This window comes from Calypte anna, chromosome 28, assembly GCF_003957555.1.
Source record: "Calypte anna isolate BGI_N300 chromosome 28, bCalAnn1_v1.p, whole genome shotgun sequence".
NCBI lineage: Eukaryota > Metazoa > Chordata > Aves > Apodiformes > Trochilidae > Calypte > Calypte anna.
In genome coordinates this window covers 2,587,002-2,658,907 of record NC_044273.1, presented here as the reverse complement: position 1 = coordinate 2,658,907, position 71,906 = coordinate 2,587,002, and the positions used below count along the sequence as shown (strand labels likewise).

General features: G+C 42.4%; 2 protein-coding genes across 4 annotated transcripts; one reads left to right on the top strand and one right to left on the bottom strand.

Annotated features, from left to right (window-relative positions):
- The first annotated feature begins 14,597 nt into the window (after positions 1-14,597).
- On the top strand, positions 14,598-17,102 carry KLF2 (Kruppel like factor 2). Its single transcript, XM_030466626.1, has 3 exons — positions 14,598-14,737; positions 14,889-15,783; positions 16,205-17,102. Exons 1-3 carry the CDS (start codon positions 14,663-14,665, stop codon positions 16,378-16,380), a joined length of 1,146 nt encoding a protein of 381 aa, XP_030322486.1. The 5' UTR covers positions 14,598-14,662; the 3' UTR covers positions 16,381-17,102.
- A 9,045-nt stretch (positions 17,103-26,147) lies between these two features.
- On the bottom strand, positions 26,148-64,871 carry EPS15L1 (epidermal growth factor receptor pathway substrate 15 like 1). 3 transcript variants are annotated; one of them, XM_030466623.1, is made up of 26 exons: positions 64,791-64,871; positions 60,103-60,144; positions 59,800-59,889; positions 59,395-59,442; positions 58,903-58,998; positions 58,245-58,307; positions 57,204-57,329; positions 55,641-55,700; positions 55,087-55,323; positions 54,694-54,851; positions 54,105-54,261; positions 53,363-53,425; positions 51,861-51,946; positions 51,400-51,472; positions 50,932-51,093; positions 49,926-50,123; positions 49,477-49,641; positions 48,572-48,698; positions 48,399-48,449; positions 47,910-48,046; positions 47,178-47,238; positions 46,745-46,827; positions 45,244-45,376; positions 33,811-34,016; positions 29,577-29,697; positions 26,471-27,864 (listed from the first exon to the last, which is right to left on the bottom strand). In XM_030466623.1, the coding sequence occupies exons 1-26, from the start codon at positions 64,818-64,820 to the stop codon at positions 27,860-27,862; spliced, it is 2,778 nt and encodes a 925-aa protein (XP_030322483.1). In that variant the 5' UTR covers positions 64,821-64,871; the 3' UTR covers positions 26,471-27,859. The 3 variants fall into 3 exon arrangements, with proteins under 3 accessions (XP_030322482.1, XP_030322483.1, XP_030322484.1); XM_030466622.1 differs by having other exon boundaries at positions 26,148-29,697; XM_030466624.1 differs by lacking the exons at positions 26,471-27,864; positions 53,363-53,425 and having other exon boundaries at positions 29,145-29,697.
- Between the last annotated feature and the right edge of the window lie 7,035 nt (positions 64,872-71,906).

Here is a 71,906-nt window from a genome sequence, read left to right as displayed (position 1 = left end):
AAGCACAGCCCTGTTGGCTTCAATTCCAGCTTCAGGATGAGCAAGCAAAGCACCAAGAAGGGCTGGGGGCTGCAGCCTTTGAAATACTTCAGCATGAAGGCAGTGAAAAATAATACTTTGTTAACTTCTTGCTTAGGAAAGAAAAAACAAAAAAAAACAACAAACAAACCAGGGCACTTCCTCTAATGACACATGAGATGACAGTGGTGCTTTTATGACTCCGTGATGAATCACTGGATGGATGCAGGGACAGCCTGTTCCTAGCTGAGGGTTGTTGTCCTGTTGGTTCACCATCACCCAAACAAGGTCTTCTCTTGCTCTCTGGTGTTGTCAGCAGCAGCAATTCAGCTGGTCCAAGCAGGGCTGATCAGCCCAAGATCCCCTCTGATAACTCAAGAGGTTGGTGTGTCCAGCCATGGGTGAAGGCTCTTGACACCCTCACTGCCACCTCAGCTTGTCCTTCCCACCATGGCAAACCAAGGTGTCTCTGGAGCTTACCAGGCTTTTCTTGCCCTGTATCCCTCTTAATGTAGTTCACATGTTTCGACATTTCCCTTTGCAAGCATCTGTTCTTTCCAAATTCCTTACATTTTAGATTATATATCTTTGGGTTTGATCTTTTGCATTAAAAAAAAAATGCTTTCATTTGAAGCTTAATGGTGAGGGCTCAGTGCATCTGCCAGAGCTCCTGGCACAGCCAGTGTCCTGCAGGAGCAATTACTTTCCAGTGAGCCTCTAAAATTGCTTATTTATTTCCACTTGTACGCCAAAAATACTTTAAAATCAGGACAGTTTTTTCCAGTTACACAATCACCAGAAATATCTTGAATCCATACACTTCCACTGTGGTTCAGGAGTCAAACTGAAAAGAGTCAGAAGTGTTTGTAAAATATGAAAAACTCTTCTCTCCCAGAACTGAGGCTTTGGAAACACAGCTCCGTGGGGCCAAATCAAAAAAATGCCACAAAGCAAAACCAATTCCCCCTTTTTTATAACAACCCAGGGAAAAGAGCCTGCAAACGTGAGGGCAGAGACTCTGCTGCTCCTCAGCAGCTTCCTGAGTGGAATTATCACAGCCAGCCACTTCTAGAAAGTCCTTTCATGTCTATTCATGTTGGGTTTATTTACTGCTCTTGGCAAAAAAAATAACAAACCCAAAACAACGACAGTTGCTTTCTGACCAGCCCTGAGCTTTAGGATATTTTTCCATTAGAGCTTTTCAATTAATTCTGGTTACTTTAGAACATTCAGTAGCTGCTTCTACCCGCTTTGATTTATCAAAACCACTGATAAAATCTACTTTTTAGCTGAGTTTAAGGACCAGATCCTCTCCCTTCCTTGTCTTGGAGGTGCAGGTAACAAGGTGCACAATGATCTTCCAATGATCTCCAAACACTCTGCAAATCAAGGGCTCCATTTGTTTTCCTTACTCATGCATATTTTACATTCCCTTTTAAGTTTCAACGGTTTGCAGGGGTGTAATTCAGAGCAGGCTGGGGCTTTACATATTTTGCATACCAACGAGTTGTGCGAGTCCAATTTCTGCAAAAAAGATTATCTGAGCATTCTGATGCACTTGAGGAGTAAAAGAAAAAAAAAAATAAATCACTGCAACAAACCCAGAGGGATTTACTTTGTAATTTTAAGAGCAATGAAATGAAAGCAAGCATTGTGTCCATCAGCAATGACCAGCATGGAACCAGCTTTTCTCTGAGCCTGCTGAAGGACTGTGCTCTTAATTTGGAGGTTTAACTCCCTAGTTTTTTTCACATATATATATGTATATAAATATATATGGCATCTAGACTTGAAATGAGATTGCAAAAGTAGAACTAGCATGATAAACCTTCAAAGCTGAAAGAAAAAAGAAGCTGTGTTTTAACTTAGTGTTGGGTATTTATACAGCCGGCACCGTTTAGCCCGGCGTGTTTGAGTGAGAGCAAGGCTGTGGTTGCACTTGGGTATAAAAATATTGTAGCCTGCTCCTGCTTTAGGAACTAAACTTCAGTTCCCAATAGCTCCCTCTGTAATTCTCTTTCCAAATAAAAGGAAGAACTATTCCTGGCTCCTAACGGTGTATTTCTGTGGCTTCTTGAACTATAATGAAGGCAGTCTGGAATGTTAAAAATTACCTACTCTGTGCCAGCTCTTAACCCACAGTAATTTAAGCTTTAAATGTTTTGAAGTTTACATTTTGGGTCTGTTATTGTACAACTTTTTAATTAAAATGTTGCTGTAGTCCAGATCACTAATGCTGCTTGCTCAAAGATCCATTAACATCTATCTTCAAACCACTACTTAGGGAGTTTGATCATTTTGGTATTGAGGGCTAAGGCCATCTGCTTGGAAAATTATTTGGTTTTTATTTGGCTCCTTCTAATTGTAGAAATTCAAAGACATCTTTGATATCCACTGGGTTCCAACAACGGAAACATCAGTTCTCTTTCTGTAAATGCCTCAGTGCTTGTCTCTACTGTAGAATAAATCTTGATACAGTTCAAGAAAGAATCTGCCAAGCTTGTCACTGATGAATCAGGTTCAGATTTTCTCTGTGTGCTGGAGAGACAATATCCTCATTATCATCTCTGTTTTCCCACTGAAATCCTACTAAATAAATCAGAAAAACATGACAAGCTCACTTGGGGCTTCTAGATGTCATCATAACCCAATAATAGCTATTCTTAGGATTAGTAGCACCATGAACCCTTCTTGGGATCTGTAGCAGAGAGTTTTAGGACTTCTGTGCTCTGAAACATGCCTTCACATTTCTATCCTGCACACAAAGAAGTGAGACTTGAACCTCTCAGCTTAAGTTAAATACCCTCTTGTGCTATGTGTGAACAGGGGTAATTTGGTCCAGCATCAGTGAAATGTACAAAACTTGAAAGTTGATATCACAAAGCTGATGTTTTGGTGTTTTTTGGGGGGTTGAGAGGTCCCTCTGAAAGCCAGTGTCAGAGCTGGCCCAGTTTTTGAAGGAGATTCCCAGCAAGTCCCCTGGATACCAACTGCCCATAGGAATAATCCAGCAGGACAGCAATGGCTCCATGAGGATCCCACGTATTGAGGGGGAAGTCAGAGCTTTCCAGCTGAGAAGACCTGTGTGCCTCCTTGTGCCAAAAAACTCAGCAATTTAACTAATTTCAGCCCAGGTTTAGATTCCTTTTTGGCCAGAGGCACTTGGATACATACCGTGTGCATGTAAACATCCAAATACCTCTCTAAAGGACATGGTTTTAGTCCCAAGATGTTGGGCAGCCCACAGTGGGAAGCTCTTCTGTCCTCCACCTGAAGCCTTGTCTGACAGCTCATTAAAACCTCCAGGACCCCAAAACACAAAACACTGCAGGCCAAGAAAGCAGCAGGAAGCACCTTGTGTAATGCACAATTATACAGCTATTATTTGATTCCCATTGACTAATTATCATAGACTCATAGAACTATTTGGCTTGGAAAAGACTTCTAAGTTTATCATATCCAACTATTAACCTAGCACTGCCAAGTCCATCACTAAACCATGTCCCTAAGCACCACAATAATATCAGTTCTGCACTAAGAACAATTTCCAGCATCCATGGGATTCTCTGCACTTCAAAGAGTCCCTAAGATCTTAGAGAAACCCCTGGCAAGATGGAAGCAAGCAAGGAAACAAAGTCCTTTGCTATCTCAAAGCCCAAGCCCACAGTCCATCAGCCAAAGAGTACACTGAAAAATTCAGTGGGCCTCAGGAGGCTCTGACTGTGTTGCCTCTGGCTTCAGACCTTGACTTTTACCACCCTGCACCTTGCTGTGATGTGCCAGGAGAAGCAAACCCCTCTGCCATATCAGATGAGCTCTTTTCAAGCCAGCCACACAGCTTTTATCCACCAATGTGACATCATTTTCTGCACCAAGCCTTATTTTTAGCTACGAATTTTTGTTTTTCAGGTGCAAGTAAAATGAGGTGGTGTTATTTCCACATAATCGAGGCCAAAGGAAAAAAAAAAACCAAAAAAAAAAACCCAGTTTCACTTTCTTTGAAGCTTTTTATCTCCCTACAACTGGATTTGAATCTCTGACTTCGTCACCACAACCCCAGAGCCATAACCACAAGGCCACATGGTCCCAGGGCTGTTTTTGGAGGTGGTAGTGATCTGAGCTATTTTAGAAGCTGCTAGCTATAAATTTCAGTTTATATTTGAAGGAGGGTGAGTTAGCTTTGAAAGTCCTTGGTGAATCTGTCCTTCATTGACCAGTGGGCAATTACTGAGGCCACTGGCAAGAGCTCCAATGGAAGGTTGTCCTGCAGTTTCTACCATAAACCACCAAGTGCAAACAAACAGCAATTGTCAACAACAGTGATCCCGATTGTCCTGGCTGGTGTTGCTGTCCCAAGAAGGGTTGTGACGCAGAAAGTCAATCTGCAGAGAGTCAGGTTTTCATTAGGGTGAGCCCCAAATAGCATCAAAACAAAGAGCAATTTTAGAGCACTCTGCTGCACGTGATAAAGGCAAGGCAGCCACCTTGAGTCTTTTTTAAAAAAAGTCTTCACCCTGACCCTTCAGTTCATGAGGCTTTTTTGCACTCTTGGTTTCCTGCCTGAAAATAAACGGGAATCTGCTGGTGTGTGCTGCTTGTTCCAGAAACTACCCAGGCAAAAGCTCTGACTCTAACTGCAGGACTCAGGTTTGCAAAAGAAGGGTCACTTGCCAAAACAAGAGTGGACTGAAAAGATTTGCTTGCTCATCCAAAGGAAGGTGCCCCTGGCACAGCCAAAGCCCAGCTGTTGGTTATGAGACCCCAAGAAGCAAGGAAGACTCTGCAGAACCAGTTGTTAAAAGCTGCACAATGCAGGAGTCAGCTCTTTCACATCTAGAAATTGTTTACATTTTTCTTTTCTCATAAGAGTAGTTTTCAGCTGCAAAAGTCAACCACATCTGTGTGAGATGTAGATAACTTTGGGAGTAAAATGATTTCAATCAGAACAGGGCCATCTGAGAGATGGTGGTAGTTACTCATTCAAGATCATGCTTGATACACCCAGCTCAGGATTTTGTTGTCACTGGTGTAGCAAGACACAGCTGCTCATGCAGTGTTACTGAGACCAGTAAAACAGACATTAATTTTACTCTCTTTCTCATGATACAGACAACCTCTCCCATTGGAGATGCTCTCACACCATAACAAAGCTCCAAGGAAAAGGCAGAGGGCAAAAATGCTGCCGTCGTACGAAGCCAACAGAAGTGGTCAGACCTTAAAACAGAATAATAACTCTTTTTCTTTCTAAAAGCCATAACCTAGAGAGACTGCAGGACTGAAGAAGGAAAAAGAAAATAGACAGGAATGCCACAAATCTGTAGAGCTGGGATTGTATTACCTACAATTGCCTTTAGCTGCCTAAGAACTGGCAATAACATCCCAGGGTGGGATGAATTCTCCATCACACTCTCTAAGTACAAGCAGACCCTTACAATTCCTCAGCCAACATGCTCAAGCTGTTGATGATTCAGAATGAGGAGGAGACTAAAACCACCTTACTGCCCAGCTAGGAAGAAAAGGAGCAGGTCAGGGAAATCCTCCTGCTCCAGGGAACCTGCTCCTGACAACCTTGCTCATCCCTCCAGTGCCTGGCAGAAACACTGGGACTGCAGAGGCCAGGGAGATGTTACAGATTATTCTAGTTCATGGCCAGGGCAGCAAAAATAAATGACCAGGATGACTGGAAATGCCCCATGAAAATCAGAAAATCACATCATCCAATACTCTGCAGTTACCATCTCTGATCCCAAGTCATCATTACTGACAGACACGAGAAGGGGCTGCAGGGTGAGGTTTCTTAGACTATTGCACAGTGTCATCTCAGGAAAAAACCAGGATTCTCAGCATTAAAGGTCACATCTATCGGGATACTTGAAAGCCCTTTTGGAAGCAGGAGTCCCTTTGGAATTGCAGTGGAAAGTCTGCAAGCAAAAATAAAATCTGAAGGACTAAAGTTACACATAAAACACACGGGGAAAGGCACCAAGAAAGTGCAACTGACCTCTTCTGTTGTCTCTCAGGAAATCACAAGTCAGTTATGCCTGTTATAACTATTATTTAATAGTTGAGGAATGGCAAGGTTTAGAGCCTTGTGCTCAGGGCTGGACACAGGCCTTTTACTGAAGTACTCACAACACCCATTTTGTCCTGGTTTCCAGGAAGGAAAGGTTGCTCCTGGAGCCTAAGAAAACTGTCACAAAAATCTCGAAGGGAAAAGAAAAAATAAAATAAAATTTATTAAAAACCCAAACAAACAAGGAAAACATTTCACTAGAACCCATCTTTGGAAAAATATAAAAATATTTTTCCATCCAGAGAAATAACTATAAATAATGTTTGAACTATTAAAAGGGCGAAAGCAGGAAAAAAAAAAAGCCTATTTACATAGGAGCATTTTGTGCTGTTTCAGTCTAATTTGTCACCGATGTAGGAGCCTCATACGTTTAGCTGGAGGAAATCCAGAGCTTTCAAAGGTTTTCTGTCAGGGCTTGAAAAGTTGCCAGTTTTTTTTAATGGAGCCGAGCAGTCTCAGGCCTGTTGTTCTCAGAGATTTTGTGAGCCAGGGCCGCATGTTAGCAGGAAACAGAGCCAAGTGGGCTTCCTGAGCGTCTGAGAGAGGAAACACAGTAATAAGCATGGAGGCTGTGGTTAAAAATAACTCTGGTATATAAAGGCTGCAAAGGATCCCCTCTTGCTCATTGCGCCGCTGCCTCTTGGCCGGCGCTGAGTCCGTGTGAGCGAGAGCTCTGCCTGGGATGGGAGCAGGTGGTTTGTGAGCAAAAGAAGAGAGAAAAGCCTCGGGGAAGAAGGCACAAACCAGCTCTCAGTCAGGATGTTTTCAGCAAGCAGGAGCCCAGGTTTTGTGTTTGTTTTGTTTTTTTTTTTTTTGGTTGTCTGACTCGAGGCCGGAGTAAAAGTTGCGTTGAAAAATAACTCGGGTTTTCTGCGAGATGAAACTCGAGAAAAAAAAAAAAGAAAAAAAGGGAAGAGGGTGAATCATGCGAGGTCTTGAGCAAGAGGAGAAAGGGCCCCTGAAATGGTTACCACCAGGCCCAGTGTGGCTCCCACCACTTCTGCTCCAGCAGCTTCAATCCCACCCTGTGCCCCCCCCTTGGCCAACTGGAGGAGTTCAATGTGGCAACCACCAGCTGAAGGGATTTGCCACCAGCAATCAGTGTTTTGCAGTCCCTGGGCTTTGGTTTCTCAGCAAGCAGCCTGCTTCTCCTTGCTGAATTCATTTTGCATCAAATTAGGGCCATCTTTTTTATTTTTTTTCCCTTCAAAGGCAGTGATTTTCCTTGCAAATGTGGGATCAAAAAACCCCAGTGATCATTTGGCAAATGAAGGCACCCTTTCCCCTGCTGTAACCTGACACTAACACCCATACTGAACTCCATTCTGAACACTTCTTTGTAGCCCACATTATGCTGTAATTGGCAAAAACACATTCTTCCCAGGCTTGTATTTTTATTGCAAACATTTATTTGGCACTTTATGTGGCGAATGAAAAGAAAATTTCACAACTCATTCTACAAAGTTGCATTGTATGAGGCTGTCCCTTGAAAAGCAATTTATTGCTCAAGAATAGCTGTAACAGCTCAAGGGATTTCAACAGCATTATTTACCTTAAACTACTATTGCTGTATATATCCTATAGAACCAACTATTAATGATTTTGATCAGTATCAACTCTGAGGGCTGGCACTTGATTCCATCCCATGGTCAGCAGTGGCTTTCCTTGAAGGCAGCTCAGATGAACAACTTGGTGTAATTTTCAGGTGCATGCAAAAATAAGCTGCAGTTTTGTTTCTGAACAGAAGGCATTTTTTCCAATGCACTTCTCCTAAGCTCAGATATAGCCAGGAATTGAAACAAATCAATATCCTAAAATGTAGATGTTAATAGCTCAAGGAAAAAAAAAAAAAAATCAAAAATGGTCACAACAATGGACACAAGCATCTGGAAAAAAATCTGTCCCAAAATATCCCACTTTAGGTTTCAATGCTTAATCAGAGCCATATAACTCATTGTGATCATGGAAAAAAAAGTTAAAAAAAAAAAATAAATATATATATATATATATATATACACCATTCTGAGTATTTCAGTGATCTAAGTCTGAGAAGGACTTCAGAGTCCAGGAAGACAAATGAGATCAGCTGCTCTATACATCCAGCCTATCCTGCAAAGATTCCTGTCTTCCTCTGCCTGGCTAATTCACTAAGCTCTGATTCATACTTCCATGTATTCAACCAGAGAAAGTAATTCCAGGCAGCAAGCAATACCAATTAACAGTGTCACAGTTAATGAAATGCTTGCTCCACTATTCCCATTACTCAACTGCAGGACATATGAGTAATAAATAATACAGGTGCAGTACAAAGAAGGGATTTTATAAATGAGAATTAAACTCTGCATGTTCATCCCATGAAGCCAGGCTTTCCACCCTATATGATCTCCCACACTTTCTGTATTTGGTGAAGAAACCTCCACTTACCAGACAAAACCATAACCTAGAAAGATGCTCTGCATGTCAATGAGGGAAGAAACCCAAAGCTTTCCTCACTTCTAAGTGATTCTCAGCTTGTGACTGGTTTTGAGCTTTGTCCAGTCTTCTCCCCCCGTCCTCCCCCAGTTAAAACCTGTGAACTTCAAAGTGACAGAAAAATCTGCTAAGGCAACCAGCTGCATCTGCCCTGCTGACTCAGACTGCAAGAGAGCTCACAAATTAAAAAGAGAGAAAAGTGCCTCTGATGAGTTCTTTGAACACTCTTTCAAACACTTTTTCTCCAACGCTTTTTCCCCCCCCTGCATTAATTAAACCCCAAACACAGCTCTCACTTCTAAAACCCAGTTAACTTTGCATGTCTTACAACATTACTAATTGTCCCAAGTGGACAGGAGAGATAAAGACATCATTTTACTTTCTCTCCTGTCATCTCCAACCAATTATGCACAATCTCTCCTTAAACACAGACCAGGAAAGACATGACCAGTATGAAATTTTCCCATTCCATTCCAGAATTAAAGCAGTTTCATCTTACTGGGCTCCTACCTTTGTGGAGGCTATGAAATGTTTGTAAATAGTAATAATTATTCTTCTGAATGGAAGCACACAGGTACTTTCCAGCCCATGGTCCTCTTATGCCACACCCTCGTTGCCCATTTCTTCACTAGAGATTTGATTCTGTAATCAAAACCATTTGGCAACAGCTGAAATCTGCTCCTCATAATCACTGACTGGTAACCTAAGCAGTTTCAGTGAGACAATGAAACACACTTGCAGAGTTTCTGAAACTGTGGTAGCATTTCACAGTTCTGTAAAAAGAGAGGGGGGGGGGGAAACAAACAAAAAAAAAATCCCTGAAATGTGTTTTTAATTGACAGCTGAAAGGGACATCTGCACTACAACATGTGTGCATTCAACACGCACATCAGTCCAATCTGGCAGCAACACAACTACATACCTAATCAAAGCTGATAATTAAAAAGCTGGCAGGGATTGGTTAGGTTTGAAGAGTCCCCAAATCAAAACCGACAAAAAAACCACTTACAGCTGAACACTGTCATCCTTCACACAGCAAAATGAAGCAACAACACATAATTCCCCGGATTAAATTCATTAAATAAATGATTTTTTGCATGAGTTACTGAACCACGAAGATCTTTCAGTGATGGGAACAGGATTTTCTTACACATTTCTGAGAAGGGCTTTCTTTTTCTGAGCTGACTTATTTATTGAAGTAGACTTGAAGCTGCTTTTCCCTTTGCATTGATGGATTTCTGCCTAGCTAAAACGGGCAGGGGTGGAAAGTGGCAATGCTTGACATTTGCTCATCTTGGTGAGCTGGGTTCAAAAGGCTTTCACTTAACCCAATTAAGATTGCCATCAGGAGGAATGGCAAGGATATAACTGTCCACAATCGTGCTGCAAAAGTGGAAGTGCTAAAAAATATTTCTCTTCTCTGGTTGGGAAAAAAGCCAGATGCTCTATTCAGATCAGACAATAATGATGTTGAAATACTTTCCATTCCAGTAACTAAGGAGGATGTTAAAACAACTGCTGCTCAGCTCTCAAACAATATTAAGTTGCCAGGTCTGGGTAACTTACAAGTGAGTGTTTCAAAAGAACCAGCTAAGGACAAATCCAGATGGTTGATGTTATTGTCAATCGGTTTCAGAACAGCAGGGAAGCCCCAGGTGACTTGAAGAATGCTAATATTATGTCAATATTTTAACAGGGTAAACTGAATGACCCAGATAGGCTTGTCAGCACTATATAAACCTGGGCAAAGGGCTGGAAGGGCTTTATACATAAAAAGGATTAAAAATAAAAGTGGTTTTGTTAATGACACTGGCTTTTAAAGAAGGCAGAAGTGCTGATGTAATGAGCAAATCTCTGTAAGGAATTGCCTCACTCCAGGATGATTTTCACAATGAGAAACCAGAACATGACAAATCAATATGGTGTGCACATGTGGTCCAAACACAGGCTGATACATCTTGAAATCTAATTTCAATTTTAATCAAGCAGGTTTATTAGTTCTTGATCTTATTTTATCATCACTTACCATTCAACGTCGTTAACAATGACCTGGAAGAAAACAGAAACTGTTACTGATAAAGCCCTGGATGACAAAGATCAGGGAAGTGCAAGATCGTTTGAAGAACATTCCAGTTGTTGAAGAACTGTTCTAACTGCTGGGCTATCCAGGCAGAGAAAAACACCACACATGGCTGTACAGACCAGCTGAAGGCCAAACTTCCAGGTGTGATAAGTGCAAGAAACTCTGATTTTTGGCATAGATAAAAAGAGGTTCCTACCTAGGCCAGCAAGTTAAAAGAACTGAGGTAGCAAAATTGCTCTGCTGGAGGTGGCAGATGCTTCTTTTTGGAGTACTTTTGCAGTCTCTGCCCTCCATCTGTGCAGTCCTAAATCGGCTGGATTCCTCCCAGATTTCCCAAATATTTCATGATGCTTCTCAGCCTGGCACCAGGGCCCACCAGCACTCCCACCATCCCCTCCCAGGGCTCTGCTCCACCTTCCAGTCTCACTGCACCCCCCTGTGTTTTGCTGTCATATTTTTTGCAATAAATTAATCTAATTAAAAAGCCTGGAACCAGCACTGAGTACAGATCACACAGGTACCTGGTGTTGGTGCTGAGGAGTGATGTCTCAGCCTCAGATTGTCTGCTGCTCCACTTTTCCAGGGCTCAGACCTCAAGAAAGAGTCAGAAAATAAGCAAATAGTTCAGAGGAGAATCACAAAAACGCTAAAGGAAAAAGTGTCATCCTAAAAACTTAATGAACACCATTAACTTCAGCTTATCAAAGAGGAGGTTCCTCTTTGTCTTGAAGTTCCCTGAATGGGAACCATCTCCAGTCATTAAATGTCTGGTCAAATAGGCTCCTTTATCCAATTAACTCATGCTGATACTTTAATCAGATAAAAGGCCTCGAGGATTAAATCACTCTCTTTAAATTAAGAAATGCCTCTCAAAAAAAAAACCAAAACAAAAAAAACCAAAAAAACACCCAACCTGCATATTTCATTTTATGTGGTTGTTTACATCATTTAATCAACTTCCTTGAGAGCAGACTCCACCAAGTAATAACTCAGAATCTTAAGTTTAAATTAGCAAAAAAAAAAAAAAAAAAAAAAAAAATCGTACAGTCAACAAAACGACTGCAATTTGAGATGCTGGCAGGGAAACCTTGTGATAATTCTTGTCTCATTTAAATATGAAGTGGTTAGTCACAGTGTTACTAGCATTGTGAGTACAGTGGTGCTAAGAGGGCTCATTCCTAGCTCGTTCACCCTGCTATTATTACGTTTGCTCTAGGTGCAGTGAGGACTTTCTGAGAACAATCCCATGAGAAAGGAGCTTTTTATTTGTTTGTTTGAGCTCTGTAATGACTCAGAGTGCTCTAGCAGCCAGGTGACGTGGGTATTCTCACCAGCCCATCCAGCTGCAGTTTGTCACCAAGGGTTCATCACCCAGCCCCAGCTTTGCTTCTTCTAGTATCAAGTGGAATCTTGATCACAGTCCCTTAAAAAGTTTCTCTTGATGTAAAAGCAACAAGAGAGATCAGCAGCAACACCTAGAAAAATCAACTTGGCCCTAGAGAAATGGCTGAGGCTGTGTTTGCTTTGGCTGGAAGACAAATCACACATCATTTAGCTCTCCTCTACCCGCAGCAGATTAACAAATACTTTCTAATCTCACATTCTTCACATTTATACACCAGTGGCATCACTCCTGATCGGTGCTGCCATAACTGAGACCAGTGCCAGAGGCTTGGGTTTAGATATTTAACATAAGTGTTGCATCCAGCTAAAAGCCAGAAAATGTCAGTGCAACGATCCCGGACTAAGTGGAAGGTCATGGCAAAGTTGTACTCAATTTATGCAGAACTAGTGACTCACAACATAAATAAATCCTCATATTTGTCTCACCAGGTTTAGTGCAGCTAGAGCTTGTTAGCTCTGCTCTTTTACTTGCAAACAAAAAGAAAGCAAAAGCAGTGAATTTATTATTTTGGGTGCTTGGCTTTCATTCTCAGTGCCCACTAAACATTTCCTTTATGCAAAAAAAAAAAAAAAGTGAGGTGGCAGAGCCAGTGCTATCAATAAATGTCCTTCCAGTGCCTACTGGAAGTCAGCATCTGACTGCAGCGTCTCAGCGAAACCTACACGTACAGTTGTATATCCTAGAAACAAAATATTTTGTTATAGCTGTTGCTGAAATCACAAGCACATAAACTGACACAGACATTTGGGGCGTGTTATCAAGGGAACATTCACATTCATTCTGAATTCATCAGAGTCTATTTTCTTGGCTGACTCACAGCAGCATATATACGTATTGTACACTTACTAACATTTTATTAGAGGAAAAGAGTTTACATTGAAAGATTACACAAGTGTGACATTACAGAGCCATGAGTCACACATCTTTGTGTACTTCGTTACCATGCATTCAGTGTATTGATTCTGCTCCAGTCACAGGAGTTTGGCTGCTCCTCCTGGCCATCCTGTGAACTTTTCTGAATAAAAAGTATAGAAAGTTAAACAAGAGATACTCATTATTTTAAAACATGTGCAGCTATTGAAAAGATCATTTACTCACCCTGGGTTGCTAAACCCTGCTTGCTTGAGATGGATGCCTACAGCCATAAGCCTGGGATGGGCTGTTGCAAACATGCTCAAAATGCTTCTGAGAAGCAGAGCCCATCAAGGGCCATCACTCCTTCCCCTCATGGGGCACCCAGAGCATAAAAGTGAGAGTTGTTCTGCACTCTTCTGATCTCCAGCTCGCTTAGAAATCCTTTTAGAAGTGACTGCAAAGGAAATACGGAGGAGGTAAGGGGAAAGCATAGCTCTTTCTCTGAACAGGCTCTCAAAGAATCAGTCTGTCCTGTGATAGATCATCGGTTTTCCTCCGTTAGGAACTGCCACTTTTGCTCTTGTGCTCATGGATGACTGCCAAGGAACTGTGACCCTCAAAAACAGGAGTCTAGGGCACGTTATCAAAAATTATTGGAGAATAGCTCCTTCAGACTGGGCATCTGAGCTAGAGGCCAAGGCAAGGGAGAACAGTCTTTCCTTCTGAAAAATTCAGCCCAGGACCATAAATTGGCTCCGGCCAGAGGAGATCACAGAAGCTACTTGCATTATTTCTTTCATAATGTCATAGGGAAACGTTGATTTTGGCAATCTTTGTGCAGCAAATGGAAACTCTGCTAGAGACCAGGACTTTACCATGAAACGTCAGTCTCCAGCGTTTTCCTTGCAGGGACACTGTGCAAGAGTGGCATTAAACACAATTCCATCAGAATGGAGATGGTTCCATGAGACCTGAGGGTGAGGAGGGCATCTGCCTCCCTTGCTCTTACCCCTCCCATGCCCACACTTGTAGCCCAGGGATGAGGCCAGATTGTGGGGCAGCCACCTTGAGGAGTGTGGGGTCAAACCCCACATGGTCTCTTCACATCCCCGGGACAGGGACCCACACCCCAGACAGGTCCCTCATGGTGTTTCTCAACTCATGGTCCCCTCAGCTCATGAAGGTCCCTTGATGTCCCCAGGGCTGGGATCCCCTCTCATCCCTCAGCATCCCCAGGGTGGACAGAGATCCCTCAAGCTCACACGGCTCCTCTCGTGTCAGCGGGGCAGAGACCCCCTCAGTGTCCCCTCAGCTCACAGGTCCCTTGGTGTCCCCTCAGCTCACAGGGGGACAGCGGGGCAGACCCCTCAGCTCACGAGGGTCCCTCGGTATCCTCGGGGCAAGGACCCTCCAGTTTCCCCTCAGTTTTTCCTCAGCGGCCGCAGGCAGAGGCCCGAGGCGGGGGTCTCCGCTCCACACCGCCGAGCCCCGCGCTGAGGAGAAGGCGGGAGGGGGGGGTTGTAGATGGGGGGGGGGGTACCGGGCCCCGCTCCGCTCCGCCCCGCTCGGGCTGGGACCCGCCGCCGCGTCCTTTTATACCGGGGCTAAATTTAGGCTGCGCCCGAGCCGCTGCCTCCCGCCCGCCCCGTCCGGGACGCGTTTCCTCCGCTCCCTGCAATTGGCTTGAGGGCGCCCGCGCCCGCGTTATAAGGTGGGGAGGGCGGCTCGCCGCGCCGTCCGCCGTCCCGCCCGCACCATGGCGCTGACCGACACCATCCTGCCCTCCTTCGCCACCTTCGCCAGCCCCTGCCGCGAGAAAGCCCTCCACGAAGTGAGTCTCGCCCCACGCTTCCCTCCCGCCGCCTCGCTGAGGCCGGCGCGGCTCATCGCACGGGTGGTGCCGCGGCCCCGTTTCTCCCGATCTCCTCCCCACCTCCAACACAACCTCTAACCTTCTCCCTTTTCTTTCTCCCCCCCCCCAGAGGTGGAAGTGCGACCAAGAGGCCAAGACCCCCGCCGGCACCTGGGGTGGCCTCTCCCCGCGCAAAGAGGATGAAGACCTCAACAACGTGCTGGATTTTATCCTTTCCATGGGCAGCGACGGCTACGGCCAGAGCGCAGCCGGTGGGGATTATCCCCCTGCCCAAGGGGAGAACGGCGGCGGCTTTTACCAGACAAACCCGTCCCCGGGATGCTACAGTGCCCTGGAGCAGGGCAGCCCCCCGCCCTACAACGCCGGCATCGTGCCTGAGATGATCCGTTCCGAGATGGACTCCAACTACTGCCCGCCTGGCAACGTCCACGGGCGGTTCTTCGTGACACCCAGCTTCGGGGGCCAACAGTTCGTTGAGAACATTAAGCCCGAGCCTGACATGGACAATTATGGACCGGTCTTGGGTCTGGTGCCCCAGGCTTGCCCGAAGATCAAGCAGGAGGGCAATGCTACCTGCATGATGGCCTATGAGCAGCCCCGGGTGGCCAGTTCCCCCCAGATCCCCGGGGCAGAGACCCCCCCGCTGAGCCCCGACGACCTTATGGTGAATGACTGCCACACGCAGATGATGTGCCCCTCGTCCGTGTCCTTCCAGCAAAGTTACCACCCCCCCTCCGGCTTCCACCACCCGCAGACCCATCTCCAGTACCAGAACACCTCCCAGTTTGGCCTTTTTGAGGACACCCTCCCCTTACAACCCTCTGCTCCCAGAGGCATGCTCACCCCTCCTTCCTCTCCTCTGGAGCTGCTGGACTCCAAACCAAAAAGAGGACGTCGGTCCTGGCCACGGAAGAGGACGGCCACTCACACGTGCACCTACGCAGGCTGTGGGAAGACCTACACCAAGAGTTCTCACCTGAAGGCCCACCTCAGGACACACACAGGTAAATACAGATGGTTGCTTCATCCAGAGGTGCCGATGCATGCCGGTTGCCACTGCTGCCTGTATAACACAGCTTGCAGCTTTAACCCTGTAGTCTCCTAAACTCTAGGAGTATTCATGGTGTAGCTACGACAGGTGGTCCATGTCTATCCCTATGCATATGTGGGTCGAAGCTTTTCTAAGGGCTTCCAACATCCTGTCTCTGGAGGTGTTGAGTGCAGGGATAGATGAGCACAGAAATACAGCCCAGTAAAGCTAGAGCAGCCCCTTCCAGCTTAGAAGCACCCGGATCTTGCAGAAGGGCTTTGGTAGCAAATAAAAGGATCTGCCGAGACCAAACTCGGGCAGGTTGCCACGCGTGTGATGCTGCCTGGAGGTGGGAGTGCCACGCTGAGTCACTCTGTGTCTGCTCTCTCCCACAGGTGAGAAGCCTTACCACTGCAACTGGGAAGGCTGCGGCTGGAAGTTCGCTCGCTCCGACGAACTCACCCGTCACTACCGCAAGCACACCGGCCACCGGCCCTTCCAGTGCCACCTCTGCGACAGGGCCTTCTCCAGGTCAGACCACCTGGCTTTGCACATGAAGAGGCACATGTAGCCCCCCCGAGGGAGGCTCTGACCTGCCCACAGTGGACGTTATTTAACTGCTCAGGTGCAGAGGCGTCGAAAAACTTGTAGCTGGTACTACGTAGGGAGGCACCGCCGCGCCCGCGATGGAAGCCGAGAAGGGTTTGACACAAGGAGCCTTAGCCAGGCATCTCCTGCAGAGAATCTGACCTGACTGTATCAGTGAACCAGGAGAACAGGGGTTATTTATGCAGCTTCTGTGAAGGGTAAACTCCATTAAGACTCCATACAGATTGTATAGAAGAAGCTGTAAATATGTTCTTTTTTTTCCCCCATTCTAACTGCCCCGGTCCTAAGCTTTACAAGACAATGTTTGTATGGAAACTGCCTGAAGTTGACCCTAGAAGAGATTAAATGAATGTTACTATAGCTAACGATGTTATTTTAGGTCCCAGTTGAAGGCATGGCTAAGAGAACACTCCTATTGTTAGACTGTTTGTTTCACAGGTGCAATAATATTCTTGTTTGCCATGATCTACACTAGAAGTACAGGGCTTGATGTCTTGTAAGAAAATAACCTATTTTACTGTAATTTTTTATATATTGTAAATAATTTTATACAATGAGAAATATTGTATATGTAAATAGAAGACAAATGGGTATTTTGCCTATTTCTGTTTTTATAAAAACGTAATTTTTCAATGTTTGAAAACATTTCATCTTTTTAATAAAATGAGTTTTTAATTGCTGTGATTTTTATTCTCCTTCGAGATCTCCCTCTTACTTTTTTCCCTTGATGGCTCGACCAGCCACCACCTATGTTTTAAATTATCAAAAACTGTAAGAAGATGCTTAAAAAACCTGAGCTGTGGATTTTTCTAAAACAGGTAACAGAGTACCTAATTCTTTCTCAGCAGTAAGCAAGGTACAATACAGTGTTTTATCAGAAAATCAAATAGGAAAGGAGATCACATTCAAAATATACTTCCTAAAAATGGTTAAGTAAGCAACACTGTAATTTCAGTCTCATTTCTAGTTTATGCTAGACTATTTTAATAGCATCCTTAATGTTTTCCAGATGCAGTTACAGTTTTGCCAGCAGTGTGTGGGTTTTTACTATAAATTTAAACACTGCATTTTTGTAATTACGGAGGCTTATTTTAAGGCATTCTTGTACATAAATTATCCTTGCTCTCAAGAGCTCAGTGCAGAATTCCAACAGAACAGTAGTGGAATTTAAACATCACAACACAGGTTAAAAAAAAAAAAAAACCTTCACAACTCATTCCCAAAAACTTAAATTAGCTTCATCATTTGGAACCCCACCTAGATTACAGGAGCTAAGGAAGCTATTTACTATTTTGAAGGAACAGAAGTTAGCCAGGATTCTATATTCTGAAAATTAATTTGAAATAAAGTGGGTGCTGCAGCAAGTCAAAGAGTGTTGCCCCAAAAAAAGCTGTAAACGAGCTCAGAAGTCCATGTGGTGTCTGTGCAATTACCTTGAAATTCTGATGAGGGTCCTGTTTTTACAGCTCCAGTTTTGTGGTGAGCTTTGACAGAACAAAATCACTGTTAATTAAGTATGCAGAGTCAGTTTCAGACTGGAGCATTTTCCTTACCATCTGGGTGCGTGGAATTTGGTTTTAATCAAGGTTGTGACATTTTTCTGACTTTGCAAGTTAGAATACACAAGGCTGAAATCAACAGGAATACATTTAAAGTAACTACAAATATAGCTGTTCTTCTGTGAAAGCAGAGCCTGCAGTTGTTCATGTGGAACAGATGTATTTTGGGCTTCTAATCATTGACATGGAAGAATGAGTTCCACATTTCACTTTTATAGCTCTTTCAAAGTGAAATATAAGAGAGATTTAACGTTTCTTCATTAAAAACAAAACTCATTTATTTGCTAAAAAAAAAAAAAAAAAAAAAAAAATTGCTCAATTTAATTCCAGAAAGTGAGGATGACTTAAAGATGTTCTAAAATTAGCACATTCATTGTTGCAACAGTTCTAGGTATTTCCTTCTCTTTCTCCATAGACGAAGGTTTTCATCTTTCAGCATGTCCTTTGGTGTTCAGAACACAAGTTTTGAAATGAATTCTTAGCTTTACCTTTCCAGAGTCATCTGGCATTCCCCTGCTCTTTCTGAGGAGCTGACAGTGGTTTTCAGGCACTCCTGGGTTTCTGTAACACAGAGCAATGCTCAGCTATTCCCTCTTTCGTAACAGAATTAAGAAAGATGCAGAGGGCTGGCAGCTCACTGCAGTGGGCACTGCCAGCCCTCAGAACCATCCCTCAGAACCAGTCCTCAGAACTCATCCCTCAGAACCCATCCCTCAGAACCAGCCCTCAGAACCCATCCCTCAGAACCCAGTCCTCAGAACCCATCCCTCAGAACCCATCCCTCAGAACCCAGTCCTCGGAACCCATCCCTCAGAACCCATCCCTCAGAACACAGTCCTCAGAACCCAGCCCTCAGAACCCATCCCTCAGAACCCAGTCCTCAGAACCCAGCCCTCAGAACACAGTCCTCAGAACCCAGCCCTCAGAACCATCCCTCAGAACTCATCCCTCAGAACCAGCCCTCAGAACCCATCCCTCAGAACCATCCCTCAGAACTCATCCCTCAGAACCCATCCCTCAGAACCAGCCCTCAGAACCCATCCCTCAGAACCATCCCTCAGAACTCATCCCTCAGAACCCATCCCTCAGAACCAGCCCTCAGAACCCATCCCTCAGAACCCAGTCCTCAAAACCCAGCCCTCAGAACCAGTCCTCAGAACCCAGCCCTCAGAACCAGTCCTCAGAACCCAGCCTTCAGAACCCATCCCTCAGAACCCATCCCTCAGAACTCATCCCTCAGAACCCATCCCTCAGAACCAGCCCTCAGAACCCATCCCTCAGAACCCAGTCCTCAAAACCCAGCCCTCAGAACCAGTCCTCAGAACCCAGCCCTCAGAACTCATCCCTCAGAACCCATACCTCAGAACCATTCCTCAGAACTCATCCCTCAGAACCCAGCCCTCAGAACCCAGTCCTCAGAACCCAGCCCTCAGAACCCAGTCCTCAGAACCCAGTCCTCAGAACCCATCCCTCAGAACCCAGTCCTCAGAACCCATCCCTCAGAACCCAGTCCCCAGAACTCTGCAGCAGAACTTGGAAGCCTCTCTGGATGCTTCTCTGGCCCTGCTCATCCCCCTCCATCTCTGGTGACCTCCATTAGAGGCAGGGTACTGGGCAAGGTGGCCCTTTGGTCTGGGCACTTTTGTGTCCTCCCAAGTGACAGGGGTGTCATTCAGCTGGACCAGCACCAACCATGTTACTGTGGTCACCAACCCTTCAGAAACCACTCAGGTGGCTCCTCTGTAGCACCCACCCATGGCATGGGTGCTCCTCTGCCATGGGGATGCCCAAGCTTCCCTTGGCTGCTGTGAATCATCCAGATGTAAGGGTCACAACACTTGCTCCCTGCTCTTGCCCTCTAGAAAGGTCTTGGGATGAGCAGCTTGGGTCCTCTGAGCTTTTAGATATGTTGTGACTCACTTGGAAACAGGGCAAAGCCATCCTCATCTAGAAATACTAAAAAAAAATAAATAAAGCATGTAAAATACATAAATACAGGCCTCTGAAAGTGGGGAGAAGCAGGGAGGGAACTCTCATAAAACTCATGTCCAACTTCATATTAATTGTCTAAGGGAGGGTACAGATGATAATTTTTGTGTGGTCTTCACAGGAAACTGCAGGTTCTTGAATCTTGATACAATCTTGTAGCAGAAAGAAAGAGATGCTGATCTCATTCTTCCCACAGTTGATTGCAAGTAATTGTCAACTCTCTCTCCCCCCCTTTTTTTTTTTTTTAAAAAATGACCTTAAATGAGTACATACAAAGATGTGTTGATGTGATCCCAGCAATCCACCAAGCCTCCCCTAGCCAGCAGGAAATCACCAATGCTCTGCAACCTCTTTTCTAGTAACAGACCATCAGGGCTTCATCTTTTAAGTCATTTTGTTCTAATTAACACAAAAGACCCAAAATCCCAGATGCCTCCCTGGGAGCATGCAGTGAAGACCTGCCCTTCCCATCTGCACTTAACCTGGATTTGACTTTGACCCACCAGGGGGAAAAAATACCAAAAAAACAACAAAAAACCCCCCCCCCAAAACCAAGAAGTTGTAGTTAGATCAAATGGGAGGAAATGTGGAGTCTGTTGTAAACAAGATTTTCAGCCATATTCTTGTAAGATACCACGGTGCTGGGGTCACTGTACCTGCAAAGGTTGAGTGCCAGATCAGACAGCAAGAACATTAAGTGCAGAAATGAGCAAATCCTGCCCAGTGTTCCCAGTGAAAGTCTGAGCAAGTTATTTCTGAACTCGAGACACCATCCAGAGGAGTGTCTGTTTCAAGCCAGTTCAGCCCACTCCTGGTTTCAGAATGCTGGGTTTCACTACACTGAAAACAGGTTTCCTCTCACCTGCTGACTTCAGGAGAGTTCAGTTAAATCTGGACGAGGTGGGGACTCCTCTGCAAAACACAGGAGTGCTGAGGCTGTTGAAACAGCACCCAGAGCAGAACTTCCTCCTGTCCTGGCCACCCCCAGGGGCTGTCACCATCTCCTGGCACCTTCCAGCTGCGGAGTGAGACAGAGAGCAGCTCAGCATCACCCAGCACCCAGTGAGCAGCTCAGCACCACCCCAGCACCCAGTGGGCAGCTCAGCATCACCCCAACACCCACAGTGAGCAGCTCAGCATCACCCCAGCACCCAGAGAGCAGCTCAGCACCTTGGGGGGTGAGCAGGGGGGCGAGCAGGGGGGCAGGGCCCTTTCACATCCATTTTTTTCGACTCTCAAGTGAAGGGTTTGGACTAAAAACTCCCCAGCTTTTCTGGAAGTTCATTTCAGATTTGCAGTTTTGCAGATGATCACATTAGGGAGAGTTTAAGCTTTAATTTTGGCTGTTGCTCATCTCGTGCAGGGACAGGGGGGGTTCAGCCTCTGGGAGTCCTTGGTTACTCGCAGCCGTTTACAAACTGCCCCAAAACATCGACTTGCTCTAAGCCTTGGTCCTCCATCCACAAGAAGTGCCAAAAAAAGTTTGCCCATTCTTCAAATTATAGGATTGTGGGGCTCTGTGGTTTTCTGTGGTAGAAGCTCTGTGGTTTCTAAAGCTATTTTGTGCACCTAGAACACAGAGTAGCTGTTAGGCTTTTCTTAAATTGAATTTTCGAAGCCAGAATCCCAAGCTCCAGCAATTTCTTTTGCTATATTTAAATAAAACAACTACAACCAAGTCATGTAAGCCATTGCTATGGTAACTAGCAGTGTTGGGGGGAAACATAAAGAGGAAAATTGAATCCATGTAATCCCATGTAATTTAATAAAGCTATCCCTGTTGCTAACTCTGAAATGTACCTGGTGGCATCTACGAGCCTTAAAATTCCTGCGTGTCCTTGCAGCAGCTGCTCTCATTTGGGTCTCTAACAGGTCCCACCTGCCCAGGACTTCTCCTGTGTGCCAAGAACAGAGTGGTTAGAGCTCCCAAAACTCCCTGGGACTGCAGCAGCCCCTCTGCGGAGGCTGGAGAGTCAGGCTGAGGCCATGCATCCATCCCGAAACGTGCTTCCCATAGATTCTGGAGGAGGTGGAATATGTTCACAAGCCAAAGACCAGCAACCTGAAGCACGTAGCCATCCACAGTTCACAGGCTCTGGATGTAACCAGCTCAACTTATGGATTCCCAGAGGCTCCTTAAAGCTTTATGCTGCTTGATCCCAAATAATCAATTCCCCATCACTCGAGCTGAGGTTGGGCTCGTGGCCTCTGCCATGCACAGAGCTCTCAACGTGAAGAGCAGAGGGGAGGCAGGGATTTATCCTAAACTTGTAAGGCAGAAAATGTGTTTGATTTAAATCTTTTGAGGTCTGACTTTTCAGCCACAGCTATTTGATCTTATAATTTACATAGACACAAAAAATGAGTCACATGCACTGCTCCTAGAGACTGGAGATGGATTAACTTTAACTAAACCACCTTCCCAAGCACAAGGAAAAGAGGAGCAACAAAGTTTTCATGTACTCTGTAACTACAGCTTCACCTGCTTATTTACCTGCTCCAATTGTAATTCCTTTCACAAATAAAAAGTATTTTGTCCTTTGTAGTAAGCATAAATTCAGCACCACAGAAATTGCAGATGTACTTGCAGGTTTGTAATTATAGCCAGTATGCCTTTAAACCACTTTTACTTTGGTTTCTTGCACTTCTTAGAGCTCAGAACATTCCTGGAGTTCTGACCTATCATTATGTCATCAGGAAACATCTGGAATATCACCATGGACACCCCCTGTGACATTTAATGTATTAGGTGAGAAGCTACTGAGCCCCAGGCCTAAACACAAACCCAAACACACACACAAAAGAATCCTCAAATCCCCAAAATCACTTTCTTTTTTTTGTTTTTACAGCCCATGAACAGTGTCAGCACAAGTGGTTTTTGATTTACAGATGATTTTTTATCACAAGCACTTGCAAAATAAGGGGTATAGGATGTCTGGATGTCCTTCCTGGGAGTGCAAGGGATGGGTAGAGAGAGAGAGCACAGGGCTGTTCTTCTGGACCCTTCCCTTCTGAAAAGCTGTGACTGAGGACAATGTTCATGGGAAGATAAACCAGCAGAAAAAACATTGTGTTTGCAGCTGGCAAATTCATCAGTAGGGAAGGCTGTAGACTTCATAAGAGATGCTGTATCAGCACCAAGAAAATGGTTTAATTGCTGTCATTACATTAAAAAACCTGCTAAGCAGACAGGAGGTGACAGACACTCCCAGGGACTCCACTGACAGGCAGGAGCAGCAGACAGGGGACTCAGCAATTTCCTCCTGGTATCACCACACTCAGAAAAACCCACCTGGAATTCCAGTGGCAGGGATGACAACCAAGGCTCGGAGAGTGGGGTGGTCATGCTGAGGTACAGCCAACATGCTACAGCTGGGCTTGTAGCTTCCAGCTCCTTCATGTCCACGTTTTCCATGGGGAAATGTTCCTTCTCCAAGGGGATGCCTCCTCTTCCCTTCCAAGCAAAGAGCTTCTTGGTCTCTCCATGATGCCTGCCCCAGGGAACCCTTTGGGGTTAGGCATGGACAATGTGGATTAAGCAAATGTTTGGGTGTTAGGATGAGGATGTTGTCATTTCCCAAAAAACCAGAGCAGGAGCAAACCATGGAGCTGTGGCCCAAGTGAAGTGGAGCATTACCCAAGGAGAGAACCTGGCTAGGAAGTTGTGCCTGTGACACACCACAGGCAAATCCTGGCTTCAAAATGTCAACATACTAAAAATAATTGCTGGAGAGCCATTTCAAGAGAAACCTGTCCTGGTAATCACGTTGTTAACCATGCCAGCGTGTGCAGAAGCAGAGGAAATAAAACAAACAGATGGGAGAATCATGAGGCAAAGGGAATAATGTGGAATAGTTTGATAGTGAGGTGTGGTTTTCCAGCCAGCAGAAAGGGTCTGTCCCTGATGATCTCTCTGACACCCCCCCCCCAAGGATCCATTTTTGGGATGTTTAGCATTGCAGCACAGAAATTGTTTTGGAAAGGGTGAAGTGTTGGATTTTCTGACTGGTCTACACAGACCTAACGTGGCTGGGAGGAGGAAAAGAGGGAAGGAGAAAAGGGAAAACACCGAGCAGAGGGCACGAGCCACAAGAGAAACAGATCTCAAAGCAGAGTCAAAGCAGTTGGTCAAGGTAAGAGTCCCAAATGGACACAAAAACTTGTGAAATAATGGAGAAAACAACCCAACCCAGACAAGAAAGATTGCCAAAGTCTCAGAGCTCCAAAAAGTAACTTTTCATTTATTATATTAAACAATAACATTTCTCTTATTATATTAAACAATAAACACGAGATGGGTTAAAATTAAAATACCTTTCAATTTGTTATGATATTTGAAAGATAAATATAACTACAATAATGTACAGATTTGGAGATTAGTCAAATTTAGGTCAACATTGCAGTTTCCACTTTGTGTTTCCACCTTTTTTTTTTGGGTCAGACTAAAGAACATTGCATTAGAAGGGACACCAGAAGAGCTCTCTGTAATGGTAACAGCAGAAGGAACTGTAGTCACCAGGAGTTTTCATTCTAAAGTTCAACTTAAAGAGGAAAGCAGAAATTGGAAAAATGAAAATTCCATTTTTTAACAAATAAGCCTTTATTTATAAAACTTTCAAGTAAAAAGAGCAGTATCCCAACTGATAAAACAGGTGTGTCAATGAATAACAGGTAACATATTTACTCTAAAAATAAATCTGTTGATTCCATCACCCAAGCAAAATCCCTGCCTAAGAAGAGATGTTTGTGTGAAGTCCAGAGGTTGACATAACAAAAACTTCCACTGGTGTAGGAAGATGTTTGAACCAGGTCATTACCAGCACAGATCAATTCACTTTAACAGAATTCCAACTCTAAATGAGGATTAAACAGAAATCAAATTCCTGAGAGGAAGGAATAAAATGCAGAAGAAGGAGGAAATCAAACTCTTACAAGAGGGAAAGCAACAATTCTACTTGGACCAAATTTCCTTGGGCCTCAGTTCTACAGAATAAATACTCTTCTCAATGGAGAAACACTAAAGAAGAAATAGTAACCCCAAAAGGATTACAAGAAGAATCCAAGAAAAGTGCATTATCTTTGAGCAGAAGATGACAAAATAATTTCTACAAAGTTCCTGATGACAGATTTCACAGAGAGGAATCAAAAAGAAAAAAGGTTACAGTCAGACACAGCTTGGAATTTCCTACAGTTTGAGCACACATTACAGGGAACAAAATGCAGCAAGGACTGATGAGCCTCTTAGGGCAGAGTTTTTATAAGGAAAAATTTGCCAATATAAAAATATTTCATACAGCATGATTAGAGAAGCACTACTTTTATGAGCATCTGTTCTCATTGCAGAAGGACTGGGAGGTTTTACAACAAGACTGAGTGGAACTTGGGGAAAGCACTCGAGGCAGATGTGAACACCCTGCTCTATAAAGGATAACGTGGGGAATTCAGTACCTGTGTCCTCCCTGCAAGGTCTGCATGTGTAGCTTCCACGTGAATAATTGTCTCTCTTTCCTGTTTTTTGTGCCTCAGTGCTGTGTGTAATTCCTGGTTTTCCATGAGTCATTCCAGCAGTGCTGAGGACTCTGCATAAAACACACGTGTGCCACCATAAAAGTGGACTCAGCTCTCTGTGATTACTCACTGCACCACAGAGGGTAATAATTCATCTGAGTAGAAAGTAGAATCACCTCCATGACTTCCTCAAAGCCAAGAATGCAATGGATTGTCATTCCTCCTGAAGTAAAAGCTTAGGTGGAAATGGAGGAAAACCAGAGCTGAAATCCAGATGACAATTATGTGCAACCTATGGAACTGGAATGAAGCAAGAAAAATGTGGTTTTCACCTTAGTTTGTGACTGTTTGGGGTGTGTGAGTGCATGGGAACAGCTCCTTAAAATGAATTTTTACAAAAGGGAAAAAAAGAAGGGTAACTACAAGCAAATGTAGGAGAAAAAACATTGCCTCAGCCTAGAAAAAAAAGATAATTATATCCAAGATCAGATATTGAGCCTATGTTTCAAAAAGACCCTTTAAAAACTTACAAGGATGCAAGATCTCATCATCCAGTGCAGATGACACCTACTTTCTGCCAGGTTTCTCTTACACTTGGCACAGATAGTGAACACAGGTTTTCATGCCAGCAAAAGTAATCTTGAAGAGTATTTATCAGAAGTAGTAATTCATCTTTTTGTTTTTTTTTCTTTCACCAGAACTTTGAAATTCTAAGAGCCATGATCTGAGCTGCATTTCTGTAAAAATTCCATTTCTGTATCCATCTCTGTTCAGAGAATACATACATACACACAAGCATTAATATATAGAATATATATGCATATTCTACATATTCATTGTATATACACACTTTATGTACAGCACAAGTAACTATATACTAGACATAGTATGTGGACATATATAGTATATACACACACTATTATTACATTATACAATACTCTATATATATATATACACATAGACACAAATAATATGGATCTCATAATGTACACTGTATATGCATTGTGTATACTCACATTTTATATATCTTGCATTGTACATATTTCCTCTGCCCAAATAGTGACAGGACTATTTGTGCTTTAAATTTCACTGTTCTGGAGGAAGAAGATCAAGGTCTTGCCAGAAAAGTTTCTGTCTAAGAAGAACAAGTGCAGGTATTCTACAGAACACTGAGTTACAAGCAGAAGAAGATGGATAATCCTTCTTATATGGGAAACTATTCAATGCAATGGGGAGAAACCACAGCTAAGTTTTCTTCTGCAGTGTCTCAAATTCTGAATCAGTAGTGTTTTAGTAAAGCTCAGGTTACTACATCTCCAAGTTCCTCACTACACTGTGCACAGAGAACATGGTCTGTCCTTGCTCATTTGCTTGCTCTCCTGTTACTGTCCAAACAAACACAAAGAATGAGTCAATAAGGAAATAGGAAAATGGGCAATTCATTCTAACACTACATGGAATGCTGCATTCATCCACATCTCTGGCTTCCTGCTGGACATCTTGAAAACACCAACTCACTGCCTCAGAAGCATGATAAATTACAGTATTTCAGAGCACTGTCAAAGTAGCAGAAAGTCTTTTTATGGTACATAACTCATAAAATGAATCAAGCTATTTAGCTCATCCACCCCTTCCCACTGGAGTGACATCATCCAAGTCCCAATCCAGAAGAAGTTTTCCTTTCTAAAATGGGGCTGCAGATGAATGGGGTTTTATTGTAGCAGAAGAGACAACACAGACCCAAGCCCAAATGAAAATGAAAAGGAGAATCTTCTGCAGAGACACAATTTAACTTCACTGAGATTTCCTGCAGCCATTCAATTTGGAGAATTGCTCTTTCAAAGCAAAATTTTAATCTCCTGTTAGTTACAGACAGACCCAAGTTTGCTCTCAAGAGACTTCAAGTCCTGTACACCAACAGAAAAGAGAATTTGTTGACACTTTACTATGTTTGATCATTTCACCTCACACATTTTAGAGACAAATTACAACAGGGAGGGATTTCGGATCAGGTTCTGTAAAATGAGAAATATCTTCTGCTGCATTCACAGGAGGTCATTAAAGATGCTATCAAAGATCATTATGTGGTTTGTCTTGATATTAGAATGCATCTTTTCCACCTTCAAGGAGAATTAAAGAATTTCAAGGAGAATTAAGAATTAATTAAGAATTAAAGCTTCACATTATTTGTAGTACCATCAGCACAGGAGAGTGAGCAAAGAGGGAAGAGCTCTTCAAGCTGCATTTTGAGGTATGGGCTGTCAGGTTTTGGGTACAGAAATGGACAGACCTGTGCCCAGAAACCTACTCACAACAAATCCCACATCTCAGCTGCATCTCAGAGCTGCAAACCACGAGGAAGATGAAAATGATCCAACCTGATTCTTATCCTTGAGTATGGAAAGCATCCAGAATAAGGCAATTACAACATGAGGAAATACTCCTTGCAGTCAGTCAGCAGGCACTGTCTTTGTGTATGAAAAACTGAAGTAAGGTAAGGAAGCAAGGACATAAAGAACATAAATGCATTAAAGATGAGGAAGGAATAGCATATTTTCCAAACAACAATGTTAAAAGGGCTGCATCAGGAAAACCACAGACTGCAAAGCTTTGTTCTCTACACCACCAAGGACAGGGGAGCAGATTAAGGACATTTTAAACCTGGTGTGCTAGATGCCTGCTTTACTTAGACACAGAAGTCCAAGGCAAAGAAAAATGAAGTTTTAGAATTCCTGCAATCAGAAAAGGCATTTTTAGTAAGGAAATCATTCACAGACTTACCAGAAGGACTTGTTTTATGTATGACATGTAAAACCCATTCTGTGCTATCCTTACCAGGGGTGAGTACTGAGTTCTAGAGGGTCAAATCTGTTTCTACTGGGAATTTACTACCTCAAGCCTTATTTTAAAGCCAGTACAGCCTACCAGTGCTGCCAGCACTTACTTACACATGCAGGTGTGTCTGGCAAATAAAATCTGGTTCAGCTTGGCCTTATTTCAGCTAAATTATGCTTTATCTGTAACCCCACAAGAGAGGTGGAATCCAAGGAACTGAGGTGAAGCCTCTCTGACACAGCTGGGTAACACCCATACCATGGGTTGTGTTCTGGAGGATGGAGCAGAAGAGGGTAGAAGGAATTTTAAGGATGAACACTCCTCAAGCTTCCTAAGTTTTCCATTGCTTGATTTAACAAGAAAGCAGCTCTCAAAGTTGCACTGCAATCATATCAGCTGATGAGATAAAGCAAGATTCTGCCCTAGTGATTTAATTGCCAAATAACTTGTCCAGTTTACTACAATTGAACTGCCTCCCTCTTTTACAGCATCATATATAATTATTAAAACTCAATGCAAACAACTGCTTAAATTAGAAGAATTAATCATTCATAGAGGCTTCAAATCAGTATTTTATATAGCTCACTATGTTTGTACTCCTCACATACAAAATACCATATTCTTTTGAAAAAGCCCCATTTCCTGGATCAAAAGTGACCATCTGATAATTAACTCTTGTTGAAGACTTCAAGGTAGCTGATAGAGATGATGTCCTGATTAGCCTACCATGAAGTATGAAAGAAATGGAACAAGTGAAAGCTAATTCTATAAATTATTATCTTTTTAAGACATCCTTTGAAATCCATACTGCACCCTCAAAAAGAAAAAAAAAAAGGGTTTTTCAGGTAATAAAAAGCCAAATTCACAAGTTGCAGTTTGCTACCTGCAACGTTGCCTTCCAGATAGAGAAACTTTGCTTTCAGCATCTTAAGATCATCCCTTGAATGTCTTACAAGCAGTAAATTTTCCCTAGAACACATAACACAGCCTTTGCAGTGCTTCCTGCATATTGTGCACTTGGAAAGCCACACAGTTTGATGCAACCCACCAGGCTCCTTTGGAGCTGGAAGGTGACTGAGCTGATTTTCACAACATAACCCAGGGATTTAGTACTTTTATAAAAGCCAACAGTTAATGGTTTCACTTGGACAGGGGTGGAGCCAGAGAACCTCTGCTTAAGAGTTTGGCATTTCAGCCTTAAAAGTTTGGCATTTCAGCCTTAAAAGTTTGGCATATCAGCCTTAAGAGCTTGGCATATCAGCCTTACTGAGTGCAATAGCCAGCTCCAGGTCCTCTTGCTCTTGTCTCCTCAGCCGTGCCAGTCGTTCCTGCTCTGTTTTTTCACTCTCCCTCTTTGCCCAGGCCAGCTGCTGCTCTTCATTTCCAAACTAAAAAAAAAAAAAAAAATCAAAATGGAAAAGCAATTAGTTACCAGCAAGCTAGGAGAAATTATGTGAAAAAAAAAAATAAAATACAGTGAATCAGAGTTATTAAATATATGAGTCAAGTACAGCAAGCTGTCTCAGGGTAGTTCTTTGGGATTAAGATAAAAATTCACTCACTGATTTCCTTACTTCATCCTTTAATTTATCTCCTTAATTTCTTCCTCCTCCCACTAGGAAACTAACCCATCTGGGCTGCACGTCCCTGCTGCCATGTGTCAGTTGTGTATGAAAATGTCAGAGGACTGGAGCCAAACAAAAACTCCACAAACACAAAAAAAGGCAAGTTAGTGGTTTGGGAGCAGAGCAACCTACAGCCATTTTCAGGAATGGGAAATAGGTGGTAAAAAACCCCCCAAAAAGAGTCATTTGCTCTTGTGCAACCTCATTGCAAAGGGTTTTACTGTAATATTTCCTGCCAGGGGTGAGGGGTTTTAATCATCCTTCTGGAGATGATTTGTAGGAAGCTTCATCACCTAAATCAAAAGTTACAAAAAAATGCTTTTTATACAATATATATGCAGATTTTTTTCCAGTAAGAAATAATGTAAGAGAATCCAATTTACTTCATCAGAAAACACTCCAGAAATATAACAATTTTAACATTCATCTTCTAAGGCTGTCTGAGCTTCCCAGAACACGCTCAGTACACTGCAGCGAAACCATTCCAGAATTATATTCTGCTTATTTACCACTGAAGTATGCAAAAGTTTGAACTTTTTTTTGGGTGCAAAATATGAAAACATTTTACCCAAAGCATGACAATTTAAAAGTAAAGTGTTAGCATTTTATTTTAGCAGTTGCTGAAGATGATGTTAACAAAAATGTCCATACAGCTGCATGCAAATGTTTCCATTCCATCCCACTTCTAACATTTGCTTTTCTTTTTTTCTCTGAATGTTCAGAAAACGTATTATTTGGGGTTTTTCTTGCAATTTATAGCTGCAATTTCAGCTGAATGTATACTGCAAAAATTGCCCTGTGGTCCTGAACCAGCACAATTTTTTGCCACTGCAGAAGCAGACACAGCTGCACCTTCCTAAACAAGCTTGGAATATGCACCCAAGTACAAAATGCAACTTTGAAGTGCTAAACCTATCCCCACCTGCCTGTGTGTTACATGGTGGCTTCTACTCCTGCTTTTTTCCCTCTGCATTTCATCTAGAATTAATATTTTTTTAAATAAATGAATTCATTTGAATTCATTTCAACCCAAGCCCTCTTCTCATTGACTCATGATCTAGTTCTATTATTCTCTATGTGCTTCTGGATGCTCACAATTCCTCAGCTTGTTTCTCTAAATATGATTTTTCAGATTTGATGCAAAAAAGAGGACTGTTCTGAAATTACTTTTCTTCAAACAACACCTCTGCTTCAAATCAATTGGTTTTTTCCAAGATACATCAAATGGAAGCAGGACTTCTCCACTTAATTCAAAAAGATCACATAGATGAAATGAAGAATAAGTTGCTATTCTCAGAAATACAATAAGCTTTGATCAAACCCTTTGGGTTGTTTTGTTTTGTTTTTACATCTTGGATAAGTCTTCCAAATGGAGAGTCCCAATTCTGACTTGTTTATGGCACACAAGTTATATTTTTGTGGTTAAAAGTGCTGAGTGAAAAATAAAAAAGGATAAAAAGGCAAGTGATTCACTGGAAGCAAATCCTGACATGCCTTATTACAGAGGGTGAGCATAAAGCAGAATTTTCAGGAGCATAACTCTGACCATTAGATAGGGAAATACACAACATTTCATACACAGATTGCCTACAAAAAGATAATGCAATTGAATTACAAGTAATTTAATACAATAACATTTGTCTTTGCATATGTTCAGGTTTCTAGAAGTCTCTAAAATCCGTATGACACAGCTGTAATTTCATTTAAAAAAACCCTTTTTACCCAGAAGTAGAGATAGACCCAAGGCAGAAATGAGAACAGCAGCCTGCAGGGCAGCTCAGTGGATACACAAAAAACTACACTGACTTTTGTTTACTAAATTACCAGCTTATATTAAAGAGAAAAAATTCAGTTTAGCTCGAAGGTTCTTGGAAATTTAAACACTTTCTGTTGGTGGAAAGATTGCATTTCTTGTTGTTTTGTAAACTGAAGCTGGAACCTAGAAATATGAGCTACCAAAAGCCTTTGGTTTGTTCCAAAGAGGCTCAGTTAATGCCAATGGAAAAGTTAAGAATGCAAGGAGAAAATACTTAATGAAAATAGATGAATTTGCCAGAAACTTTAAAAAAAAAAACCAAACAAAAATGAAAACCAGCCAAATTTTCTAGACCACTACTAAAACCTAATGGAGGTTTCTCATTTGCAACAGGCAAGAATTCCAATTAAAAACTTTCAGCCATTCCAACCTACACGACTCTCTGGTTCTGTTCTCAGATTCCAGGGACTCAACCTAAGTGTCACCAAACCTTCTGTCAGTAAAACTCTGAATTTCCATCATGAACAAAGTTTCCCAAGCAGCAGGCAAAGAGAAGCCCAACATTCCTGCTGACTACAAGGTAACTTGGACACTTCAGACTTCATAGGGTTTAGGGATTAAAGTGTAGCAGTGTGATTGTGTTGTAGGCAAGAAAAAAAACCCAAAAGAACAATCTGAAAAGAACAGGGATCAAGACTCCTTTTCAGCCAAATTCAGTTAATACTGTTTGGGTTTTTTTTTTTCCCTAAAAGCAGTAAAAAGCAATTCATAAAACAGATTAAGTGTAAGCTACTTATGAAATGCAGTTTCCCCATTCCAGACTTTCGTTGAAGGAAGGAATTAAATGTTGTTCAAGAACTGTTGCTCAAGAAATTTCAGATAAAACGAGTTTTGTGTCTTGTTTTTATTCAGAATGTCACCAGTTTGTACACAATCACAGGATTTAACTGTGCAAACTCAACAGGCCAGTACTAACTGTGGCAAAGCATACAGAATACTTTGATGTCTTCAGTATCATAGATAAATTAAAGCTCTGAGGCCAGCTAAAAAGGATGCACAGATGACCTCAACTAACAATAGCAACTATGAAAAGTGATACACGTTAACCTGGGGTAAAAACATGAAAAATAAGCAACCCAAAAGACTCAGTTGAAAGATCTCCACTTGTTGAACACTGAGCTGTGTCCATCAGAGTTCAGGGACATAAAATTGGCAGTTTTACTGCCTGGCAGTGTGACAGAACAAAAAAAAAAACAAAACAAAACATGAGAGGGGGAAGAAGCCTGAGGCTGTGGATGGAACAGATTTCTATCTACTCATGGAAGCAATAAGAACCACACTACTACTACATTTACAACTGTTTCCAGCTCAGTAAGGTACCTGCCAGCACTAAAAACAAAGCCAGGCTTTTAGCAACCCTGATGTATTTTTAATGAATGGGTACTTGGCCTTGCTTTCAAACCTTCTGATAGTGTCTTTTGGAGTGTAAGATGGCCAATTCTACCCTGGTTCTACAAAACAATTCTGTTCTCTTTGTCTAAGAATTGTTTTCTACAAAATCAGTGATTGGAACAAAACTCAACAGCTGTATTTTTAAGTCTCTGTCTTGTGTATCTTTATGACCACATTCCATGTATACAGCAAACATTGGGACAGGATTGCTTCTCACAAACGATTACAAATACTTTATGGAGTCTTTTCCTTCAAGGATTTGCTTCTCAGGATATGGTGATGTGGCTGTATAAATGTTGTCAACAATTGGTTTTGAATATTTACAGCATTGGCTCCCCAAAAATCAAGTTTACAAAATAGCCTCCATGCAAGAAACACAATACACAGATTCTGCTACAAAGAATTTGTGAGTAAAGGAACACTGTACTAAAATAATTTAAATGCAAATAAACCCTTTAAAATTTAGTATGAAACTTCCTTTTTATTGAAATAATGCCTTTTTATTACAGAAATATTAATACAAAAAAAAAAAAACCAATGAGGACAGCATGAAGGTACTAAGAGACAGAAGCCAGTGAACAGCAGGTTTGCAGTTAAAACAAAAACCCAAGAGATTGCTGCAAGCAGAGCAGAAAGTGGTTTGCTCAGAGACAATGAACTTAACTTACAGAGCTGAAGTCTGCAAACCCCAAGGAAGAGTCTTTAGAAGTTTTACTTGAAGAGGAGGGAGCAAATGGATCTTTTCCACTAAATGGGTCCCCAAACCCCTTTTTACTTTGAAACGGGTCACTGCTGTCAGCCCCAAATGGCTGGAATGGATCATGGGGCTTGGGAAAATCTGAAGACCCAAGGTGGCTTACAGGAGTACTTTTACCTGGAAAAGTTTAGGAAAAAAAAACAAAACAAAACAAAAGGAGAAAAAGAGAAGTTACTTACCATGGACAATGCAAACCCCTTACCTAGGAAACTGTGCTGACACACTTTAGCATCATCCATTCCTCCTGGGGTGGGTTAAATTTCACCCAAATATAATGTTATTCATTTCTCAATGCAAATCATCTCAAACAGCAGTTTTATTTAAATGGATTTATCAGCTTGTTTCTACATATTGCAATATTAATACCATAAAGACTTGAAATTGTAAAACCCAATATAAAGACAACTGGTCAGAAGAATTTGAGACATAGGACTTCATTTTCCAGGATTAGAGACATTTCAGATTTAAGTTTGGGATTTTATAGAAGTCAAAATACTTAAATATATGTATCAGGAGATAAATAACTAATCATGTTAAATAAGTAGCAACTTATCTGTGTATTTACAGAATGCATGCATTCCATGGCTTTTCCTTTTTTCCTGCACAATAACCTGAATTCCATATATTATTTGCATTAATGAAGATCTCTCTTTTGAAACATCCAATTCTTTGAACTGTAATTTGATAGGAATCCTATAATTTATCCAAATTGGGGTCCACACACTAGGAACAGAGAGAGAAACTCTGAGTCAAAATCCCAAATCTCAGCATATGTACTTGGCATGCCCAAGGCATACCTTGACAGCTTCCAGAGGTTACTGTGCTGGTTGGCCAGGAACTTTTTCCTTCCTCCAATCTGTGGAAATCCCTCTTTGTCAAAGAGGAGAAATAGGGCTGAGCAAACCTGCACTAAATAACAATCCACCATTAAATGACAGCTCAGCCTCTCCTCTCCCAGGGGAAAGTCCATTTTTCCCTGCACTCAGCTTCCCAGCCCTCTGCCACCAGTGGCTCCACAGGGTACTGCTGGCAGCTCCTTAATGCTGGAATGGTTCCTTCATGCAGGAATTGTGCAGGTTCTTATCCCATTAGTGCCTCAGATGCAATCCAGTGGTCACTTGCAGGCACTTCAGGGAAAATGCCAAGTGAGAGAAGTCCACAGCTGAACAAGCAGAGAGAAGAGACACAGAAAACAAGGCACGTGCAGCAGGAGATGTTTAAGGAGCATTCAAGGGAAATCATAATGCTGCAGGCAAAGCTTCCATCAGAAGAAAGAGGCAAAGGGATTTAGATTTTTACCAAGAGATTGACATATCTGTAAGATTTTTAAGACTTAAAGCCCAAGGCTGTCTAGGGAACTTATTTCATTCCATCATTGTGCCCATGAGGTTGGAGAAACAGTCTCTACAAGTCACACTGGTTGAGCTGCCTTGAAGCTGGAGGCTCAGTGGCCTCTCTCAGACTTCACTCCTGTTTTCCATGGTTCAGGATTTGGCCCATTCCTGGTTAACAGATGTGACAAGGCTGTACAGATACCTGCACAGGTCAGGACTCCTCTGTCACCTGTTTCAAACTGCCTTTCCCATCACCAGAGGCCACATTTTGTTCTCTGAAATGGAATGCTGCATGTTCTCTGAAATGGAAAGCCTGGCCCTTAGGAGCCCCCCCCTTTGGTCACAAAGCATTAGGGAAACACTCAGAACTGTTAAGAGATGAGTAACTCAGCATTTTGTAACTCACCAGCTAAGAGCAACTTATTTGAAATTACAGAAAGAATTAAAGTACCTGCATTTCTAATTTAAGATCAAGGCAAAACAAAAGCTCTCTCTGGTTTTTTACCTCCTTCCTCTATTGCCACTTGCTACCAAAAAAAATTCCCCCTAGTATCCTTCACCAGCCCAAACCCATTTTGATTGACAAAGGCAGAACTGGCCCATTTTAAGGTGCCCTTTCCTAAGTTAAATCTTTGGTTGCTGCAAACTACTTTGTAGAACTGGTAACACAAGCAGAGGGTTTGCATCGTGTTTGCTCAGTCTCTTCTGGGTACCCTGGGGATGTTTCTGCACAAAGCCCCTGGTGGTTTCAGAACCTACAAAAAAGCCACCAGGGTGGCAGATCACAAAGAAGAACTTTGCTGTGGAGGAAATGGCACCATGAATACTACAGTTACTGCTAATAATATTGAAAATGTTCATTTTTAGTCCCGAGAGCCATTTTCCTCAGTTCCTTTTCTGTTAACAGAAGTGGGCTTGAATTTTATTTTTTTTCTTTTTAAGAAAAGGTGAAAGAGGGAAAACCTTATAAAACCAGGCCCATTTTTTTGAAGAGCAATTTTAAGGGCAGTGCCACTCACAATACAGCCCCCACCAAGTTCTCTCCCACTACACTTTGTGTGATGCTTATAGTTTGTTTCCCCTGCCACACTCAGCAAACATGGTTTAGAGGCCTGGCAGAAGTTCTGTTAGATGCTTCAATTTACTCATTTATTAACCATAAACTGGTAATATCACCACTAGAATTATCTTTCTGCCTTGCACCAAGTGTGAATCTCTCAGTGCACTGTGTGCATAATTAAAGACATGAAGATTTTTGTGCTCCCATGTCAAGAATGGAGGGACAGTATTTCTATAACATGCAGCAAAACTATTCAAACAGCATTAAAAAGTCACCAACTGACCTGAAGGACATTGGTAAAATCATAATATTGCAAAATAAACTCTTATTAGTAACTGAGATTGCATTATTCTTATAACTGGAGGTTAAAAAACGTTACGTTTTTTACACAATACTGCTCCTTGGTTCTGAGGCATGGCAGCACAAGAGTGCAGGCAAACAGTTGTAACCCTTGCTTATTTAATTTTTCTGCTAATAGTTTCAGGGGGAAAAACAATTCAGAAAAAAGCAAAACAGGTCCTATTCTGAAACCACAGCAGTTTCAGCAGTTACCCAAGTGGTGCACCCAAACCACACCGAGGACTCACTTCAGCAAAAAGAGATGATGAACAAAATGGTTTTACCACAGCAAATGCTGTTAACTCAGAGTGAACTCCACCCATACAAAGGGTTTATCTAATTTCATACCCAGAACAAACTTTAGGGTTGAGATCTATAGCTCAAGGCAAATATTACAACCTCACTGATAGGATACCATTAGAAACCTTGTCTTTCTAAATGACACGAGATGGGCAGTGAAAGAGTCAAGTGAAACTTTTGTATTTTTTTCCACTCCATTTTGTGTTTTCAAGAATGGTCTTAATTTTCTGCTTGGATTTAACTGACTTAGGAGCAGCACTATGTTTTCATGTGTTTGAAGAGCAGATCCTGCATGCTCACAGGCAAGCAGGGCAGAGTTGAGATGACAAGACTTTAAACTTTCACAGGAGAACAAGTGCTCCTTTCCAGGAAACTTTCTGAAGTGAAAATATTCTTGAAGAAGTCAGAGCTGTGCAACAAGCAGGGATGCTGTGAGTTAAGTCCACCCCTGCCATCCTATCTGAACACGTCCTACCAGGGTTCCTACCCCTCACAGCTTTTTGATGGCAGAGGAAGTGTCACTCTTCAAAACTTCAGGTACTGGGCAGATTTAAGGTGCCTCCCAGCTCATCTGTCCCTTGGCACTTCACCAAATGGACGTATCCTTCCTAACTCACTCAACACACAGTTAATTTATCCAGCTCTTCCACTAATGCAGAATAAAACAATTCATAAGTTGTGAACTTTGAGGACTTGTAGAAAAAAATCATTACTAGCTTTCAAAACGTGCTTGAAGGTTAGTTAAATTAAACCCAGTTTATTACTGAACACTCAAGAGTTTCTTTGTCCTCGACTGGGGCTATTTCTGCACTGTATTTCAAATGTAACTGTTGGGCAATAAAGCTCTCTGCAGAAAATCACAATATATATTTTTAGTAACAGAAGAAAGAATTTTTCCTATGCAAAAAAACCCCTTGAACGTTTTTGCTTAAATATTTGCAAAATCTGCACCTTGAGCTAAGCCTGGAATTCTGCAAACCTGAGTTTAAAAGAAACATTCTGAAAACCAGCACTTTGTGGAAAGGTGAGAAGAGGATTCGTTATGCATTCAACCTCCCAATCAGTTCTGAAACAGATTCTGAAGAACTCCTTTCAACAATCAGTACTGAAAGATCTTTATTGTCAGAGATCAGCATAAACAAGAGAATCAAAGTGTGAGTGGAATTTTTAGTTTGTGGCTGGGCAGGTGCTCCACCCATGAGTCATTTGTCCTCCACAACACGGGATGCCTCTGTTCTAAGGCAACTGCCAGGTCTAGAAAGCACGAAAAAATTGAACAACAAACCAGTTCCCCTGTCAGTCACAAACCTTGAGGCTGATTTTTCACTCTCAGCTGCACACGAGGGAAAAAAAAATAAAGGTAAAGAGGCACTGTGCTCCTTGGCAATAAGCTTGGGTACTGAAGCAGCTCTAAGGAAAGAAGTGTGTGGTCCCACTCAGGAATAAACAGAGCACTCCTGTGATCACACAGCTAATCAGGAACAGAACTCCACTCTCCACATCAAGTGATTGAGCCCCACAACTTGCAAATAAATGCAAGGGAATGATTTGGGATTTTTTTTTTCTGATTTCTTAATACAATTCTTCTCTTCGCTATATCCAGCATCACTACTTTCTTCCTAACTTCTAATTTTTCTTCCTTTCTTCCCTCACTACAAACACAGAACAAATTTCCATGCAAAATCATACTTTGGGGACATTGGACAGAGTGCAGGTTAAAAAGAAAGTCCACAGAACACTGAATATTCCTAAGACAATTTTCTTTCAAAACATGAAATGAGAGTAACTATACCCAGCAAAGCAATCAGACTTTGGTTTGCATGGTTTTTTAAGCAAGATGCTGAACCAACACTTCTAATTTTCATCTAATTGAGACTCTGAAGACACAACATAGGCACAAAATGCTACTAAAACCAATTTTTATGCCCAATTCCAAAAGCAGCAAAGATCTGTGCTCTGTTTTCCCCCCTGACAATTCTCATTATGAAGTCAATGTAAGCTAACAGTGCTCTTACACTGCTTTAGAGTTGAAAAGTAAGTCCAAAATGATAAAAATAGTCAAACCATAAAATACTTTTATTTTAGAGAAGTGACACATATGAAAAAAACTTTATTTGTTGTTGGCATAGTGGAGGAGGAAGCATCAAATACAAAGGAAGACAGCAGCAGAGCAGGGCTGTACAAACATCACCTTTCTGCAAGCAATGGGGTGGCTGACAGAGCACTGAGCAGCTGCTGATGCACAGCAGTAGCAAGAGGCTTCCAAAAGGGCTCAAGAGGTGCAAAAATAGGGAATTATTGTTTCTTTAGGTGATGGATTGCAATTTGCATCACAGCTAAATGTCTCCAGATTAGTGCAATTACATATTAAGATCCTGAAGATTCAGTAGATCTGCTAAAGATCTCAAAGCCCTGACCCCTTTTCATTTTTTTTTAAAGCCAACAACATGTGCAGATATCATTTCTTTTCATCTGCCAACTGGCAAGATGAGAAAAAAATAGGACTTGATCACTTAGATTTTGCTTAAGTAGGTTGGGGCCTTTCCTGACATCATTGGTGGGACAGCAAAACCCATCTAATAGGTTTGCAGTTTTTGATTTGGTAAAAATACTGAACACTTGCAGCCTGGCTGATTAAATGTCAGTAACAGCATTTCTGTGATTTGGTGATAATTTGTAGTCACTCCTTGGTGCTCACACAGGGGTTCTGGGGCTCCTCACAAGCCAGGAATCTCTGAGGGTCTAGAATCTTACTTCCTAATTCAAGAGCAGGCTGGTTACTCCCTTGTTCTGTCTTCTCAAGATGTTTTCCAGTATTTTGACCTTTCAGAAACACCACTTGTCACAAAAGACAACAAGAGAATGGAACCAAAGTCCTTAACTCAGAGACAGGTGTTAACCACTAACCTCTGAAATACCAGCATGAAAACTTGGTTGCCATCATGTTTCAGAGCTAGAAGGAGTAAATAGATCAAAACACAAAGCTAAAGCTCTTTGACAAACTCAAAATAATAATTTCCCACTCTAATGTAATACCTGTATTCCAAATAATAGCTAAATACTCTTCCATGGGATTAATATCCAGTCCTTTGAATTCCAAGTTACATTGTATTTTTCTGCTATTTATGTAGTGGCATCCCAAAGGAAAAAATAATTATTAAAAATACATTAATAGTGAATTTTTTCAGTGCTAATACAATACCCCCACCCCTGCTGGTCACTAATATCCAATATATTGAATAGAAGTGATAACATTTACTCAGTCTAAGGAAAAAACCCAAAAAAGCTAGAGTGATAGGACTTTTCTTTCAAGGTTAAAAAGGTCAAAACCACTATAAGCAAGCAATAAAAATTGAGAGGAGGTTGAAGGTTACACACTGGTTCCACCAATATCACTGGTGAGCAGCAGATAACCACAATGTGGAATGCAGAGAGAGGAAGTGGTAAGGGTGGGGCAAAAGCAGTCGGTCCCACGATCAAAGCAGCAGAGCATTGAATTTTACTTATAACCCAATCACTGACACCCACACAGCAACCTCCTGGCCTTTAAAAAAGAACAAAAAAAAAGAAAAGAAAGAAAAAAAAATCTGTTTCTCTCTTTTTGTAATCAACAACTTTTACCTAGAAACTAGTCAGTGGTGAGCTCTGACTGATTTCAATCTGCAGCTCCTGGCAGAAAACAGAATTTATGAACCTGTGAGAACCTGCAAACCCCTTTTAACTGACAGGTTTCAGTGCATCAGCTCTTAACTACAATTTGTTCTTAACTACACAAAAGTCCCACAAAAGGCAAGAATTAGGTTTAAGAAATCCAAAGTGAAGAGTGCTGAACACTGCAGGTAATCCTCTGGGACAGAAAATGGACATAGAAATCTACAAACCTTGGCTGTGTTTTAGGACAGCCAACAATCTGCACTGCTATTTAGGTCCCTGCCACAGTGCATCTTTACCTAAGCATATCAAGACCCACTTCTGTTTTGTTAATGCAAGTAATTAATATTGTTTTCTGTTTATTAACACCCATTATTCAAAGATTTTGCCTGCTTATAGCTGGATAATTTTTCTCAGTCTTTTTCAAGCTGCAGCACCAATAAATACAGAAAACCTTCCACTTCCCTCCAAAGAAACCTTCAAGTTCTCCAGAACCACCTGGTGAACATCAGTTCCCTTCAGCCAAGTCCCAAGGGAGCTGCATGAAGCCCAATGTCCACGAGGAACTTCACCAACTATGACTGCATTCCAGAAGAGAAAGAACATGCACAAACTCCCTGGGGGATTTTTCTTAGAGCAGGATTGTGAGAAGACCTAAAGAGCTTTTCCTTAGCTTGTGTTTCTCAAGCTAAAAAGAGAATCTTAAATCAGAGGAGGCACAGAGATCCTGATTTTTCAAAAGTTTGAATGGAATCAAGATATGCCTTGATGTATCCAGGTTTGCTGCTTCTAAACCACCTTTTCCTTGTCATTCTCTGTTTTTGTTCTGTGATTCATCAGTCTTCCTCCAATTTGCTTTAAAAGATTCTACATTTAATTTTTAAATAGTTATGTTGAAAAAACACAAATAGAGCATTTAAGCAGAAGAACAGACAAATGAGACCTGTCCTAGACCAAGCAAGGATCAGTTTAAGACTGAGAAGCATCTACAAGATCTTGAAGAGCCTGGTTCAGAAGCATGAGAAAGAAGGAAAAGGATTTAGGAAGAACAAAACAAGTGCAAGCCTGAGATGTGGCCTAAGATACAGCTGTAAGGAAATAATTTCAAGACTGACATCTTATCTCAAGACTGCTGTCCTCTCTTTTAACCTTATTTTTTGAGAAGGGAAAGATATGGATCTCAAAGGTGTCTAATCCATGCCACACAGTCAGTGTTTGCCTATCTTTGCCAGAAAGTGACAACCACAGACAGCTGTGAAGTATCTGCTGAGACACTCAGCAGGCCAGAGCTGCTTCTCAATAGCCAAGCTTTGAAAAAAAAAAAATTAAACTGAATAAAAAATGAAAACAAACCAAACCATCCAGTCAAGCTTCACATTACAAGCAGCCAGCACACAGGCTGGGATTTAGAAGACCAGGCAATGATTACTGACTGCAATTCTCCCACTGACAATGCTGGCTGTAGAAGAAAAGTTCCCCTAAATATGGCATGAAGATTGATTCCAGAGACTTTATGGGAGCAGCTGATCTGAGCTACACCATCTTCTGATAGGTTTTTCAGGTACATCTGAAGGACTCATCTGAAGGCCCAGGGAAGTAGTGGATTCTCCGTGTCTGGAGATATTTCCAAAGAGCCTGGATGTGGCACTGAGTGCCATGGGCTGGGAACTGCAGCAGGAGTGGATCAAGGGTTGGACTTGATGATCTCTGAGGTCCCTTCCAACCCAGCCAATTCTATGATTCTATGATTCTATGACTCCAGCTCTGACCTTCACTAAATGTTAAACAGAGGTCATGTCTGAAGTGCTTCCTTGGCCCTGTGCTCAGGTTTGGTCTGCCTTTGTTTTTGGGAAGAAATGAGGCCTGATGCACAACTCCTTCATCAGGACAAGAGACCTGTGGACAAGAAGGGGAGGTGATCACCCAGGACACCCTGCAATACCTGGATGGATCCAGCAGAGAAAGCCTGCACATCACATAACTCCACAAAATTGTGTGCACAGAAAAGCAACACACTGGGAACAATCAGCTCTCAGGGCTCTTTGGAAGTATTTATTAGTATTTCTACTTAATTGTAGGGTCTTCAAGACAAGACAAGCTTTAGATCAGAAATCATTGCACCAGCCTAACAAAACCCAAGCAAACCACACAATGTCCTCAGCAGAAAGAACAGTTTTACTAAAAAAGACCCCGAAACCAGGAACAGAAAAGCAAAGTACAGCTTTGTCAGGTAATGAGCAGCATTTCTTCATCCTTCAGCCAGATCTTTATCACCTGCTTGTTTTTTTTTTTAATTAAGCAGTCCAATGAGAAAGGTAAGAACCAACGGAAGTTTCTTGCCTGTTGTTTGTTTTCTGAGCAGTGTTCCCATTTCTAACACACACTTGTCACTCTGTATCTCTTGCTAGCATCACACTATTTTACTATATAATTTCTCATGCTTGAAGTAACCACTGAAGATTGCCTTAGTTGTGGAAGGAAGGGAGGAGTAGAACTGCATAAGCACATGAGGCTCATCTGCTTTAAAAAAAAACAACAGAAAACCACCCTGCTTTGTTTCCTCCTTACTCTATTTTATCATAACAAGATTTGCTTTGGGTAGAGCAGCAGAACCTCACAAATATTGTGTCTCCCCAGAAGAAGGGAAAGTACTCATTTAAACAAATGGCTGAAAAAAGTGCACACACCTTAAATTCAAAACAAATTCTTAAAGGTAAATGCTCTCCCCAAATCCTCAGAACGTACAGATGACTCTACATAAATCCCCAAAACCCCACGTAGGTGAGTCAATCCTACAGCATGCATTGCTCACCTTTGCTGCTGCTGTTACACTGTATTTGGTAGGAATAATCATGTTTCAAACAAGAAATAGAAAGAAGCCACATGAAAGAGATAATGCAGGTATATTCAGTATTTGTTTGACTCATTCAACTCTATACAGGCCCTTTAAACACTAAGATATTTTGTGCAGACAGTTCCTAAAAAGAAAAAGATGGCCACTTACATACCTTCCCTGAAAACCAAATGAAAAAAATCATCATCATTCAGAACGGCAAAGAAAATTACCTTCAGTTTTTATGTTTCTGCTCCTATTTGTGTCCTATTAGCTGAAACTTGTCAACGTTACATAGTATGTTTTTAGGTTTTTTAATTCCTAAAGGCTCTAGAACCTCATCAGCAGAAAATATTTACAGAAAGCAAGCTTGGAACAGGCTACTTCAAGAACTTTTCCACAATCCTAGAGCATTTCCTGACACATTTTAACCAATACTCACCTACACAGAACCTCACTTGATTTCAGGGTTTTGTTGTGCATCAGCATCTCTTGAGCACAGTAAAAGGAACCAACTAATGCTGCTGCAATGACCTGCTTACAACTCTACAGTAGTGAAAAGGATTTTCCAAACCCTGCGTCAAGCTATGGGATAGTTAATGAGATCTTCAGGATACCCTGGTAATAGAAAGCACTTTTCATGTTAACCAAGGGGTTAGTTCTAGCACAACTGGCTTGCAAAACCAGTCAGATGAACAAGAGGTGTTATAAACAGGATGGGTGCAAGGTACATTCTTGTCTCCAAAATGCAACAGCAGAAAAGTTGATAATCCACATATTTAGACAGGGAGACATTAACAATGGATCTGTTTTCTTTGTGTCATTCTTCCTAACATTGTCAGTAAATAGCTGAGAATGCTGGATGTTGACCCAAATGTCTGCTGCAAAATTATTTCCCTATTCATAAGCAGAACCCAGGTGTATGGGCTTGTCTTTGAGCCAACTAAATATTTACTACTGCTAGTATTAACCAAACTACATTATTGTTGTTAAAAAGGAGACTTGAAACTAACAGCTCTAAGTGGCTTCAGTTCTTGAAAGGGTTTCACTCTTTGGAGTAGTTTGAAAAAACAACTCTAGGGAGGGCAAACAAGTAGAAACTGAATCTCTATTAAAAGAGATTTTCTTTTTAGTTCAGGAGACTCATGTGTCTCTAAGGATTTCCATACAGAATGGACTTGAAGGAGGAACAAGCCTCATATTCAGAACACGATCTGGCCAGATCAGGACAGGTTTACCTAACTCTGTGCCCTGTTCTTGATAGGATCTGGTGGCAGACACCTCAGGAAGCACAGCAAAACAAGGTATAGAAACTGCCATGCTTCAGACTACCCTGCAGGCATTCAGCAACACAGGAGAAAAAAAAGTGCTTTGGCTTTTGGTAGACCCTGTTGGATCTAAGAACCATTGGGCTCTTTTTTAAGCCCTTTTAAAATGTTTGCATTCAGCCTATTCTCTAGAAAAGAAGAATAATTTTAAAGTATTCCAAAATTTCAAGTGTTGTATAAAACCAATTCTCTTTTTTTATTTTGAAGCTGCCATTTACTAATTTCATCTGTTGCCAACTTGAAAAAGAATTCTTTCCCCCATCTTCTCCTGCTCCATGTGGATCTGTATTAGCACTCCCTAATCACCTGCTTTCCAGTCTTAAAAGAGTTCCACTCTGGTTTACTGACAATTTCTGCCAATTCTCTGATAACCTCATACCTTCCTCCAAGGCTGAAATACAAGATAAGAAACAAGCTGACAGCCTCCTATTTCATTATGCCTAATAATACACAGAATATTGGAGGAATTGACTCTTAAATGACAAGAAAATCTCCTTACCACTGGGTGGCTTGGGTCGTGGAGGGACATTTTTCTTCGGTGGTAATGCTGGTGTGTCTGATTTGCTTTTGAAAGGGTCATCTGAGAATCCCACCCCTCCAAAAGAGGAGGCAAAGGGGTCTGAAGCTACTGACTACATGAGAAAAAAAAACAAAAACAACATCAGTACATTGTAAAATATCTGTTTGTTCCTGAAGGCTACAAGTGAGCATAAGAAAAAGAATTTAAATAATTAGGATATTTACAGAATTATGTCAGTGGTGCCAGGATTTCATTAACAGTCAAAATACTTTGTGCTCTTAACCACTAAAGTACCTCTAGAATTTTTAGTTCTAGCAAAAAGCTGAGAAAAATCAAGAATTCTGCTTTTTACTGTTTGGCAGTGAATGGTCTGGCCTGCACTCTGATAACAGAACCATGATAGAAACTGGAAAAACATAGTAGATTGCAAAAGGGATAGTTTTTAGGTTTTTCCCAAGCTTTCCTTAAATTACAGACATCTATTTGTCTTTTTATTTTTATTTAAAAGTTTAAAAAGCTCAGGGAAAATTCCCAAAACCATTTTTTTTCATGTTTTCTATACTCAGTTGGCTCTTGTGAAGTTGCCCTCTTGATTAAAAAAGGCACAAAAAAGTATGGCATGCAGGGAAATTTATCATCCTGAAATGAAGAAAGAGGAATTTGGTGAGGAAAGCTAAAGCTCCCAGTCCAACCTTTGCTAAAATTCTTAACTCGAGCTAAACACAGCAGTATTTCTAAACACTGCAATATTTCTAAAGACTGTTGCCACCTAGTGGAGAACTAAAATCCCCACAAAAACCAGAGAGAAAAAAAAAAAACCAAGCTTGATTAGTCAAAGCAACACAATAACCTATTTTCCAGTTAAAATTTACTCTTTAATGTATAATAGCATTATTGTGGAACTAATATAAAAAGTTGGGCAACTCATGTCAGCTGTGAATTCCATCTCAGAAATCGACTGTGACTGATCTAGGGGAGGAGGCAAGGACAATTATACTTGAAATAAACTCAGTTGATACAAAGAAACCAAGGAAACAGTTCTGGTAAGAGCTATAAAATGTCAGAACCATGTTTTCCACCTCCTCTGGTTCCTTGTACTCATGGACAAGTCAGGATACTAGGAGAGATGAAGCATCCAAGAACTTCAGGAACAAGAGGAATGTTGGGACACTGAATCATATTAATATCTGGCAAATCTCTCTTTTCTTACAAGTGAAAACTGTAAGTGATTTATTTTTGCTCCCCTGGTATTTGAAAATGTTTGTGAAAAGATGATTTAACCGTGCTGAATCTACCAATCTTGGTAAGACTGCTGTATTTGATGTGGGTGGAAAATGCTTAGCTGAAGTATCTGGTGAGCTCAGTTGGAAACAACTTAACAAAAGTGGGGTGTCAGCTGAAAAGTTCCAGTTCTCTCCTTAAAAAAAGAGTATCTGTAGATCAGTTTTTAAAAGGACAGTTGCTTCCTTGTAACCTTTACCTTTGACATCTGACTGAAGTCTGCAAATCCCTCACCACTGCTGAAAGCACCACTTCCAAATGGGTCCAGTGTTCCAAATGGATCTGAAATAGAAAGTTTAAATAATATTTAAGTATTGTGAAGAATGCCTGGTGTAAATCATGTACAGAAGTTGGCAGATAAAAAAAAAAAACACTTGCATTTTGACCTGGCATGAGATATCAAAAAGAGAATTCCATAAAACAGGTTTTCTGCCAGTTCTTTGCAGAGGAAAAAGCAACAAAACTGTGAAGAACAGAGTGTTTGCAAAGATTTCCTCTTCATAATCCATAATAGTACAACATCAGTTGCCATCAGTTCACAAGACATTTTATTCTCAACTTTTAAGTTTGGTTCTTCTTTCATAAAGATTTATTTCCTTATTCATCTTCACAAGAAAACTTTTTCTTCTTACCTGGACCTTTTGAGGAGACACCAGAAGATGTAAAAGGGTCACTGCTTTCAAAAGGGTCAGGCTAAATAAGAACAAATACCCATAATTAATTGTTCTGTGCATTTGTCTTTTTATGCATATCAAAATCTCTCATTTTAAAACAAATTATTTCTAATTTCAGACCACTCTGTTCAGTAGACACATAGCAGAAAAAACTGATTACATGAAATTTTAATTGCTGGTGCATTTGGGTATTGATTGCATTGAACAAAACCATCAGGTACCTACAAGTGAAACACAAGTGAAACACAAGCAGTTACCAGGGCAAAAGAAGAAATCCCACCCCAAAGTGTTCAGTCTTCAGGCAGCAGACACTGAATATTCAGGTCAGGCATTTACACTGTTAAGAGAATCTGTATTTTCAAATGCTTGATTTTAAATAGGTGGTATCTGCTGTTTGAAAACAGTTTGAAAAGTCTGAAACCATACTGCAAGACCTGAACTGACTGACACTGGAATATTGTAACCCTTGGTGACCTAACTGCATCCTCATGGGCAACATAACATCACCACCATGGACCTGGAAACACCAAACTGCTGACTGCCTTAATAGCCCACACTTATTTTAAGAAAAAAATTGTATTTCATCACTTCAGAGAAGACTACTTCATGGTATGTCATTCTTCTTGGCTTTCAGACAGTGAACTTGTCAGTAATAAAGCAATGCTATGTGTAGATTTAAAAACTACTGACCTTTGAGGGTAAAGCAGGTGGTTTTGTGAATGGGTCTGAGGTAAAGGGGTCACTTTTCACTGGTTTCTTGAAGAAATCTTCAGGGGCAGAGCTACGAAATGGGTCACTTTCCTTAAATGGGTCACCTCCAAATGGATCTAGAAGGAGTATTAAAAGGTAAACTGGATGTTGTTGTCTGTAATGAACCATTCTGTATTTGACCTCATCCTGGTCTAATTCTTCTAACAACAACACATGGTTTGGAAAATCTGATGAACTTCCAGACACCCCTCTAAAGAGAGTTTGAACAATTACTCTTTTAATTAAAGTTCTGGATTTAAAGAATTACATGCATGTAATCAACACGCTGATCTTGAACTCACACCCTCTCAGGTTTCACAGTTCCCACATGCAAACCAAAAAACTGTAGCCAGGGAAACCTTGGAAATCTTTGTGTTTGGCTACAATTTGTTTCTATCACATCAGTCTTGTGAGCAAAAAGGCTTTTACCTGCTGGAGCAGGTGGTTGTTCTGCAAAAGGATCATGCTGGAAGGGATCACCTATGCAGAAGAGAAAAATAATTTGTTTTATCCACTATTTAGCAAGATCATAAAGGTTTGTGAAAGTATCAATTAGTCAACAAGTGGTGTTCAAAGTCTCAGGAAAGCCACTGCTCACTTACTGCCTTTGAAAGGGTCTGCTCCCTTAAATGGATCAGATTTGAAAGGATCCTCTGACTGGAATGGATCTGTATGCAATTCTTGTGTATTATTGGTAAACATCAAGGCTTTATTCTTAAATGGATCATCCTAAAAATTAAGAGAAGAAACATTACAGCAACTCACCAGGAATAAATGCTCAGTTACCCATTTAGCAGAAGTTCTGGGCTATCTCAGTACATGTTCAACAACCTCAAAAAATCCTTGCTAAAGAACCCTGAGTAAGTAGTTTCTAAGCAGAAATAATTACACAACAGAAAGAAATATGCAGCCTAAAACTACATAAAACTCTACCATAAGAAATATCTAATTACTACTACCCATTAACACTGCCTTTGGCACATGAAGATAGAGGATTGCTTTCATTCCTTTGCAAGATACAAATGAAGAACTCTAAATTAATACTACTCAGAACAGCAGGGAGGGAGGTGGGGAGAGGAGGAAGAGGAAGGAAGACTTAAGAAACAGGAAAGGGACACAATGGTTCAGAAAAAACTTACTGTGAACATACATTGGAATTGTCTTCCAGTAAGTGATTCTTATGTTTTGCAAATAAGAGAAACATCTGAAAGCTTCTACAATGTTTATGCAAGCAACAGAAACTAAGCACTGGTGTTTTTTCAGACCAGGTCTCTCAATGTATTTTTGTTTTTAATCTACACTTTCCTTTTTGTTTTGACAGAGAAAATGTGAAGCAGTGCATAAAGGCAGCACGCCTGCTGACTATTTATTGATACACTATACATGGTACATATTTAGCTTCATACTACACCCATCCAAACAAGGTGCTTACAAGGATTCTAGAAAATGTTTTCAGGTTGCAAAACTCATTATTGTAAAATAAACCAACAGGAATTAGGGTTTTTACCATAGCTCCATAATTGCTTTGTTCTGTGTGCCCAATGCCTTCACTTATATCTGCTAAATTTGTCAGACTGCCACCATGAATCCCATTGAGAGCTTCATTATATTCTTCTATACTCTTACTGACTTCTTGATGGCTGTCTTGAAGTTGAGAAAGTTTGCTTCTTGCCTAAGCAGTGAAAATGTTTTGGTAAGTTAAGATATTCAGTAACATTGTCATTCTCACCCTCCCATTAAACATGGTTACCACACACTTGCATTTTGCCCCCACCAGAACTGAATTTTTCCTGATTCAAACTGGGAATTAACCAACTGAGCACCAGGAAAAAAAGGCTTAATTAATTAATTAATTAAGCAATGTTTTTTTCCTCTTCTGAAAAAAATAATCTTTCTACTTGATGCTTAACTCTTAGCCTTGCAAGAAGCAAAAAAACTATAAGCTCCAGTGGATACCTGGTTAATTTCTTCCTGTGTTGATTTGAGAGATTTGATTATTGTTTCAAGCTGTACTTTTCCAGCCTGGATGCTCTGCTCAAGCTGAGTCTCTTCCTGCTGGAGACGATTCAGCTCTGCTTTTGCTCTATTAAGATCATCTTCCTGGGATTTTAAATCTGATTCCTGAGACTGAATCTGCATTTTTAGTGAGGAAATCTGAAATCAAATGTTACAAAATTCAGGTTGAAGTTTGGAATAATGGTATGTTGTAAAGCAACTGATCAACAACTAAGGAAAGTTAACAAGAACTTAATGTGAAGAATTGCACACTTATGATGTTACACAAAACCCTTGATAAAAGCCACAGGACATTCAATAAAGCAAAAGCTATTCATATTTGAAATGACAGGAATATTACACCAATTATTAAGGTAATTAAAAGCTGTTTTCTAGATGGCTACCTTGTAGTTTTCAGAACTATGCTTCTTTTCCATTCCAACATCTATGAAGGATTATAAAGTTGGTTTTTAATTCTGCTAAAGAGTTAAAATTATACAGCTGCAAGTGTCTCTCCTTCTACACTTTCTTATACATTAAGTTTATCCACAAAAATAACATGTGGGTACACTGGCAGCTGTATCCCCAGGAAATGTATCCCCATTTTTTATCTGGGAACATTGACACGAGATTCACAGTGATCAAAATATGCACCACTGCCCATGGACTGTTTCACACATCAGGAATTCTGCTTCTCAACTAATCCATCAAGCTGAATAAATGCTTCATAAATTCACAGAACAACAACAGTTTCTGCAGAAAGGGACCACCTGGTTCCACTCTCCATTTATGATCAGCATGAAAGGTATTTAAGGTCAGCAAAACTCCTGGACCTCTGTGTTTGTGTGGAAATTACTATTTGTGGGAGAAACGAATTAACAAAGCAAACATTCATTAAATAAAGAGAATTTCCTGCAACAAAAGACAATAGTTGTCAGCAGCATGGCCAGAATTAACCTACACTCACCACCTGGGTTTCTTCCTGGCATTTCTGCCTTACATCACTCAGCATATCTTTGAGTTTGGCTTTCTGCTGGTCCATTTCATCCAGGCGGTCTTGGGCATCTTGTTTTTGAGCCTCCAGCTCCTGCAGGTTGCTTGCTTCCCTGTCTAAATCATTCTGAAGTTCCTAGAGGAAAATTCCACAGTTTGCAATTTACACTTAGCTGTTACAGGAATGATCACAGACAAACTCCAGAAGTTGAAAAAAAAAAAAAAAGCATTTCAAACACTTCACCTATCATCTTTTGCTTAAATTAACCAGCACCAGAAGAAAACCTTTCTGATGGAGAACAGGAAAATAAAAATCTCTCCATAAGTTAAGAGGAAAATCCCATGAAATGATGAGAGTTGCTCAGAGGCAGCATAAAGAATGAATGCTTAATTCCCCATATGTTGTTTTAGATTAAAATGAAAACTAATAAACAGTTTTTACCTGAACTTCATTGGTTTTCTGCCTGATTGATTCTTCTTTTTCCCTAATGTCCTGCTCTAGCAAGTATTTTTCTCTGAAAAATAAAGAGTTTTATGTAGTTATGAATAGTTAAATGATACAACACACAGATACACATAAAAAGATCAATTAAATATTATCCTGGGAACATCAAGCATGTCAAAAACATGAGCCCATATTCTATGCTCTTCAGAGTAAAGGTGGGTACATATAAATTACCCTATAAAAATATTATCTGTTTTCTAATCAGTCTTCTGAAGTCAGAAGATTGGCAGAACCCAGGCTGGTTTTACATTATTGGGTAGGGCATCAGTGGGGGATTTGCCACCAACTTCAGTGACAAGCAAAAATAAATGAAATTAAAACAAAAGTAATGGACAGCTCAGTACTATACATTGCTTCTCCTACTCCAGGATTTTCTGTTAATACTCCACAACTATTACCTCTGCAGCTGTGCAATTTCTTGGCTAATATCATCCAGTTCCTTCACCCCTGTAAATTCTCCTGAGCCAACAGAACTTGAACTGTCCTGTTAAGAATGAAACAATCTGTTAAAATGCCAAGTGGGGACAAAAGATCTTCCTTTACAGAGGCTGAGGACAAAGGTGGGACACAAACCTCATTCCATGCATTTGGAAAATTGTCTTTTTTTACAGCCAACCACTGAGCATGCCACCCAATTCTGCCTGTGAGACAGGAGAATCTTTTCTATGCCCATTTAACCACAGGATGGCCAAAACACACAGCAGGGCAAGAACATGCACAATGACAATGAATAAACTGCAGGCAATGAGAGAACTGAAATTAAAAAAATGAAAAAAAAACAACTTGGCTCTGCTATAATCAACAGCAAATCTTCCAGGGAACTTAATGAAATCAGTTGGTAACTTGAGCCTTCTGAAACCCTGCCACAACTTAATGACCATTCCTGAAGCTCCAAGCCATGTCCTGCAGTGCAGGGCATTTCTAACACTCCTCAGGATGCTGCAGGTACATGCAGCAGAACATGTATCCCTTGCCTTTGGGGCAAGAAAATTGTCAGCAGAAGTTCTTAAAGAAGAATCACAGCATCTAGTACAAAATTTGTCATTCTTATAAAAAGGATTCCTAGCTCTTTTGGGAAAAAAAAAATAAAAATCACTGCAGCTGAGCAAGAACTGCAACACTGAGCTCTGATGCTATGAGAAGTCAGGAGACCTCTAATTTTTAAACAATATTTTAAAAATAAGACAGTACAGTTTGCTTGCTTCACCTACTTTGAGACTGCTGTGATAACCACAGAAAGTTTGGCTTTATTCAATATTAAAATAAACAACAACTCAACCAACAAACCACAAACAACACAGTAAAATTTGACATTTTTCTGCACAAAATAATAAGTGAATATCCAGTTTATGCTCTTCCTCATTGTTGGAAGAGCATTTCTTGTGTTAATATGCCCTTAGGTAATCATAAACAACAACAATCCAGACTTTCTTCAAGCAAACCAGGAGCTTTTAACAGCTCTTTTGTATTTTCAGACTAGAGACAGATTTGCTGAGAGGTGTCTGCTGCATGTTGTGCAGGATCATTAGGAGGTGTTACCCAATTTGATTATGAAATGAGTTAAATTAAGCTCCTGCATTGTTTAGGACAACACAACTGAAAGCTCAGCTGCTCTGTTCAGAGTAACACACAGTTTATATCATGTTATATTAGCTAGCACTGATGAAAATAAGATCCAAGAGAGACCAAAGCATCTCAGAGTGCTGAAGGAGCAATAGCACCAGGTCACGAGTCAATAATGGGAACTTCACACTACTGTGACATTATCCTCACACCCAGAGCAAGCATCACTGCACACAAGATCAATGAGAGGAGAAGGTGCACAAATAAAAACTTTTTGGAAGTTACAAGTGGCTCATGGAGACAAATTTGCATTCCTGGGGCTGTCCCAGTTACTCACACGACGCATTTCTGTCAGTGCTGAGATCTCAGTTCCTACAGGGGTCAAGTAACCTGAGAGAGTCTATAGAAAAAGGATATAGGAAAACCTTAAAAGGACCAGAGCAACAGCAACCACTAAAAAGTGTTTAGAGGATCAAAAGGTTTCTGGATAGGAGAAGTCAAGAAGGAAAGGAAAATACTATATAATTTATAGGAAAGATGAAAGCCTTGACATGATGGTCAGTTTTAAGTTTCAGACATCCATCAACATGTTACTGAGGAAAGGACAAAGCAAGGAGGAGATGCTCCAGTAAAATGGTGTTAATTGTGACAGGTGTAGGATTGTGAACTGTCATCCTAAAAGGGATGAGGCAATTACCAGAAACTAAGTCATCCCTCTTCACTTAGCCATTAAGAAACTTCTCCATTTTCATGGGAGGAATTTGGGACTGGTCACAGTCAGGGACAGGTTACTAAAGCAGCTTTTAAAGAGGTTCCAAAAGTTAAAACCACCCTCTGCTATGACAAAGGAGTATTTCTCATTTTAGGCTTTATACCTTTCTTTATGGAATATACTACTGCACTTCCTTTGCTTACTACCTTGCCTTGTTAAAAAGTCATGTATATTTTCAAACATTCAGGAATTTTGTAGGAGAGGTGAAAAAAATTGGCATTTCCTGACAGTTTTCCAAAAGCTAACTTTACAAAAAAGAATTACAAAGCACAAACTCAGTGTCATCTACAAATAATCACTGACTTACCTGGATGGGAGTGTTCCTCTCTGTGGGAGGGATCATATCTGGGGACAACACTTGTGGAGGGTCAATCCCTTTACTGACCTTCTGTTGAATGAGATACATTGCTAGTGCAAACTGGTCTTTGCTGAGCTTTCCCATCTGTCTTGTATCTGCCAAAGCCCTGGTTAAAAATAGATCAAACTTATAAACACAAAAAGCTCATTTCTCCTCTACTACACACATACACATCATTTTCTTTTGATTCAGCCTCATCAGAATATGCTTATCCCAATGAAAGTTTCAGAATAGTATTTTATTGGATATATCTGACTGAATAAAGCAGCTAATGAGAAAATATTTAGAGCATTATCACTTCAAAAAACAATCAAAATTCACAGACTGACCTATAGCCCCCTCCCAGAAAAGCAAAGTATTTATTTCTTCCTTATTTTTCCATAATATGGCAACAAGACAAGTAAGAGATTGGGTTTCTTTTTTTTTGGGGGGGGGGGGGAAGAGGGGGTTTAGCTTTACAATCACAATTCTACCTGGATAATCTGACTTCCCAGAGCAGCAAGTTACAAAAACTTCAGATATTTTAAGAAATTCTTACCATATATGTGCTAGGAGATTCTGAGACAGACCTGAATGCATAAAAATGTCTTTTACTTCTTGGCCACTCACAAAACCATCCATGTCTGTGTCTGTTTTTAAGAAAATTTCATCATATCTCACTTTTTCTGACACTGGTACTACCCAGTTCACAGCTGGCTGTAAAAACAAAATGTTGTATTTCAAATGGAGAGAAATATTCTGGACCAACACACTGAGAATATAAGACATCTCTCAGAGTCAGACATACTGAACAACATTCAAACCTCATTGGTAAATAAGTGTTTTCCCTTTTTCTGTGAATTTTTTTAGCTTATGACTTTTGACCTGAATTATAAACATCCAAGACTGATACAAAAAGGAAAACAAAACCAAAAAAAGACAAGACTTGTACCTGTGCTTGTTTGATGCTGTGCTTGGGAGACAAACTCCCTGTGCTGTTGAGGCTGTTGACACTACCATGAGAGGGGGTGGAACGGAGGCTGTCTTTTGGTGGAGGACTTGCAGGGAGAACAGGAACTGCACCAGGAAAAACAGGGGTCTTCTTTCTTTTAGAAGGTGGTATGAGAGAAGGGGGCAATAGTGAAGGAACTGGCTCTTTCTCAAGAGCTCTATAAACCAAATGCATTGCCTGCAAAGGCAAAAAGTCAGGTAACATGAACAGTTAGAAGAAAAAAGCAGTAAGATTTTCCAATGTCATTTACATGCCAGTCAAACAAAGGCAGTAACAGAGATGCTAAGCAGGGCAGATAATTTTGAATGTCATTTCAAGAAGAATCATCTTGATGAAACATGTGAGAGGCAGAAGATGGATTTAAGAGATCATTTAATAGCTCCATGTGAACAATTTAGATTAGGAGGCAACTGTAGCAGAGAAAGCTCTTGAGAAAATATGGAATGCTTGGCTCTGGCAGACATGCTGTGAAGTGAGAATTTAAAGCAACCTACCACAGCAAATTCATCCTTGTCCAGGTGACCATCTTTATCAATATCACTGAGATCCCAGACCTACAGCAATCAGGATTAAAAAAAATTAAAAAATTGAGAGAACAGCTGACATTTTGTGCCTTTGATATTAACATCATCACATCAAGCATGCTCTCTAAAAACTCCTGATAGATTTTTGTGAAGATCATATTAGTTATATTAGACCTAGCTGAGCATTCTCTGATGAAACAGACTGGCTTAGAGTTTTCTAGCACTGTGAATCAGTGCTGGCTGTGGATGGAACAGAGCAGAGACAGGTTTTTCACCTGTCTATGTTGCAATTAAGGAGTCATCAGGATGACTAAAAATATCAAGAGGTGGCTTTTAGGATTGCCAAGAGGGTGTGGGCTAGCAGATTGTCAACATTTGCCTGACAAGAAAGCTGAAGTGTTTTTGGAAAGTAAACACATTTCTAATTTGCATTCCATTCCTAGATTTCTAGGACCAAATAAAAGATGTCCTCCTGTTTTCTATAGGAAAGAATTCAAGCACTTAACAGCTTTGTTATCAGGCCAATGAAGCCTGCAGGTGATTTAGAAGGATACAAAACTTTGTGCACTCTGATCCTGTACAGCAGAGAGCAGAGGACAGAAAGCTCAGACTGAGGTCACTCCTCTGACCTGGACTCCCAGCTCTGCCACTGAACCCATATGCAAATTTCAGCTATCTGGTTTATCTCCTTTGCCCATTTCCTCAGTCCCCTAGCTTGCCAAGAAACTTTTCTGGACCAGGAAAAAGCTTCCTGTATTTCTCTGGTGACAAAAAGCTAAAATACAAAGCCTTTCAAGCCTGCCCATCATTCAAATACAGATTTTAAAACAAGTCATGCTTAGATTCTGTAGATAACACAGAGAAAAGGCAGTTCTTCCTGAAGAGATGAAAGTATGTAACACAGACACAGCTCTTGCACACAATGCATTCACTCTCAGGCATATCCAAATGCCTGATATCCAAATGCAAAACACTGAAGAATACATATTTTAAATAGAAGCAGAAAAATAATTTGCTTCCCTTGTGAATAAGCAATGGATGCACTAAACTCAGGTCTCAAAAGTAATTATAAATATACATGAAAAAAAAACATCTGACAATTTGACAGCTGCACTGAACCAGGATGTTTTAAAGTGTTCTCTTGTACAAACAGAGGATGGACTTAATGGTAGGTCTAATAACTTGCATTTGGAAAAATGACAAAAGAGTGGAACATAATGTTATTAAAGCTCTTATGGTTTCAGAGAGCTCTTTTTTTAAAAAAAAAAGAACAACCAAAATCAAATTTTTCTGCTCTTAAAATGAATACAGGGATAATGAAGCCTATCTACTCTAAGACCCAAATTACTACTATTATTTTTATTTCTAAGTGGATGACTTCAGAGCCTACTTAATGTTCTTATTTTACAGCATGCACTTGATGTAAAATCTCAGCCAAAACCTAACTCTGTTGATAACTCACATTTAAATATTTAACACTACAACTACAAGAAGCTAAAATAGAGAACAGCTAAATCTAAACAGCATACTTACCCTTCCTAGGATATCAAGAGGTAGCTTTGAATTCATCAGTACTGGTTTTACTTTGTCTCCTGAAAGTAAACCATTTACTGGCAAAAGGCTTTCAAAAATACCATCAAACTTTGCTTTTTCTTCCACCTAGTTGGTAAGAAATAGCCTGAATAAGTAAAAAAGTGTGCCTGTGTGAGTGTTGAAAATGAGATCTTGCAAGAAATAAAGACTGGTCAGTAATGTATTCATTCTAATTTTCCAAGCTGTCTTGCAAGTGCCACCATGCTGTGTTTAAGTGGAAAGCCCAAGGAGCCAGATTTAAAAGCTTAATTTCAAAGCTAAGGTCATGATACCTGTGAGATTTCCACATGCAGCACACAAAATGTGTTTCTGTAGTGTTCTACAACAACACTGCAATCTGATTAAGAACACTCATGACCAGATTTTAAACCATCCTGGACAAACACTCAAAGCTATTCTTCCCAAATAACTGGCTTCCCAATTTCAGGTACAACATGCAAGTTAAAAACACAAAACAACAACAAAAAAGCCCCTCAACATTATTAAATTATTACCTTTTGGAAAAGGCTTGCATTTTAAACTGGGCTTAAATACAAATATCCCCATGCACATATCAAAAGTTACTTTTTTCCAATGATTTTTTCTCTGTATCACTGAATACTAATTAGAATATATGTGGTCAAGATTTAAATTAATACTTCAGGACTGATTTGGTGAAATGCTTTTGTTCTCACTGGAGTTGCTTTGCACAAACATGGAAGTGCCCACTGTTAGGTTTCTGGAAGGAATCCAGGCAGAAGATTAAAATTTATTGTGTCTTAAAATCATCACCCCAGGGGTGGTCAAAGGATTGTTTAATATTTATTTGACATGTAAAACTACAGCTTAATATTATCTATTGTGCACAAATCTGTCACCAGAGAGGGAAGGCTTCTGAAATGGGAAGTATTTGATACAAAATTATCTCAGGGGGAAAATTACAGACAAAGAAAATATTTACTTTTTAAAGACTGGATGGAATGTGTTGTCTTTTACACTTACCCTAACAGCCCAGTGAGTCTCTGTTGAAGGTGGTGTGATCAGCAAAGGACTGCTAGAGTCCTGCTAAAATTAAAGAATTTATTTATATGTATATATATAAATACACAAACACACTTCTATCTCTCATCCTTACTAATTGCTTTCAGAGATGGTTATAGACATGAGGCTTGACTACACCAAAAAAAAGAGGAAAAACTGCCCATGTATCCCCCCAAAAAATAATTCAGACTGATTCATACTGTTACAGTACTTCACTAAGGACACTGGGTACATTAGGTACCCAGCCACAAAACTAAGACACACTAAAGGAGATTCCATAGCAGCTGCTGCAGACAAAGCTGCAGTCATGCCCTGTACTGCACACTCCTGTTGGCCTAGTCCAGAACTACTTACTTTCTTTTTCTCTTTTTTTTTCATAAACAAACTTTAGCCTCATCAGCTTCCTGAACAAGCTGACCATGGCTACACTTGCATCAGTTTTGCAGCCCAGGAAGGGGCTGGTACTTCCCACTCAGGAAGGCAGCTGCCTTCAGAACAGTCTGACAGCAACCTCAAGTCTCAGAACCATGGCTTTTATGAAACAGAACTATTCCAGCCTTCCAGCTGAAACCTTAGCTCATACACATCACACACATACATTCAGGTATACATTACTTACAAATTTAGGAGGTGGCACAGTCAGGTTCAGACTGCTCAGGTTCACATCGTGGCCATTCTGTGCACAGGCCACAAGACGCAACGCGACATAAAAACCCTACAAACAGCAGTGGGTTGGATTAAAGAAAAAGCAACCAGGCTAAATCAGGCTCCATTTAGGATTTTTACTAACACCATATTCCAAAATGTTTTTAGAAGTGCATTTTTTCCATGCAAGAAGGACTTGTAAAATTAATCTGAAAATCACAGTCAGAAATACAAACCAGGCAGCTGGATCTCACACACACTGAGTATTTTCTGTCCCTGATTTTGTTTTGTAAATGAGATGCAAATTTCTCCAGCAACCTGAGTGATATCCTCGGATATGAACAGTGCTAGGGAAAAAGCTCATCTGAAAAAGCTAAGGATAACTATTATGGATATCAGGGTTTTATTGAAATGAGGCTTATCTGTGGAAGGTAACACAAGCAGTTGGCAGGCACTCCTCATTTACCTGTTTATCCAAGTATCCTTTACCCTCTGGGTCAGCCAAATCCCATATCTGTGGAGATACAAAACAAAAGCCATTGGGACTTTAAAATAAAAAACTCAGCTCTCCAGTTCATATTGTATGGCTTCTTGAACTGCTTGTTGCAGCATTCAAGTTATGACATACAATGTTATTTAATTATCAAGTTAACAACAAAACTGTTCACAAAAGACAAATTTTGCCTTTCAGATTCCTGTGACCCCCAGCACAAGACCTTAGAGCTTTTTCCAAGCTGTGGTTAACCTAATATTCCAAGGATTTGATTTACATTCCACTGAATTCCTTTTTGCAAATCCCTTCTGCTCCCCGTTAGCTGCAGTTAACCAAGTGTACAAATAATTACTGTATTATCTCATTCCTTCAACTTACTTTTCCAAGGATAATATCAGAAAGCCCGGATTTTTTAAGAAATAGTGCAGCTTCACTTGCCCCAATTCTCCCTGTGTATGTTGGATCTACCTGAAAGATAAAAATTCCCATTCAATTGAAGCATGTCTGCCATGGAAGAAGAGGCAAGAAATTAAACACCTCTGGTCTTTAGGTCAAAAGGAATTCTACAACTACTCAGCAGAGAGATTTTACAGGAGTTTAACACTGTAACAGGGAAAGGAGAGGGAGGCAAATCTTGGGGAAGAGGAAATTGCACTTTAATTTTGGTTTTTGAGCACCTACCTGCTTGTAGTAAGTTTCATATAATGGGTGGCCAGTTGAAAACTGAAAAAGAAAAGAGATTAAGAAAACTAAGAATGAACTGAACAGGTCACCTACAGGAACTGACAAGAAGAAAAATGTGTACAGTTGTATATGACTTCTATCAAGAATACAAACCAGTGTGTTTATTTGCTGTGTTCTAAACTGCATATTGAAATCTAAGTAGGGGTAACAGTGATCCCCCAAAACTTGTGACTGTCACCTCTTAAAACTTGTTATTCCCCAGCATTCACACTTAGATTTGGGCTTTTAATTAACAACACTGTAAGGTAATAAGGTTTTGTAGGACACCTCTGAACTATCTGCCAAGGTTATTTCAGATCACGGTTTGAGAAACACTGATATCACAGGCAGAGTTTTCAGCACTAAGACCTTAAACTGAAACAAAGTTTAAAAAAAAAATCAGAATGAGTGGTTAATTAACAAATATTACAATTCTCTGACAATGGTGTTTGAGGATTTCAGCTTGGTTTTATCACTGTGTTACACAAAAGCAGCAGACACAGAGGTAGGCCCTGCCTTTTGGGAATACTAAACAAGCAGATTCCTCTTCCCTCTCACTGACAGTCCAAACAAATGGGAACTGAAATCCTAGAAGAGGCAGAAGCACCCCCCACATCTTCTCACTTTCCTCCTACAATTGCCACACAAGTTCTAGCCACGTGCAGGTTATACCTACACACCCTTCCCCAGTTGCAGTACTAAAAGCAGAAACATTACAACCCAGTCTCCAACAAGTCACCCCCTTAATGCAGTCAGAGGCCTTAGAAAACAAACAAGACAACCTAATAAACACTGTCTAAAGACTGAGACACAGATGTGTCAAAACATCCCAAAGGCTGCTGGAGACAACTCCTTTCCACCTACAGGAGGAGGCAGACATCTGACAAATGATTATTTCACACTAATTCTAAGTGCTAGTGTGTCACCTCCCAAACACTGCCTTCTTCCCTGTCATCCACGTGGATTTCCGGATGTGCTGCCTACACTGAGAGGAAGGGAGGCAGAAATCTGATGCAAGATAAAACCTATCTACCTTTCTTGCTTAGCAGAAAGCTCAGAGAAGCTATCCAAAGACCAATTAGAAGCTCCTCTAACTAATTTGGAGAGCACCCTGGAGCATGCCAGAGGCTGGATTCATACCAAGATGCAAGGAAAGCACTCCAGCAGCAGAACTCAGTGATCTCACCCCATCACCAGACATTCGTGCCCTCCTCAGCCCTGACATCCCACTGACTGACCTGAAAGAGGTGGCAGGAAGCCAGGGGGATCACAGAATCACAGAATCCTAGGGGTTGGAAGGGACCTCGAAAGATCATCTAGTCCAACCCCCCCTGCCAGATGTCCCTAAATGCTGTGGAGTTTCTACTACAGCAATATATTCATCCAAGTGCTACTGGAAAGCACTCCATCATTCTGTTCTCTACTTGCAGAATTTCACAGAGATTAAGCCTCTGGGATTGGTTTCCCTAAGTGACTGCATCTCTGTCATGAAGCAGACCAGACAAAATGGGCACAAGGGATAAGAGCAGTGTAAGTGCCTCATCTGCCCAGCACCACCTCTGACTGCACCACTGGCATTCAAGAGGATTCTGGAATTTGGTGGCATCTGCTGATGTGGAACCCACACAAGACAGTGGCAGTGCTGGCAATCAAAACATTTTGAAGTCTGCAGCTTCCGAGTGGGCAAAGGACATCACCTGTCACACAGGGGGTCAGTCTGACAACAGTTTACCAACCCTCTGGTTTTTATGCCTGCTTCAGGTTGGATATTAGAAAGAATTTCTTTCTGGAGAGGGTGATCAGGCATTGGAATGGGCTGCCCAGGGAAGTAGTGGATTCTCCGTGTCTGGAGATATTTCCAAAGAGCCTGGATGTGGCACTGAGTGCCATGGGCTGGGAACTGCAGCAGGAGTGGATCAAGGGTTGGACTTGATGACCTCTGAGGTCCCTTCCAACCCAGCCAATTCTATGATTCTGTGATTCACATTCTCCCAAACACCATCTGTGCTCAACCCTTTACACCGTGTCTCAGACAGCCCCTGGTGCCTTGCCTGACCTCCAGGCTGATTTCCTGTATAGATCTGGGGTTTAAATCCCAAGCTCACACCCTTAGACTGCTTTGCTGGCATGCAGAACACACACATGGCTACACCTCCATGCCCCTTAATGAGGGGAAATAAAGAAAAAGAAAAAAAAAGGCAGACATAAGCTGCTGCCACCAGAACAATGAATAAAGCCAGCTCCTAACAGCTCTCTCTCTCTTGAGGTCATCTCAGTGCCACAAAGGACTCTGGATGAGATGAATTCTTTTCCTTGGTGTCCTGTTTCACAATGTTCTTTAAGCCACTCTTGCCACATCATACAGTGGATCATAGGTACCATGAAAGAGTGGGGGGGAAAAAAAAAAGGTGTGCCCCAAAGATGAGAGCCAAAAGAAGGCCCAGAGAGATTACCTTTGCCTTTAGCCTACTTGCCAAGCACCTCGTGTTGTCTCAGGAGACTGAGACACAAAACAATCTCTGCTCTCCCAGTATCTAAACACAACTCTGTAACCTCCAGAGGCTGTGGGTTGAACATGCCTGGCACAGGGGAAAGACCAGTGATAAAGCGATCAAATATCCATGACAATAAAGTTATCAAAGATAAACAACAACTGAAACCAGATTTGATTTAGCTCCAAGAACTCATTTTACATGCTTGCTCTTCAGCTGCTTTGACATGTACCAAGACAAAGCAAAGACAGTGGAAATGTTAAAGAGTTTTCATACTGTTAGGCACCTAAATTATCTTTCAGAAAAAGGTAGCTTTGTAGAACAATTGATTTCTGAGAATATGATTTAACACTTTCACATGCTTGGGTTACTCATATTGTTTAACAGGTCCCACTGTATTGACACAAATATTCTCATTTTATATCTGAGTGAAGATGCTTCAACATTACAGCATCACATAACCCCTCCTATTCCTTTTAATACCATTTCTGGGATTATAATTAGCACATTTCACTCCAATAATCATGAAACTGAGGATATTAAGTGACAAAGTTTATTAATTTTCAGGGAAATTCTATTTACCACCCTGATTATAGATAGATTACTCTTAAGAGTTCCATACAGAAAAGGAAGCTCTAAAACTAGAATGCTTCCATCTGATTAGGTGGAAAATGTCAAAACACATGATATGATCACAGAACGTGACCCTTTTTTCCCTCCTCAATAGAGTATGTTATACAAAAGCAAATACCATTGATGTCAGGCTCTCAAATATCAATTTAGAAATTAAAAAAACCCAACAAAACAAACAAACCACAGTGGAATTTCTAGTGTAATAAATATTTAACACATTTTTACCAACTCTTTCAAGCCCAGAGTTTAATCTTACATGTATAATTTACACATTATTTGACTTGAAAACTTTTGGTAGCAGTTTAGAGGGGCGTAGAGGTTTTCAGATGTTTCTGAACATGTTCAGTGAATTGAACAGATGTTAATCAGGACTCCTACTGCTATTCAGAAGCTAAAAAGCAGTGCACTCTTGTAGTAAGTTACACAGCAAATTACACGTTACCCAAGTGTCACATAACTCCACTGAAATAAATGTTCAGAGAATCACAAATAGAAGTTCCTTATTAAGAGGAAATAGATATTTGCATAATTTGAACTACCAATAGCAGTTTTCCTGGATTTCTGACTGGCCCAACCCCAGTGTAGAAGAGAGTTTTAATGTCAAGGCACTGAGGAAAGGTGAGGTGGTGTTGCTTGTCCTTTGTTACAAAGGAAATAAGTAAATGGGCTGTCTTCACAGGAGCATGGAAAAGAGTGAACAGCGATGACACTGTTCAGGTTTAAATTTTTCAAGTAAAAAACCCTGTAGCAACAATAACAACAAAATCCTACCCAAAGATCCCAGAAATTAAACCAGAGTGGAAACACAGCTTCTTCCCTGAGGCATGCCACCCTCCTTGAGCAAGACAAGCTCCAAGGTTCAGGGTCTTCCACTCCACTGCAGAAGCCTCACTCTCCTTGACGGGTTAGAAACCTCCTCTTCATTCCTTCACTGCTGTATTCGCGGCTATGGCTACGCTACTCATCCACGTCCCAATGATGCAGCCCAGTCATGACCTCCCGGCAGCTACAGGCGGCATTAACCCCCCGGTACCGGCAGCAGAACACCTTGACGTGACCGAACCCGGAGCGAGCGAGCCCCAGCCCTCCCGCAGCCCAGCCCCGCACTAATCCCCGCAGCTGCAGCTCGGGGAAGGAAAGGGTTCGGAAAGCCTCGGTTCTGCCCTGCCCCTTCCCCAGGGGGGGCAGCTCCGGGGCCTCCATGAGGGGAGGGCGCCAGCGCCCTTTGTGCCCCCAGAGAAGCGGCCCGTGCCCCGGGAGGCTCCACCCTGGGCCCTCCGGCTAGGGTCAGCCGGGGGCTGCTCGCCCCCCTCGGGGCCTTCTCCCCCCCGCCAGCCGAGCCACCCCCGGGGAGCGGCAGGGCCTGTGGCCCCAGCGCCGCCCGCTTCAGCCGCCTGCGGGAGGGGGACCGGCAACGGGAGGGCCCCGCTCCCCCTTTCCCCCGATCACCGCTCAACCTCCGGGGCCCGAGCGCCGCGTCTCCCCTCAGCCTCCCGCCCCCGGCAGGGTCCGGCCGGTTACCTGCTGGGTGAGGGGGATGAGCGCCGCCATCTTCCTCCCGCTGATTCGGGCAGCGGCCGGGGCGGGGCGAGCGGCGGCGGGAGGGCGGGAGGGCGCCCGGCAGCGCCTGGCACCGCGGGGCCCCGCTTGGGCCGGGCCTGGGCGGGCCGGGGCTGGAGCCGGGGCCTGCTGGAGCTGGGCGGGCAGCCGAGGAGACGCGTTTGGCCCGGAAAGGGAACAGTCGGTGTTTTATCTGTCCCCGGCAGCCGTTCCCCCCCCGCCCCGGCTGCTCCCTTGGTCCTGCCGCAGCTCAGCCCCTGCGCCCCGCAGTCGCTCTGCTCCCAGACGTGGCTCTGCTCCAGCTGCCTCACTGGCGTGACCTACCTACAAGAGGGACAAAGTAGGGCTGGGGAAGGCTGCAGCTGCCCTCTGGGATATTGTTCCAGGTAACTGAATCAAAGAACTGATCGGCCTTCGATGAGAAGGAGCCGCACATCCTCTGCAAAAACCTAGTTAATTAATTTTACTTCATTATGCTAAACCTTGTCAAAACGGGCTTCAGCAAATCAAGCTTCCTCTGGTCTAGGGTCAGATTTTCAGCATAAAATAGAAAAAAGTTAATAAATTCCTGACTGCAGGGTGGAAATACCGAGCGGGACTTGATCACTGAGGTCACATCAACCCCAAATCAATAGGAATTTTGCTGAATAGAGTCCCAAAGTCCGAACAACAGGGACTGGAAAACAAATGCAAAGAGTGACCACTGAAAACTTGGGCTGGCCTTAACCCTCACATGGAACCCTACCCACAGCACCACCAACAATCGGCCTACGGGTTTCCGTTTGACCACCAACCTTGAATATACAAGCCCTAAGCGGCCAGTCGCCCATACTGCTGAATAGGGTCCCGAAGTCCAATGAACAGGGACTGGAAAACAAATGCAAATAGTGACCACTGAAAACTTGGGCTGGCCTTAACCCTCACATGGAACCCTACCCACAGCACCACCAACAATCGGCCTACGGGTTTCCGTTTGACCACCAACCTTGAATATACAAGACCTAAGCGGCCATTTGCCCGTATTGCTGAATAGGGTCCCGAAGTCCGAATACCGGGGACTGGAAAACAAATGCAAAGAGTGAGCACTGAAAACTTGGGCTGGCCTTAACCCTCACATGGAACCCTACCCACAGCACCACCAACAATCAGCCTACGGGTTTCCGTTTGACCACCAACCTTGAATATACAAGCCCTAAGCGGCCAGTCGCCCATACTGCTGAATAGGGTCCCGAAGTTCGAATACCGGGGACTGGAAAACAAATGCAAAGAGTGAGCACTGAAAACTTGGGCTGGCCTTAACCCTCACATGGAACCCTACCCACAGCACCACCAACAATCGGCCTACGGGTTTCCGTTTGACCACCAACCTTGAATATACAAGCCCTAAGCGGCCATTTGCCCGTATTGCTGAATAGGGTCCCGAAGTCCAATGAACAGGGACTGGAAAACAAATGCAAAGAGTGAGCACTGAAAACTTGGGCTGGCCTTAACCCTCACATGGAACCCTACCCACAGCACCACTAACAAAAGGCCTACGGGTTTCCGTTTGACCACCAACCTTGAATATACAAGCCCTAAGCGGCCATTTGCCCGTATTGCTGAATAGGATCCCGTAGTCCGAATACCGGGCACTGGAAAACAAATGCAAAGAGTGACCACTGAAAACTTGGGCTGGCCTTAACCCTCACATGGAACCCTACCCACAGCACCACCAACAATCGGCCTACGGGTTTCCGTTTGACCACCAGCCTTGAATATACAAGCCCTAAGTGGCCATTTGCCCGTATTGCTGAATAGGGTCCCGAAGTCCGAATACCGGGCACTGGAAAACAAATGCAAAGAGTGACCACTGAAAACTTGCGCTGGCCTTAACCCTCACATGGAACTCTACCCACAGCACCACCAACAATCGGCTTACGGGTTTCCGTTTGACCACCAGCCTTGAATATACAAACCCTAAGCGGCCATTTGCCCGTATTGCTGAATAGGATCCCGTAGTCCGAATACCGGGGACTGGAAAACAAATGCAAAGAGTGAGCACTGAAAACTTGGGCTGGCCTTAACCCTCACATGGAACCCTACCCACAGCACCACCAACAATCGGCCTACGGGTTTCCGTTTGACCACCAGCCTTGAATATACAAACCCTAAGCGGCCATTTGCCCGTATTGCTGAATAGGGTCCCGAAATCCGAATACCGGGGACTGGAAAACAAATGCAAAGAGTGACCACTGAAAACTTGGGCTGGCCTTAACCCTCACATGGAACCCTACCCACAGCACTACCAACAATCGGCCTACGGGTTTCCGTTTGACCACCAGCCTTGAATATACAAACCCTAAGCGGCCATTTGCCCGTATTGCTGAATAGGGTCCCGAAGTCCGAATACCGGGGACTGGAAAACAAATGCAAAGAGTGACCACTGAAAACTCGGGCTGGCCTTAACCCTCACATGGAACCCTACCCACAGCACCACCAACAATCGGCCTACGGGTTTCCGTTTGACCACCAGCCTTGAATATACAAGCCCTAAGCGGCCATTTGCCCGTATTGCTGAATAGGGTCCCGAAGTCCGAATACCGGGGACTGGAAAACAAATGCAAAGAGTGACCACTGAAAACTTGGGCTGGCCTTAACCCTCACATGGAACCCTACCCACAGCACCACCAACAAAAGGCCTACGGGTTTCCGTTTGACCACCAACCTTGAATATACAAGCCCTAAGCGGCCATTTGCCCGTATTGCTGAATAGGGTCCCGAAGTCCAATGAACAGGGACTGGAAAACAAATGCAAAGAGTGACCACTGAAAACTTGGGCTGGCCTTAACCCTCACATGGAACCCTACCCACAGCACCACTAACAAAAGGCCTACGGGTTTCCGTTTGACCACCAACCTTGAATATACATGCCCTAAGCGGCCATTTGCCCGTATTGCTGAATAGGATCCCGTAGTCTGAATACCGAGGACTGGAAAACAAATGCAAAGAGTGACCACTGAAAACTTGGGCTGGCCTTAACCCTCACATGGAACCCTACCCACAGCACCACCAACAATCGGCCTACGGGTTTCCGTTTGACCACCAGCCTTGAATATACAAACCCTAAGCGGCCATTTGCCCGTATTGCTGAATAGGGTCCCGAAGTCCGAATACCGGGGACTGGAAAACAAATGCAAAGAGTGACCACTGAAAACTTGGGCTGGCCTTAACCCTCACATGGAACCCTACCCACAGCACCACCAACAATCGGCCTACGGGTTTCCGTTTGACCACCAGCCTTGAATATACAAGCCCTAAGCGGCCATTTGCCCGTATTGCTGAATAGGGTCCCGAAGTCCGAATACCGGGGACTGGAAAACAAATGCAAAGAGTGACCACTGAAAACTTGGGCTGGCCTTAACCCTCACATGAAACCCTACCCACAGCACCACCAACAATCGGCCTACGGGTTTTCGTTTGACCACCAACCTTGAATATACAAGCCCTAAGCGGCCATTTGCCCGTATTGCTGAATAGGGTCCCGAAGTCCGAATACCGGGGACTGGAAAACAAATGCAAAGAGTGACCACTGAAAACTTGGGCTGGCCTTAACCCTCACATGGAACCCTACCCACAGCACCACCAACAATCGGCCTACGGGTTTCCGTTTGACCACCAACCTTGAATATACAAGCCCTAAGCGGCCATTGCCCGTATTGCTGAATAGGGTCCCGAAGTCCGAATACCGGGGGACTGGAAAACAAATGCAAAGAGTGACCACTGAAAACTTGGGCTGGCCTTAACCCTCACATGGAACCCTACCCACAGCACCACCAACAATCGGCCTACGGGTTTCCGTTTGACCACCAGCCTTGAATATACAAGCCCTAAGCGGCCATTTGCCCGTATTGCTGAATAGGGTCCCGAAGTCCGAATACCGGGGACTGGAAAACAAATGCAAAGAGTGACCACTGAAAACTTGGGCTGGCCTTAACCCTCACATGGAACCCTACCCACAGCACCACCAACAATCGGCCTACGGGTTTCCGTTTGACCACCAGCCTTGAATATACAAGCCCTAAGCGGCCATTTGCCCGTATTGCTGAATAGGGTCCCGAAGTCCGAATAACGGGGACTGGAAAACAAATGCAAAGAGTGACCACTGAAAACTTGGGCTGGCCTTAACCCTCACATGGAACCCTACCCACAGCACCACCAACAAAAGGCCTACGGGTTTCCGTTTGACCACCAACCTTGAATATACAAGCCCTAAGCGGCCATTTGCCCGTATTGCTTAATAGGGTCCCGAAGTCTGAATACCGGGGACTGGAAAACAAATGCAAAGAGTGACCACTGAAAACTTGGGCTGGCCTTAACCCTCACATGGAACCCTACCCACAGCACCACCAACAATCGGCCTACGGGTTTCCGTTTGACCACCAGCCTTGAATATACAAGCCCTAAGCGGCCATTTGCCCGTATTGCTGAATAGGGTCCCGAAGTCCGAATACCGGGGACTGGAAAACAAATGCAAAGAGTGAGCACTGAAAACTTGGGCTGGCCTTAACCCTCACATGGAACCCTACCCACAGCACCACCAACAATCGGCCTACGGGTTTCCGTTTGACCACCAGCCTTGAATATACAAGCCCTAAGCGGCCATTTGCCCGTATTGCTGAATAGGGTCCCGAAGTCCGAATACCGGGGACTGGAAAACAAATGCAAAGAGTGACCACTGAAAACTTGGGCTGGCCTTAACCCTCACATGGAACCCTACCCACAGCACCACCAACAATCGGCCTACGGGTTTCCGTTTGACCACCAACCTTGAATATACAAGCCCTAAGCGGCCATTTGCCCGTATTGCTGAATAGGGTCCCGAAGTCCGAATACCGGGGACTGGAAAACAAATGCAAAGAGTGACCACTGAAAACTTGGGCTGGCCTTAACCCTCACATGGAACCCTACCCACAGCACCACCAACAATCGGCCTACGGGTTTCCGTTTGACCACCAGCCTTGAATATACAAGCCCTAAGCGGCCATTTGCCCGTATTGCTGAATAGGGTCCCGAAGTCCGAATACCGGGGACTGGAAAACAAATGCAAAGAGTGAGCACTGAAAACTTGGGCTGGCCTTAACCCTCACATGGAACCCTACCCACAGCACCACCAACAATCGGCCTACGGGTTTCCGTTTGACCACCAACCTTGAATATACAAGCCCTAAGCGGCCATTTGCCCGTATTGCTGAATAGGGTCCCGAAGTCCGAATACCGGGGACTGGAAAACAAATGCAAAGAGTGACCACTGAAAACTTGGGCTGGCCTTAACCCTCACATGGAACCCTACCCACAGCACCACCAACAATCGGCCTACGGGTTTCCGTTTGACCACCAACCTTGAATAAACAAGCCCTAAGCGGCCATTTGCCCGTATTGCTGAATAGGGTCCCGAAGTTCGAATACCAGGGACTGGAAAACAAATGCAAAGAGTGACCACTGAAAACTTGGCTGGCCTTAACCCTCACATGGAACCCTACCCACAGCACCACCAACAATCGGCCTACGGGTTTCCGTTTGACCACCAGCCTTGAATATACAAGCCCTAAGCGGCCATTTGCCCGTATTGCTGAATAGGGTCCCGAAGTCCGAATACCGGGGACTGGAAAACAAATGCAAGAGTGACCACTGAAAACTTGGGCTGGCCTTAACCCTCACATGGAACCCTACCACAGCACCACCAACAATCGGCCTACGGGTTTCCGTTTGACCACCAGCCTTGAAATACAAGCCCTAAGCGGCCATTTGCCCGTATTGCTGAATAGGGTCCCGAAGTCCGAATACCGGGGACTGGAAAACAAATGCAAAGAGTGACCACTGAAAACTTGGGCTGGCCTTAACCCTCACATGGAACCCTACCCACAGCACCACCAACAATCGGCCTACGGGTTTCCGTTTGACCACCAGCCTTGAATATACAAGCCCTAAGCGGCCATTTGCCCGTATTGCTGAATAGGGTCCCGAAGTCCGAATACCGGGGACTGGAAACAAATGCAAAGAGTGACCACTGAAAACTTGGGCTGGCCTTAACCCTCACATGGAACCCTACCCACAGCACCACCAACAATCGGCCTACGGGTTTGCCGTTTGACCACCAACCTTGAATATACATGCCCTAAGCGGCCATTTGCCCGTATTGCTGAATAGGGTCCCGTAGTTTGAATACCGAGGACTGGAAAACAAATGCAAAGATGACCTGAAAACTTGGGCTGGCCTTAACCCTCACATGGAACCCTACCACCAGCACCACCAACAATCGCCTACGGGTTTCCGTTTGACCACCACCTTGAATATACAAGCCCTAAGCGGCCATTTGCCCGTATTGCTGAATAGGGTCCCGAAGTCCGAATACCGGGGACTGGAAAACAAATGCAAAGAGTGACCACTGAAAACTTGGGCTGGCCTTAACCTCACATGGAACCCTACCCACAGCACCACCAACAATCGGCCTACGGGTTTCCGTTTGACCACCAGCCTTGAATATACAAGCCCTAAGCGGCCATTTGCCCGTATTGCTGAATAGGGTCCCGAAGTCCGAATACCGGGGACTGGAAAACAAATGCAAAGAGTGAGCACTGAAAACTTGGGCTGGCCTTAACCCTCACATGGAACCCTACCCACAGCACACCAACAATCAGCCTACGGGTTCCGTTTGACCACCAACCTTGAATATACAAGCCCTAAGCGGCCATTTGCCCGTATTGCTGAATAGGGTCCCGAAGTCCGAATACCGGGGACTGGAAAAACAATGCAAAGAGTGACCACTGAAAACTTGGGCTGGCCTTAACCCTCACATGGAACCCTACCCACAGCACCACCAACAATCGGCCTACGGGTTTCCGTTTGACCACCAGCCTTGAATATACAAGCCCTAAGCGGCCATTTGCCCGTATTGCTGAATAGGGTCCTGAAGTCCGAATACCGGGTAACAAATGCAAAGAGTGAGCACTGAAAACTTGGGCTGGGCCTTAACTCAACATGGAACCCTACCCACAGCACCACCAGCAATCGGCCTACGGGTTTCCGTTTGACCACCAA

Excerpts from the sequence above, each read along its gene's own strand:
- KLF2 (XM_030466626.1), top strand. The coding sequence starts at position 14,663 with ATGGCGCTGACCGACACCATCCTGCCCTCCTTCGCCACCTTCGCCAGC. Across the intron at positions 14,738-14,888 it reads GCGAGAAAGCCCTCCACGAA|AGGTGGAAGTGCGACCAAGA; the intron begins GTGAGTCTCGCC and ends CCCCCCCCCCAG. Across the intron at positions 15,784-16,204 it reads CCACCTCAGGACACACACAG|GTGAGAAGCCTTACCACTGC; the intron begins GTAAATACAGAT and ends TCTCTCCCACAG.
- EPS15L1 (XM_030466622.1), bottom strand. The coding sequence starts at position 64,820 with ATGGCGGCGCTCATCCCCCTCACCCAGCAG. Across the intron at positions 55,324-55,640 it reads ACAAGGATGAATTTGCTGTG|GCAATGCATTTGGTTTATAG; the intron begins GTAGGTTGCTTT and ends TTGCCTTTGCAG. Across the intron at positions 51,947-53,362 it reads CACTGACAGAAATGCGTCGT|GACAGTTCAAGTTCTGTTGG; the intron begins GTGAGTAACTGG and ends CATTCTTAACAG.